Raw genomic sequence first — 72,089 nt, forward strand, 5'->3', positions numbered from 1 at the left:
GAAACACAAGGAGGGGAACATAGGGACTGACAAGGGAGACGAGACATGGGTGGAGATAAAGACATGACTGAAGACACAGACACAGACTCTCATAGGGGTTAAGTGGCAGGAAGGCTGATGGGGTAGCTTATTTGTGTAATCAGGTCTCTCCCGTTTTAGTGACACTGGGAGCTGGTGATGGGACAGGGGAGTCAGCTGGAAAGTTGGACAGAATGTTGGTGCCAAACCGAAAACACTGTACACTGTAAAATCTAATTAGTTCACAGAACTCAAAAAAACTATGCAAACTCATTGCCTCAAAAAATTGAGTAAAGTTTACTTAAGACTAAGTTAGGGCAACTTATTCATTTTCATTTTGAGTACACTGTACAACCTCTTTAGTTCCCAGAACTCAAAAAAATCTATGCAAACTCGTTGCCTCAAAAAAACGAAGTAAAGCTTACTTAAGATGATTGTTAGGACAACTTATTCATTGCAAGTCTGCAGTATTAAGAATAACTTGATGTTTCTGACTGTACAATACTAATTGTTTACCCACTGATAAACATTTCAAGTTCAACTAAATTAAAAAGAACAATTGGTGGTAACCTGAATATGAATCATGATTAATAAATAATTAACAACACTTTTTGAAATGATGTTAAAATCAGCACAACTTTTATTTTCAAATGCAAAAAAAGTATAACAGCCAACATACTGGACACTGTTCTGCTGAACAACAAACAATTATACTGCCATCATTGTTATAATCTTACAATGAAACAAAGTCTCAGATTTAATGATTCTGAAACTAATTTTAGGCTTACCACAACTTTTTTTGTACTTACATTACTTATATAATCAAAATAAAATGTATTTATTGTTCAGTCACAACTGCAGTCTCTAGATTAAATAACACATTTGTTTTGCATTCAAATAGGAGCTTGGTATGTTGTAATATTTTAAGGATGGCTTGCTTCCAGTCCTGGTAGTAGTACTGCCTATGACTGTCATGGACTTAGGTGATCCAAATGTAAGTGCAGAAGAAAATCTTTGAACCTGAACCTGCTGGTGACCATCTTCACTGACCACACCATCTGTGACGGAGGACTCATCTTTCCTGGTGTCCTGCAAGCAAACAATCATATTTTTAGAAAACCAACATATTTGCTTTCTTAAAACATTTTTTTCTGCATTTACTATAGAACAGACCCAAATTTAGACAATCTCAGGCTCCCTCCCTGCTGGAGAGGTGACATTCAATGTCCCACTTGTCAGTCTGGATAGCCCTGACTTCCACCCAACATACAATAATGTCATTAATGCATCATTTTAAAAAGGCCAATAACCTTCATTCTGATGATGCGCAAAATGATTTGGGCACAAAACAAATTTAACTGTTCAAAAACTTGCAGACTTCACTATATACAGTGCAGACAGTGTGGACCCTCTAAACTAAGTTTGTGTCATGATGTGCAGTGTGGCAGGCAGGAATTGGACCCAAAATGCAGGACTCAGAGGAAAAAACGTGAACTCAAAAACTCTGCTTTAATGCAGGCTTGGAAGGAATAAAAAACAATAACAAACTAAACTGGGAAATCCAAGAATATAACTCACGAGAGAAAACACAGCACGAGAGGGGAACCAACGTTAACGACGCGACAACAAGAACTAACTGACAGGGACTAAAATACACTGGGGGGCACATTAGGAAACGAGGAACAGGTGGGCACACAGTTGGGACTCATGGACATAACGAGACACAGACCTACAAAGTAAAACAGGAAACACAAACTATTTTACAACACAAACGGGGACCCGAACGGAGCACAGAGGGAAGACACAGGTAGGGATAATAAACACGATGACCAAACCCAAAGAACTAATACAAAATCAGAATAAACTAGAAAATGATAATAATAAACTTAAAGTGCTGGATCACTGACCCAGGACCATGACAGTTTGTGGGATATGATGTTTCAAGAAATGCAGACCAAGCTGTCGTTGTTTGTTTACTTATACAGCGTGTCTTGTAGAATTAGTCATATCTCAAGTCTAACAACAGAAGACAGGAAAAGATCAGTAAAGAAACAACTTCCCCAAACCAAAGTACAAATGAAACGATAAGTAAAACAGGTTGATTTAAAGTATGATTAAAGTTCAGCCTGATTAATATAAATGTCACTGACAGTTGCTAATATATTGGAAAACCAAAATCCTTACCACTCACTTGATGTCTTTCTGTCCAACAACTCCTTTTCTAGACTTGTAAGAATTTGATGTAATGTGTGGAGTGCTGGTCCCGAGCCTCAAAAACATGAAGAAGCAAGCAGAGGGAGAAAGACCATGAAAGTATTCAGAAGTTGTATTGGCTGTGCAACCATTATAACCTACGACACAAAAGGTCAATGTACACTTCATACAACCAAATTAGAATAGCACATATAGTATTAAAACACCATCTACTACTGCGTCTGAATGTGTGGTACACTGAAAAAAAGGCCATGTTGGATTTACTTAATTCAATAGTGGACATTGTTTGCACACAACTGTTTTGCTTTGGCAGAAACTTAAACAACTGAGTTAAATCAACACAACTTATTCACATTCAATAAACCTGTGCATTTTGTGTTGATAAAACATGATTGAAACATGTTTAGATGAAGTAAGGGGAGCTCTTGGAATATTTTAATCCTTCGCAATGTTGTCATTTTACTTCAACGCTATTCAATAATGTTTAGTCCAGTACTGTTTGGTCACTTAAATACTACATGTTGTCTTCATATTACATAATGTTCAACAAAGTTTAGAGTCTGATTACCACAAAAATTGAATGGATCTATTGAACAACTACCATCCTCCTATCTTTATCCGGGTTGCAGGGGGGCTGGGGCATAATCCAGAAATGATGGGGTAAGAGGCAGGGTACACCCCGGACAGCTCACCAGTCTGTCACATAGAGACAAACAAACAAACAACCTCACACTCACAGTGATTTTCTTGCAGTTTGAAATCTCATGCGATCTTGTGAATTTCACGAGTCCACAAACTAACCACTCTTACTAGATTGTATCAGGTCATCTCAACAAGAACAAATTAAGTTGTTGAATTTCATACAGATCCTACATGATTTAATTACGTTCAAGATAGAAACATGACATTTTTGTGTTCAAATTACAAGGTAGACTTTTTTAATGTAACAACCACCCAATTTACTTTGTTCGGTATACTGAAAAAAGTACGGGTGGCTGCTCGACTCGACTGAGATGGATGCCTTCCTCAAACCACGACCCAAAGCGCACAAGACTGAAATACCGTGCGGTGTCGTGAGAGTTAACATTGCTATATTATTGACTTACTTCACTTGAACATGATATGAACAATTTAATCTTCCCGTTCTGCATATCATGTAGTTTCTACACTATATAGTTGCACTCAGTGTTGGTCAAGTTACTTGAAAAAAGTAATCAGTAACTAATTACTGATTACTTCCCCCAAAAAGTAATCCCGTTACTTTACTGATTACTTATTTTCAAAAGTAATTAATTACTTAGTTACTTAGTTACTTTTTAAAAACACGATTTACAACCTGAATAGGTGATAAAGCGATAGATCTTTCAGCCCAATTCTACTTTTTCTACATAATCCATCATACAAAATGTAATCAAATGGAAAAGTCTCTTTTTTTAACTTGTTTTATCAGTTTTAATCTTTTAACTTTATGCATCAAGCAAAAATTTAATTATATGCAACATTCTCTGACTTGAATAAATTAGTTTAACATTTAAACCTATTTTCTGCACATTCCAGCACATAAAATAAAATATTTTTTGTGTTTACACTCACTCTTTCAAATAGATGCAAGTAAAACACAGCAGAAAATAAATAAAGTCAAAGACTCAGCGGTCCTGTTGCTCTATTTTCACCTGTAAAGCAGGACTAGGGTAGGCGGAGGTTTACCCTGGTGCAGGTGTGCCGCGATCAGTTGAAGAATCCGCGAGTTTCTCTGTGAGTTTCCCATTACGTCGTTGTGCACTCGGTGCTTGCTCGGAAGTTTAGGGTTTTTTTTCGCTGTAAAAAGAAGTTTTCTTCCCACGCACGATGGACACTAATGGTTTTGTCATTTTTTATGGAATCAAACTCAAAGTAAGGTCAGTACTTCCACGCTTTAAACGCTGCACGCTCATACTCTCTCCCACAATCGATATATGATCCACTGTTGATCTGCACACAGCTGTTGTCACCAACGGCGCACTCGCTTACGTCACTGTCGTGAGACATTCTCGCAAAAAAATCACGGTTTTAGTAACGCAGTAACGCAGCGTTCCTACGGGAAAGTAACGATAATCTAATTACCGTTTTTGCAATAGTAATCCCTTACTTTACTCGTTACTTGAAAAAAGTAATCAGATTACGCGTTACTGCCCATCTCTGGTTGCACTTAACTTTAAAGCATGAGGCAGTTGTGTTAAGCTGGGCACACACTGTGCAATTTTTTTTCTGTTGCGCGATTCAGCTCCTGCTCAAACTGTACGATTGACTCGCAGGGGTTAGAAGTTCGTACTGTAGGTCACGATGCAGGGTCTCACACTATACGGCCGATGCTCTGATGCGACCTGAGTGCTCACACTGTGCCTCCATAACATGAAGGTTATAACAGAAAATCTGTCGCTCACTCTCCCTCTCTGTCTTTCACTCACACAGACACACCACCACCATCAACTTTGCTAAATTGCTAATGAAAAACATTGATCAAGCAGCTGTGATGAGCAGCAGTGTAAATCCAACTATTTTCACGGTTGTTGTGGTCGTGATAATTTTGTGAGGCCACATCGAAAAGGCTCGGATGAGCTTTCCAAAGTTCTACAAGTTGTGCCTCCATCGCTTGTGTCCAGATCACACGCTGCACTGCTGTGCTACTCCGTCTTTTTCACCGACGTTTATGTGTTTGCGCGTGCGCAGTGTGAGCGGCTGCGGTGACACCCTCACGACGGTCGTGAGGATTTCAAACAGGTTTTAAATCCTCCAGACCAAGCGATTGATGATCGGGAGCTGGTCGTGAGGTGTTAATCGCTTCTCGTTACCCCACGTATACTACACGATGCACGACGCACGATGAACGCCAAATTCGGGCCGATCACCAAAACTGTCGTACGACTCAAAAATCTGCTCAAAATGGGCCAAAAATCGCACAGTGTAAGCCCAGCATTAAATACACGCAAGATGCTTACATAAATCCAAGAGATGGCCAATCCCTTTTTTCCAGTGTATTGACACTGTCAGTTTAGGCCTAAAGCGATATGTGTGTGTGTGTGTGTGTGTGTGGTTTTTTTACTATACATGTTGCTAGATAGGCTGAGACACTGGGTGGGTGTATCTGGGTCTGCTTTGGATTAGTTCACATCTCTAAATACATAGGTCCTTTTCGACTTCTCTTACCTATGGTAAATGGACTGGTTCTTATGTAGCGCTTTTCTACTCTATGTGAGCACTCAAAGTGCTTTATACAACTAATTCATTCACTCAATCACACAAGCACTCTTTCCTAAGCTGTTTCGGTGCGTTCACACCGAACGCGATAGACACGACCAGAGCGTCAGGTTTACGTGTAAAGTCAATGGAGGAGGGCGATGAAGTGCGTCTTGGGGTCCCACGAAAATTCAGAAGCAGATTTGTGTCGCGAAAATGCGATGGGTTAGTTTCTTGCCCAAGGATATTTGGCACGTAGACTAGTGGGAAACCAGGAATCGAACCACCAACCTTCCGATCAGTATGACCTGTATGACCTGCTCTACCTGCCTGGGCTACAGCCAGGTGTGCCACAGGGTTCTGTTTGGGATCTTTATTGTTTTTTTTGTAATTACTTCCTCTTCAGCACCTTCTGAGCACTCTTAAGGACATTTCTTATCACTACTATACAGATGATATTCAGTTGTATATCTCCTTTAAGCCCCAAGGTGTTTCGAAACTACAGAATTTTGCATAGGCGCATAGACTCCATTAGAGGTTGAATGTTCTTCAACTTAATGAGGAGAAAACCAAAGTAATTTATGTCATAAGAATGAGCAGACTCAAGTGCAGGACTCTGTTGATGTTGATGTTGCAACAATGATAGTTTATTTACACAATCACAAAGTGCGACCGGAAAAGGGGCTTCAGGAAATCCAGAGGGAAAACCACACTCTTCTTCGGTCACACACACCACGCTCCAGTTCGGTCACACACATGACACTGAGCAAAAACACTCATGCTCACAGGTCACTCCAAGGGTGGAAATTGGGACAGGCCAGGATGATCCATGTACATGAAAGCAGAATTAGAAGCCAGGAAAAACGCTAGGAATGAGAATACACAGGAAAGAGCCAAGGCTACGCTGACTGTCGCACAACGATCCAGTGATGAGAAACACTGAGCTGTCGCCTTAAGTAGTACATGGTGTCAGGACAATGAGCAGCAGGTGCGTGATTGTTTGCAGGTGAGAACCCGCAATGAGTTCCGCACTGGCGAGAGAGAGAGAGAAAGAAAAACAACAACACTGCGATCTTAGATGAGATCACTCGCTGGGGAGACAGGGGGAACCATGACAATTTCCTCTTCAGCTTATAGGTTATTTGCTTTAAGGCATGCATTTGAGAGTTTTACCAGGGAGCCAAGAACTTTTGGTTTGAGGCTTGGCTTGAACCACAGCATCCAGGGCAGTGTGCAGTGAATATGTAACATTGTTAACAAGATAATCAACCTCAATAGAAGTAGATTTGTAGAAATGAGAGCTGTTCCATCCAAACTGAGAAGCCATCACTCCTAACAAGACCAGGTTTTTCCCCAAAAGTTTCCCAATTATCTAAAAACCCCACACTGTTTTAATGGACATCAGCAATTTAAGGAAAACATGCGACTAAACATGCCACTCCCAGCCTGATTTGGGAGGGGACCAGAGTAAAGTACAGAGTCTGACATTGTTGGACAAATTTACCCACCAATATGAATTTCATATTCATCATGGATTGGTGCTGACACAAATGATTATTTTACTAAGTCAACATTATCGTTGGCAAGCATTTTCAGGGTTCATTCAGTGTCCTACCAAGGCCCCTGGACAACAGTCCACATTGGTTTCAGGTGTCTCTAACTCTAACTCTCTAGCTAACTGTGGCTACGCGGCCTTCACACCAACTACAGAGGGCTTGTTTTTCAGAATTTTCAAGGTTGCAGAGCCAGATCTTCAACTGATTGAGTAAAGACTGAGGAGTAGCTAAACATTTGACACACTGAGCAGGAAAGTGTGGGAGGATCAGATGATAAAGTCATGCTGCTCGGCCAAAAAGAGAAAAGGCCTCACACTTTTTCTCTTTTTGTGCTGGTAATTTCTCACTCCTTCCTGTGGTTATAATAACATTGATTACTTTTCTATAAATGAGTCAAAAGCAGTGGTTCTGACAAGTTTGCAGCATTGTGTTTTTAACACTGGCAGGCACAGTAGATTGTCTAACCACGTGCTCACTTAGGTGTTAAAATTACATACAGTCTTTAGAGCCTGCCATCAGCAAACCCACAACACTTTCCAGATAAACACATGCACACAGTCTTTCTCACCGTTGTTGTTTCTTTCTGTGTCTGCCACTTCCCACTATCTTTGTCTCTGTGTAACAAAAACTACTATCACCTTATTGTGTTGTCTACCTTGCACCCTGTTGCTCTCCTCTGAAGGAGAGAGTGGTTTACATTAAGCAGCGACTTGGTGAGGATTTCTTTGTTTTTACTCTTTCAGTCACTTTTCATACACAAAATAAAAGTTCGGGTGAGCAGGTGAGTTTTGGTAGTTGTGTTTTGCTATGCTGTGTGCACTAGGAAAAACTGGTATTTTAGAGAAAATCTATCTATTGTTATTTTCAAAGATGATTTAAAAGAGGAATTTATTATTAAGATAAAGAAAAATGGTTTCTGCAGCAACATTTGTCGATCGTCTGTGGATTAATCAAATTTTGGTAAATCAATTTTGTTGATTCAGTATCTGCTCTTCCTGCGGGGTGTGGCTATAATCATCTCTTATTTGGTTTAGTAGAGATTAGTGAAGTAAATCATCATGAAGAAAAGTTTCCTCCTTTTCTTGGCAAAGAAAGAAGGTGATAGTGAATTTTTCTCTCTTAAGGTTAGGTTAGTAAATGTCTTCATTAAAGCAATGTAGTGAATTATGAATATAATGTTGTGCAAATGTGAGGTTATCAATCCTTACCCTCATAGGAGACCTTATTTGTGTTGTACAGAACTGTTTTGTTGGTGTGTATATGAAGTTTGTCATGTCAGAATGTTATATTGTATATTAGTCTGTCTTACAATGCATTGTCAAAATGTAAATATGTGCTACCCCAGGAATAGTAGCTGCTGCACTGCTGCAGTCAATAAACTAAACTAAACTAAACTAAACTAAACTAATTAGAGTCTTTATGTCATTTTAATAATGTGAAAGTGAGTCGCTGATCATAAAACATATCATAACTGTCATATTAGGTTCCGATCACTCATTACAAAATAAAACAAAGCAAAAATCATTCAATTAGTTTTATATAACCTACAACACAGAATACATAAATCCAGAGACATATTTCATTTAACAACTCATACATATTTTTGGCATGTACCATGTTGAGGTCAAGGCATTCTTTTGTTATTTGTATTGACAACCAATTAATGCAATACACAGAGGTGAACAAGCATGTAAAGGTATTACTTTGTATTTAGAGATGGATGCTGAAGAGAGAACGCAGACAGTAAAATTGCGGCATGTCTTCTTCCCAAAGCAAGGACCTTCAATGTTGTTTTTTTAATTCCTGAATTTCTTGGACTTTGTAAATAACAAAGATGGTGATGCAAATGCTTCCCAGGATGACTGAAGCGATGTTCAAGGCCATGGCAGTTCGTGATGCATCCTCAGCTAGAGCTATTTCTCCCTGTTCGTTTGCAGCCTTCACCTTTAAAGTTTTTAATAATCAAAGCTCAGTTTCATTTTACATGCAATTAAAGATGTGAGAAGAAGAGTGTATGAAAATCATCAGTGAAATGTTTGCTATAAGCAATTCAAGTTTTTCAATTTCACTTGTAGGACATGATTAAAGTGTAACATACAGTAGACCTGTTTAGAACTTCTTATTATCTACTCAGAAAACATTAATTGAATACTCGTGAATCTGACTGGATTTCTTAGAATTTGCTGTATATTTTAATGATTTTACATTGACAGTTTAATCTAAATAAAAATCATCTTTGTAAAACACAAAATGTGTTTTTAAGCTGTGCATCAGAATAAAGAGAATCAATGAGAAAAACAAGTTCAGCAAATGTTACCTTCTTAGAGTAACGAATGGCAAAAGCCCCAAGAGGCAGACAGCAACAAAGAGCACTGAAGTAAGACCATCCAAGATAGGATGGAGGAGGAGCACGAGTTTGGCCAATTTCCATTTGGTCCTCTTTGCCAACTTGTAGTAGATGAGAATTATGAATTATTGGCAAGTGTCTGGATCGAGTGGCTGGTGGGAGTTATGACTCACATCGTTTTATTGTGTCGGGGTGTGGTTTAACTGCTTACATAGAGCTGACCTCTTTGTGATATGAATGTAGGTCAACACATTTTTAAAGAATTTCCAAAAATGAGGTAAATAAGAAGAACAACTGTATTTACAAACAATATGTACACATTTCACCAGATCATCAGACTGAGCCCTGGAACATTGTATGTTATTTTGTTATTTTTTTTTAAATTTATTTCATTAATTTAAAATGTTTTTTAAAGATATGACAACCTGATCTGAGATATCAAAAACAGGGTTTCAAAGTGTTTTACATCAAAACATGGTGTATAAAAATCTATCATATCCCAAAGAAGCAAGAGAAACTCTAGTGCAGGAATAATTACAGTGGAACCGAGTAGCTGGGAATAAAATAACCTAAAAACCCACAAATAAGTCTTTCAAAATGATATAAAGGGAAAATTTACTAGATTGTGGTTTAACATGCTGCATTCAGAACCATCAGCGTTGGGCTTTTTGAACTCTGAATTCATTTACTAAGGTCCCTTTAATCTATTTATCTTACACTAATTTGTGCTTCTGGAGCTAAAGGAAGATTTTGATCTCTATTTCTCTAATTTTCTTTTTGGGTTTTATCGACTTCAGTTCTTTCAACCTAAATAAAAGTTTTGTTTTTCTAATTTTTGACTGAAAATCCTGCATATAGGTCTTTCTGTCAAAAACATGATTATTTTTTAATTCAGTTCAATTTTGAAAAACTCTCTTTTAAAAGAAAGAAAGAAAGCTCTGGCAGAATGAGGAAAGCCATCTGCCATAACCCGTTGCTCTCACATTGGGAACGTTACTCTCACCACTCTTAAAGCAGTTCTCAAAACAGTTAAGGAATTTGTCACTCAAACAGTTGAACAACAAAACCCTTATCACTTGTCAATACATGCAAAGTCAGTAAATCACTTCAGCTGTGCCCAGTGAATAAAATAATTTCACCAGTGTTTTAAGACTTAGACACTAAAAGATTTGAAACTTTTTTTTACACAACTTCTTAAACTTCACCTTCAATAAACTGGTGGCTCTGACAAGTTTGCATCAGTGTGTTTTCTTTGCAGCCAAGTAGATCGTCTAACCACGAGTTCACTCAAGTGTCACAGTTTTTCTTCATTCCTTTGATGCAGTTCTCACATCAGGAATGCATTTCCCCACCCACACTGCCTTTCTCATTGTGTTTGTACACTTGCTTCACTCCTAACCAGAGCTCTCACTTGTCTCACACTTGTTCATATTGTCCAGCGTTCGATTTATGTTTTCAGATGGAGCAATTCAAACTTTTTTCAGATTAACATAGTTGTGACATCTTTATAATATATACATAATACATAATATATTGTAAATTTTTAATTTGTTGGATTAATAGAGGCTGTCTTATCTCACCTCATGTCATCTCATCTCATCTCGCCCGTTTTCATTTTGTCTCGTCTTATCTTATCTTATCAGCTCCTGCTGGGATGCTGCAGTGTTTTGTTGTGGCTACATTTTCTTTATGGGTTTAGTATGAATCAGTGAAGCTTGTCATGAAATATATTTTTGTCAAATAAAGAAATAAATAAATGATAGTGAGAGGTGAAGTAAATGTTTTCAGTAATTTAATGTGATGTGAGTTGTGATGTATATCTTAAGAGTAGGTCATGTTCTAGTGAGGACTCTGGTAACTCCTGGTGGCCTAGCTGCCCCTGGGTGGTCTGGGGCCTCTGATGCGCCGGCGGAGATGGGAGTCTCTTCAACTGGCGGTTAGTTTGTCACATCCTTGCAGGAGGCCTCTGCTCCACAGGAGTCTACCCTGCAGGTAGGGGAGGAGAGGAGAGGTGGAGAATGAACTCAACCTGTCTTATGTAGAATGGTGAATGATTGGATGATAGGGTGGGTGTAGTTTCCTCTGCGGTGGGGTTGGGTGGGTCACGCCTGGCTTGGCGGTGCTGCTGCTGTTGGCCCCGGTCTGGATGGGCCTTGGTGGGGGTGCCTATTGGGGTCAGCGGGTGAGTTCCCCCTCTAGGGGCAAGGGTACCAAGACCTGGGGTATAGAGTACGCTTGGGGAGTGTGATTGTGTGTACAGTGTCTATTTATGTCTGTCTCCACGTTGAGTGAGTGCTGAGTATTTGCATATGAGAGCATGAGGGTGGGAATGGATGTTTGTATCTGTGTGTGCCTGTATGTCATGTCTGTGTCTATATGTCAGGTCGGGTATCAGACGCCACCTCTCTAGGGACATATCAGGCCCTCCATGGTATGGAGGCCTATCTCCCCCACCACTCTCCCTGCCAGTGGCAGACGCCCTCAGACATCGGTGCATTGGTAGTTCTTTGTGTCCGGGGGCGTCCAGGTACGCACCGGGTCACTCCTGGTGGCTGCTTGTCGGGGCCTGGAGCCTGGGGCTCGCTCGGGCCCCTTTGGGGGTGGGGTGCCCTCGGCCTGGGGCTCGGTCACTCTGGCACAGCTGGCTGCTGGCGGAGCTCACGGGCACGTCACTGCAACCCCCCCTGGCTTCTGCTCCGCGGCTGCTGAGTGACCTCTCATCTGGGACTCTCCTCAGCTCTTTCCGGGAGAGTGGCGCGGCTGCCCCTCCGTTGGTTCTTCTTGGTCTCTTGTGCTCTGAGGGCCTCTGGATGTCTGGAGCCTGGATCTCCTCCATACCTGCTTCATGCCCTGGAGGATGGGGCTATGGCCCTCTAACAGATCATTACATGAAGGAACCTTTTAAATACAAGTGCGCTCATGCTCACAGGTGTACAAACGGGTGCTCACAGACACAAACTACACCCTTTTTGGCTCCTACCTCAAAGCACACTGTGTGCTGTCGATCTTACGTGCTGCACGATAATATTTAATATTTAGTATTTACTGTCATATTCACATAGATTATTGCCATGATGTTGTTTATTATATTGCTTTTTTTGCTTGTTTTCTCTTTTTTCTTTCTCAACATTTTTTGTGTGTTTGTTTTGTTTGTTTTTGTTTTTTTCCTCTTTATCACCGTTCCTCTTCCCTGCTGTTTCTCTTTCCCTCTTTCTTTCTTCCTTTTCTGGGGGAAATCCAGTCATGTCTGTCCCGTGTGTAGCAAGTGAAAATAAAATAAAATAAACAATAAAAGCAAAGGTGAACTAAATAGACCAATATGGCAAGGTCGGGGTGGTCAATTTGGTAAAGTAAATCCGTTGGGCATCTTTCTTTGCCTTTAGACAATAATTCTGAATGCAAAAGAACCAAACGGGACATGCGGGGAAAAAAAATAAAAATAGAACAGCATGCAGCATCACGACATATGAGCGGGTGGAGTGAGGTATGGGGTCTTCAGGGCAGGGGGGGCTGGGATGAGTTGGCAGTCTGGTTGGGGTCTGTGACGCTGGGCTTCCCTGTGACTGCTGGGCTGGGGGTCGTCTGCTTGCCCCCACCACAGGGAAAAAGGTAACATCTCTCGGGTCTGGGGGTCGATTGCCCCCCTGGGGGTGGTGATACCTGGACTTGGGAGTATAGAGTATGTCTGTGGAGTGTGAATGGGTGTATAGTGTTCATTTCTGTTTGTCTCTTCGTTGGGCAAGTGCTGAGTATTTGTTTTTTTGTGAATGAGGGTGGGAACATATGGTTGTGTCTGTGTGTGCCAGTTTGTCTATGTGTCAGGTCAAGTCCCCACCTCTGCCTCTTTGGGAACATCTTACCTCTCCGGTGGTCCTGCTTGGGTTTTTGGCACTCTGAGGAGCCTATGGAAGTACGGGCTCGGGTCTCCTCTGCCCCTGCTTCATGCTATGGGGGGGAGGGCTATGGCTCACCACACCCTCTAGCAGATCGTTACATGGAGAAGCCTTTTGAACTCAAGCGCGCTCATGCACACAGGTGTGAACATGGGTGCTCACATACACAAAAAAATTGTGTTATGCTGATTTATTTGTAAGCCATCTATGCCTGACCAATATAATATAATATAATATAATATAATATAATATAATATAATATAATATAATATAATATAATATAATATAATATAATATAATATAATATAATATAATATAATATTACAGTCCTGCTCTATTTCACAGCTGGGCTGCTATCCCTGATGTAATCTATGTGCATGCCAGGTCTGCGCTGCTAGTTAAATCAAAAAATGAATACATTTAAAAACCTTGTACTGATAGTGTTTGGAGGCAAATCTTGACATAGGGTTAGAATTGAGGTAGGGGACAGGACCACATGAATGAGCATGTATGCATGGATTCAAAGGTGTGGCTCCTATACTGTAAGCCAATAGAATGAGCAGAATGAGATGTTAAATCCTATACTGCCACATGATGGCAGAAATGGTTACAGAACACAGGTCATATCTAATTTCTACATATTGGTTGTAGCACAGTGCTTATTTCTTAAGGTTTCAGAGGAATAACCAAACAAGTTGGGCTCTGATTTCTTCCCTGATGGAGATTTCTATGAATAATATCTATTTCACACTATAATTACTGCTTAAGTTCTATCTTTTGATTCGGTAGAAGTATTTAGTGTGTTTAATCTCTACAGTTAAGCACTTGTTGCATGGTCCATCCCACTCTTTCTGTCTTAACCTTCAAAGCTCAATGAAATTTCAACATTTAAAATGCTTTCTATAGGCTGTAAATGATTTTATAAGCCTGTTCTTATCTGTTATTATTCTATGTTATAAAGGCTATATATCCTTTAAGTCAGGGATGAGCTATCTCAATATAAGAACAAGTTGGAGGATTTCAACATAGATGAACATGTTGCAATATACTGCTGCAGCTACAGAAAGGAATCTGTCACCTTTAGGCTAAAGTTGCAAGAAATAAATATGTAAAATTACAGCAAAAGTTGTGGAAGCTCATTGCCCAGACTGTCCTCTGGAATATTTAAATTTCTGTATTTTCATTTATAATAATTTACTGCAGGATGGGTCACATGTAAAACATAATTTTAACTTCATTTGATGTTTCAAATTATTGTTCCTATTTTTCCAGAGTATTGTATTTATTTACACCACATAAAAATATAGAATATATTTCAAGTAAGCACCACGACCTTGATTGCTTCTTGAGTCTGTTTATGATCATACAGACAGTAAGTTGAAAAACTTCAGTGGACCCAGGGAAATGCTTCTGTTTTCTCATCTTGAAGGAATTTTGGGAAAAGAGAATTCTCTGAAGGTGAAGACAAGACTGAATAAACATATGGTGCATCTTTTATGCATCTATATTGATGTTTAATATAGATGTTTTATATTTATATTATATTTACAGAAGGTTATAAAATCCAAGTCAGTGAAAGAAACGGAAAAAAAGAAAAACAGAGGCAAAATTTACCACATGGCCACCAGGTGCCAAAGCAAAGGTGTCAAGTATCATAAACCCAATAATACAATATAGCTGATAGATGTTTTACAAACAGAAATGTTTAAAATAAGCCACAGACAATTTTCACTATCAAATTAAAAGAAGTACTTTTATTATAACACACACCCTTTGTTACAATTTTTATATATTTTCTTCTTTCATCACGGCCCATGCCAACATAACTGTAAATAAGACAAATAAAAACAATATTTTTTACAATAATATGCCTTTGTTTTCTTCCTTTTAGTAAATGGCACACTCGTGCAGTACTCTGATGCTGACATGCACTCATTGTTCTTCCTATAATTTTCATATCATATCATTTTGTTTTTGTTTTTTTTTTAATGGAAAAAGCCAATTAAACATAGTGTCACGGTTTGCCGGGGCAAGCCGTGTGAATAATAATGGATCCAACTGCAGGCTGCTGAAGTGGAGGGTGAGTTTATTTGCAACTAAAAGGTACAACAGACAGGGTGGCGAGGAACAAAACGGTGAAAACTCTAAACTGGGAAAACTAAATAAAACACTAACCGGAATACAAACGTGACATGCAGGGAGAATGACCAGAGAATCAACACAGAAGGGTGGAAGGGAAATAACACAGACGAACCAGCAACTACCATGACAGAAGACACAACTTAAATACACCCAGAGAACACAGGGAGATTACACGCAGGTGGGGAACACAGCTGGGAGTGATTATCGTGACGAGACTAGGGAGGCAAACTGAAAACACTCACATAAGACGCAGACCTTCACAATAAAACAGGAAACACATACACGCAATGACATAACACACCAACTAAACACAGACTGGGGGACACAGAACATAGGAACATGAACAGAAGAATACAAACACCCAAGGTAACCAAAACCACAGAATACTAATAGACTAAACATAAACACGGAGTCGCAGACTCCGGACCATGACACATACAAACACATGCGAACAAGGACCTGACATATATTCCTAATTAATGATCCATGTAGAGGAGGTGTAGCACATAATTATAAAAACTTTTTTGATTTTTACTCTTTATTTTCTGGCAAAATTTGGCCTTCTCTATCTTACATAAATGTAGCTGTAATCCAGACGATGATGATGATTATTCCAAAGACTGTTCCGAGGATGTTCAGGGTCTTGGCCGTCCTTGATGCTCCCTCAGCAATAGCTGATTCTCCCAGAGTGTTTGCATTTTGTGCCTTTAAGAAAAAAAAACCTTTTTTTTTCTTTTACATTTAACTTGCTTAGAGAAAATATGTGTATATGTGTGATGGAAAAAATGATGCGTCAATGAAATCTGACTGGCTACCTTATAATAAGCACAAATCATTACAAATCAGCCTGGAGAAAACCTAAAAATAAAAATTCAAATATATTACTTTGAATTTTACTTTTAAGTGATTTATCTGGTTATTTAAAAAAAAACAAAAACAGCAATGATGTTCTAAAAAACTGAAAGGCTTTGGATGATTGTTGCTCTGATCTTTCGGTGTGTTTCTGAAAGCAGGTACAGAAGAGCAAAAGTTTGAGCAGGGGAAAAAAAATCTTGATTCTCAGGGAATGTTTCCTACCTTGCAGGAAAAGATAATAGCAGGAATCCCAAGTGGCAGACAGCAGCATAAAGTGTTAAAGATGGACCAACCAAGATAGGATGGAGCAACAGCGTGGGTCGCGCCTTCTTCCATTGTGTCAATCTCTTGTACTTTATAGTTTATTGGTCAGTGTCTGGATCCAGTGGGTGGTGGGTGTTGTGACCCAAAACCTTTTATACTTCAGGGGTGTGGTTTTGGAGTTTAATAGCTAACAGCTGCATGTATGTGTGGAACAGAGAAGGGGAAAACCCCCTCCATGCACTTCTATAGGACTGAAATTCAAGAAAGATTCAAATGAAGCCAAGAAACTTCCCACTGTAAAGAGCCTCCTCCCTGGTTGAGTCTGGAAGCAAAATCTGCTTGTGTAAATGTAATTAATTAATTACAACAGTTTTATTCTGTAGCTCACATTGATTTATGACACCCAACACAATGTGTCATTGGTTAAATTGTTTTACTTTTGGTTTTCTATCTAATCAGAACATTGCAACAGAAATTAATTTTTTTTGTTTGTTTTTACTTCTGAGACTTAACTCATTGTATAATTAACAGGATTAAGGAAAAATAAGTTTTGGTAGATAATTAAATCTGCCTCCTTCTTTGAAGTAGCTTTTTTATGAGATGGCACGTTCAAAAGTTACATTTGTACCAAATCGTTGTAACTGTGCTGAGCATGATTACAAGATGCAATTACTATCACGGTTTGGTGCTGTGGAGGGCAGGATGAGGACCAAAACGCAGGAGTCACGGACACAGAAGGGTGAACTTAGTGAAGCTCTATTGTACTGTGCAGATGTTCAGAAAATAAACTCACGAAAAAATACACTAAACCAGAATGTGAGAGCTGAAACACTGGAAAAAAACACGAACAGTAGGAGGGAACTGGGTGTCACAGGTGGAAACACAGCTGGGACTTATCAGATATAATGAGACAGAGGGAAAGCAAAACTCAAAACACTGAACACATGACACAAGACTATCAAAGTAAAAGAGGAAACACAAGCAACATTGATTTTGGTTAAGAGCACGAGGTTTTGGAGAGTACAGTGGCCAATGGCACACTTTGAATCTGTCAAAGTTTACAAATCTGTGCATACTGATAAAACAAGCATAATTCTGGTCATGCTCACTAGTGGTGGTCATTATCTATCAGACAGGGAAGCCGAGCTTAGGTCACTAGGGGTCCATGATAAAATTTGGGCTCAATAATAACATTTTAGATGGACATGAGCAGATGGTCAAATCAATTTTGTTTTTATTTTCATAGGCATCGTCACAAAACCTTTCCGTCACACCTCATGTCTTCTTCTTCTTTCCGTTGTTCCTTTTAGGGTCAACAAAGTGATTTCACCCTTTTCCTAGTCTCCTCTTCTGTCACACTGACTGTCTAGATATCCCCCTTTATCAGACCCATGACTGTCATATCCACACTCTGGCTTTTTCTTCTCTCCTGCTCCTTTTCAGTGTGCCTTCTTTCTTTCCTCTTTCTTTGTCTTTGGCCAGCAGTAGTTGTAGCCACCGTTTGTTCTGCCCTTAAACAGGGTAAATAGAAGAGATTGACACGCTACTCTCGCTTTTAGCTCACAAAACCAAATCACATTTTCTCTACATAGATAAACTCGGCCTTAGGACACCATTCCCAAACTAAATTATCCTTCTTTTCTTTTCTAACTGAGGAATATATTACCCGTATGAACCATAACATGAAGTAAATGTATTTTATTAACTCATGTAAGACTCAACCAGTGGATCAAAGCACAATGAACCCAGGCAACACCCATTTCTGCTCTTTACATTCTCACTGCATATTCCCTACAGCAACACAGTCAAAAAAACAATGAAATTCTGTTATGAAATTCTGTTATGTTATAAGAAACAGAATTAAATACCTCAGTAAGGAATCAGATTTCTTATCCATCACATTTGCACTTTAACTGTTGGCCAACAGCACTAGAAGTGGTTGTTGTTAACCTGAGCCCCCACAAGCCTAGTATGGAAATCTCATTCTTTATGAGTCACACGTTTGATCTGGCCAAGATTTTAAGCTGGATGCCCTTCCTGACCCAATGTTCTCTATTTTTCTTGCACTCAGAGTACACTAGCTTGTGGCCCACCTGTGGTCTGGTTTTAGATCAATCCATGAATGCAATACTGCTATAGCAATCCCTCTTTGGAGTGAAAATGATGATTCAGTGTCTTTCTGTAGTGCAATTGAATTCTTGCCATGCAATTTGCATATTCGCTGTAAGCATTGGTCTAAGTGCTTCAAAAATGTTCCCTAACCTCAGATCAAATTTGGGATACAGGATGGCCTCTGTTATTCTGCATCAATTCAAAACTACAGGATAAGTGGAAGATGTGCCTGAATATTTATAAACAAACAAGATCAAATAGATGGATTAAAGCTTCATTTTGAAGCACTAACAATATATATGCATGTAATAGAAGTAGCAGAAAGCACACAGTGTTCAGTTTTGTGAGAAAAATGGCATGAATTACAATAAATTTACTGGTGTTAAATGTTTTAAAAAGTAGAAACATTCACACTGATCTTTACAGATCAAGAAGAAGAAGACGTGGAATCTTGTGGAGAGTTAGTGCACAAAGAAAGATAAAGTGGAGCATATTTAATGAATGACTGCTCTGTGCTGTCAGTATCTGTTGTCCACTGAGGCACGGAACTGCAGGAGCTAGATCCGGCCATACACAAGCCCCTGTCTGTAACTCACACAATATGCATTCTGTCCTGCTCCAGTGCATACACTCTACCATGGAAGTTCACAAACTATAGTAAATATTCTGACATGGAAATTCATAAGCAGTAGCTGGACACCAGATTAGACACGACAACTTTAGTCTGAAAACAACTATAATTTCTTAAAATTGCTTTTGTTTGATCAAATTAATTTTATGTGATTGGTTTCTGTGTCTCGCTGTGCTCTTAACCTTTGAAGCCTCTTTTCTGGAAATATTTTCAGCTTCCTAGTTTAAGACTTGTGTAGGATATTACACAGAACATTATACCAAAAAAATCTAATTCAATTTGAGACCGTAAGTGATATAATTGCAACTCTATCTTCGTTTTCTTTGTGCAGATGTGGACAATGAGCCTCACTGTGTGTGATGATTTGGATCTGTATTAAATGTCAAGCTGTGAACACAGACAGCCTGTGAGGAGGGAGGCAGCGAGCTTTCCTGTAGTACCATACTTCATGTGGAGTCTTCTTGTAATAGACAGTGAGAATTCCTATTTTGCACAAGCAGCTTGGTACAAAGCCCTTCCTGATTTCTTATTGTTTTGCATTTTTGTCTCTCGTGCTTGTTTCAGATCACCAAACAAATGTTAATATTAAACAAAGATAACCCTAGGAAATAAAAAAATGCAGTTTTTTTAAAATGATAATTTCATTTCTTATGGGGGAAAACATGTCCAAACCTCATCAAGATGTTTTTTTGTCAAATGTGAGATGAGCCTTTGACTCTTTCCGGTCAGCAGTGGTTTTCTTATCGGAACTATCCCATACATGCTATTTTATTCAATTTATTTCTTATTATTGAATTTTGAACTCTCAACTCAAGTGAGGAAATTCAGGAATGCAGTTTTTAGATGCTGTTCTGCTCTGGCTCTCACTGTGACTTGTTTAAAATCCTCATTTAAAAACTGTTCTTTCGTATTATTTGGGTTAAACTTTGTCTAATATTAAAATGTCTTTGACACATGTAAGTGTGACATATATATATATATAAAATTCAAGAAGGGGGGCACTGTTTTTCTTTTTTTTTTTTTTTAAACATTTTGTTATCCCTGACTATTTTCACTGGTTGAAGGATGAAACTTAAGAACGGATTTAGTCTCTTCATTAAGACTATTTTGAATATTCTGTAGTTAATTAAAGATGAAAAGAATGCAGTACATACAAAGGAATAATAAAAGACCCACAGCACTATAAATGGACAGCTAGACGGACAACATATTTGGATAGATGTGTTTTCAACCACAAGGAGGCAGTTTAGCTCCACTGTAGAGAAAAATGGACGACGGGGTTTCCTATTGCTATAATATACAAGGTCTCTGCAGAATTCACAGCCCTCTGTCGTTATATGTAATGTATGAGGGGCAATTTACAGCACAATATTTACTCCTTAAAGGAGTAATGGCACGAACTCATCACTAGTAGTACTACAACAGCTGCTGGTATAATAAGAATAAATATTTTATTTTTCTTTTCATTGAAATAATAATAATAATTAATTAAAAAGACTACTAATTTCTATTGTAGTGAGTGCTGCCTTCAGATACTTCCTCTAATCGGCGATTAAAGAAACATAAACATAATTATGTGACACAATGCACTTATTTTAGTGATTAAAAAATATGTTAAATACCGCATTCATAACCATGACGGAACTAACTTACATTCACAATGAATCAAACACGTCTCAGTGCTATTTTGATTCAGTTTTGATTTAGTTAAGAATTACCCTTTTTTTTCTTTAAAATTTGTCCCGCATTTATAACCCAGAGTAGTTAGCTAAAAGTAGTGTAGTTAAAAAGCCCCAGTTATTTACTTTCGCTGTTTGTTCCGGCTTCTTCTTGGCATTCTTATGACATAGCTTACATGTGTAGTTTACGGGCGGGCCTGAAGGCATCACGTTGCTATGGTAACTCAACGCTGAAACCTGAGGGAGAAGTACATTCAGCGTCTTGCTGAGATAAAACGGAGCCACGTGTCTTAGAATCCAGCAAAAGCTGCTTAAAACGGACAAACACGCAATGGAGAAACTTGAAGACATCGAAAATTTTCTGAAGAATGTTGATGAAATAAGTGAGTAATGGTAGAAGTATAGTTTGCTAACGATATTAGCTAACACAAAGTTATTCTCTTGTACCCATTTTGCTAAGTTAATTAGCTGTAAATGCTAGAAAACTATTGTGTTCAATAAATATTGAGCTCAAAACGCAAATGTAGTGTATACTTCTGTGCTACTGGGAACTTTGTTTTGAAGGTGTAGATTGTTGAGCTATTTCTTTACTTTTAGCCCTATTTCAAATGCCAAAGTAAAGCCTCTTGGAAAAGATCTCTCTGTTTCTTTGAATTCTTTTCAGGTCAGCTTGTGGAGGACCTAAGGTCTTCTGATGCTGAAGCCCAACAAAAAGCAATGGAAAAAGCTGATTGCTACATCACTTCCTTGGCAGAGCCCTGCAGAACCAAAATCAACAAGATGACAGTCAACACAAACCCACCGCCACTCCCTCCTTCCATAGTAAAGACATGCATGCAGTCAACAGCATGTGTCTTAGTCTACAACTCCTTGTATCTTTCTCTGTCTCTCATCCACTCTCTGACCCTCAGGCAGGAACACTACAGACACTACAAACAGCTTCTTGTTGTGTTATCCACCTTGTTCTCTCTTGTTCTTTAAGAAAAAGAACATGGTGTACATTAAGCAGTGAGTAGGTTTTGACCTCTTTGCTACTGTTATTGTTTTTTAAATTGTTTTTTTCTTCTTTTACAGACTCCTCAGACTGAAACTCCAGGTGAGCCACAATGAAAATAAATGTCTCTGTGGTTGTCAGTTGCAGTGATTGAAAGCACACTGATACTGTGCCCAATAATGAAATATTTCAACCAAAGAAGCAAGAACTAGTATCCATTTTTCAAAGATAAATTAATAAAGAACATAAATGATTTATTCCTCCCATGAACTACCATGCATTAGAGGATATGAATGACTCGAAATCAGTGATGTTCTTTGAGTTGATTTGTCTAGAGGCCCTTTAGTCAAGGAGCCTTGTTAACTGTTTAGCTCACCAAGGACTTGCATTACATCATCAGTTTTACTGCTTAAACATATGCAAATAGGAGTAATCTCTAGGCTAGTGTACAGTATTTTTATATACTGAGAAGCGCTGTGATGACATCCCACTGAACCCAGCACCTTGAATGTGATATTCCATTTAAAACAGCTTTTCAGCCGGCACTTCTTTTCAAGTCGCCCGGGGGTAAAACTCATTAACAGTTAAGCTTCAAATGTGTAAAAAAACTCACACCCCTGTGTGTGAATCTTCTAATATTGAAATTAACACAACATACACTGAATTCATGATGAGTAAGAAAAATAATCTTGTGCTCGGGGCTGAGAAAGCAAAACAGATTTTAAATTTCTCTGGCTCTTATTTATAGAGAATATCTAGCTTTGTGTGAACCCTCTTTGCATTATAAACACATACTCTGCACACTGTCTGGATCTGTGTAGTTACTAATAATGACTTTCTAAAACGACTGCAGTTTAAAAATAACAGAGCTTCTCAGACAGCGTTGGTTTGATTTTGTTTATTTAAATGGTGTGCAAACTCTCTTCATACTGTGCTCATTAAAAATGAGATTTTTTTGACTATTTCCTCCTTTGTAGTACTCATGCTTAAGATTATTTTTTTAATTTCTGTTTTGATCAGAGAATTTCATGAAGATTATGGAGATGGATGCAGAAGAAAGGAGAGTTCGGAAAGCTGCAAATGTGAAAAAGGCTATCGGTTTGTGAAACTTAGCTACCAAACCCTCAGAGGTCTAATTCGAACTCCAAGCAATCAAAATATATGTATTTTTATTGTTTGTGTGTCTTTGCAGTTTGCATTTCTCCAAAATACAGGATTAGGGTTATCACCTGTGATGAATCAGACTTCAGAGGGTTCACCTGTTGTAGATGAGCATTTCTCTATAGTCATTGCTCTGCTGAGCTGACAGTGTTTCCTTTTTAAATGTAACTGCTTGTATCCATCCCTGCAGCGTTCAAGGACAAAGGGAATGAAGCTTATGCTCAAGAAGACTATGAAACTGCTGTAAAGTATTACAGCGATGGTTTGGCTGAAATCAAAGATATGCAGCCGCTGTACACAAACAGAGCTCAAGTAAATATCTTCAATCTATGCTTTACAATGAAAACACAAACTTCCCTTTTTTCTCAAGGGGAAACAGAGCAGAGATGCTTTTGTGTGTTTATGTGGACACAGAGTGCATTAGGCATCTGTGAAACAGAACTTTAGAGATTTTAAATTTAGAATCTTTGTTACCATCTGCAGTGAAATTGTAAAATCATTATGTTCCCTTTCAAAATGTCCTGTCTAATGTTTACATCTGTGTAGGCCTATATTAAACTGGGAAAGTACAATGAGGCCGTCAGTGACTGTGAATGGGCCCTAAAGGTAAGGTCTGCCGCATGTGTTATACTGAAGTCTAGTGAGCTCACCAGCAGTTTAGAAATATTCTCTAAAGAAACTGGGATGTTTGAAAAACTGGTTTAATTTGGTAATATCCTCAGAATAATGTTTTCTTTATGCTTCCCCAGAATGTCAAAGACACAATTTTTGGGTGGGAGATGTGCTCTGTAAACTGTTCATGTAATTTTCTCCAGTGCAGTGTGTCTGAAAGTCAGGTTGAATATTTATTTCTTACTGTGCAAGTGTGCTGGAGTCATTAAACGACCATTATGTAGATGAAGAGGTTTATTAAGTAATCCCATGATTATTTCATTTCTGCCAGTGTAATGAGAGGTGCATAAAGGCTTATCTACACATGGGTAAAGCATATCTGGGATTGAAGAAATATAATGAGGTGAGTAAGAATACCTCTCATTACAGTTGTACGCCTGAAGTAGAAAGATAATAAGAATTCTCAAGAAATTATAAATATGTTTCTGATTAAGATAATGTGGACTCACAGTAATCATCTGTAAATCTAATTTCAAATTATTTCAATTTATTTATTCCAAAATAGGATTACATCTAACACAGATAACCAGTAAAGCAAGATTTATTGTATGAATCACATTAAAGTGCACTGTAGCTTTTTGCAAACTGTATACCAGCTCTGCTGAGTCTAGAATCTTCTGGAGTCTTTAGTACATGATTGAAACACATTATATAGAAAGTGATGCAGAACATTTTTCCTTTTTTAGGCAAGAGGCTGTTTTGAAAAGATAGAAGAAATTCAACCTGGGAAGGAAAAAATAGTGAAAGGTAAAGAACTATTTCCCATGGACTACGCTAGGAAAAGGTCCATTAATAAAAATCACCATCTTTGGTCATGTATCATCCAGAACTGTTTTAAGATGGGTACAGCACACATTTAAGTTTTTCTTTGAAAAACATCCACAATATTTTGTTTTTTTTTATACTTTGCTTAATTATTCTGTGAAAAGAGTCATATGTTTTCCTAACAATATAAAGCCATCATACTCCTCAAAAACATGACAGTTAGAGGAAGAATGCATCCGTTCATTTTCTTCCACTTGTCAGGGTAGCACCCTGTGGCAGCTGGGAGTCTATCTCGGTCTATCACAGGGCTAACACATAGAGACAGACAACCATTCACACTCACATTCACACCTATGGCCAATTTAGAATCACCAGTTAACCTACTGTAACATGCATGCCTTTGGTCTGTGAGAGGAAGCCAGATTACCTGGAGAGAATTCACACAGAGGGAGAGAACATGCTAACTCTACACAGAAAGGCATCAGCTGGATTGTGGATTTGAATTCAGGACCTTCCTGCTGTGAGGTGACAGTACTTAAAACGGCCCCGCTGTGCCATCCTTGATTAAAAAAAAATAAAAAATACATTTAAGTGATGAAATATCCATCCACATGAAATATTAATCAGGTAATTAAAGGGTTAAGCAGTATTTTTTAGCATACAGGACTCTTTGTTCTCAGTCTGATGGTAAGATGGCAAAATGCTTACCAGGCCAAAAGAGTAGAGTTGTATGTAAAAGAATAGAAAGGGTTTAAAAACTTGTGATTTGAACTGTATGAATCAGTATGAGTCCTTTCTTGGGGCCCTACTTTTACACACGTTATTGGAAGTCCCTGCCCCTAACGCATATGGTATGTGCACAATGACTGAGGCAGGAAGAGCAGCAGTGAGACATCCTCATGTCTTATCCTGTCAGTGACAAAAGATTAGACACTGGTTAGATCAGAAATAGTTTGAAAAGGAGGAGCTTGAGTGGAGGTGGGTTGCAGTGTGACTTCCTGAGGCAAATTGACTTTAGGCTAACTAAAGCAACTTAAGTAGTGGGACCTGTACCAGATTTGATGATCAGATTCATATAATGATACCAGCTGAGACCTAAGCTGATGTGACCTGGGATTATGTGGCCTGACCTGGTTTATCTGAACTAGCACTGTGCTCTATTTTGTTTTATTCCCAGATAGAACCTAACCTTCCTGCACTTTGTTACTTTAATGCATATGATGCATCAAGTTCAGTGTTTTACACTGATTTTGCTATTTTCTTATTTGGGCTATTAGGTCATATGTGATGTACCAATACATTTCTTATACATTGGCAAGTGACCTCTTTCTATTTGAGTGAATATTAATAGCAGGTGGTGGGTGTGGTAGTCATGCCAGGTTGACAGATGCACCACAGGAGACTCTTCTCAGATAGGGGCAGCTGCACTTACTGCTATGGAATAACTTACTTTCTCTTCTTGCTTCTCCATTCTCTTTTGTTCTCCTTTGCAGAATACCTGACCCAGGTTGATTTGGGAAAGGAGAAAGAGACTCAGGAGATAAAGGCAAGGGAAGAGTTTGACAAGGGGAAGAGGAAGGCCACAACAGTGGTGGAGCTGTTGGAGAAGCTGTCAAAACCCGGTCAGATTGCCCTCTACTACTGCGGAGGATTGGAGATTCTGTCACAAGCACTTACTGACTGTGAGTGTTCAAACAATTGTGTTTCTCCTTTAATCACTGTTTTCAGTTTTTTCTTGGTAGACTGCGTCTCCGGTGCACCTATTTGTTGGTTTTATGACAAACAAACAAACAAACAAACAAACAAACAACAACAAAAAACGGATTTCAGGCTAGATTGGATAAGAAGACTTGAAGCAGAAAAAGAGATTACAATAATATGCTCTAAAAGCTTGTGCTAATTACAAAAATGCTTTTTTAAGTTTTGCAGGATTGCTTCATGGTAGGTTAAATGCTTACCATCCATGAAGTCCTGCACCATTAGTCTTTGGTACCAGTGACAGTGGAGCAAGTGTGTAAATGGTGGCTGATGTCCATTAAGTATCAGCTTCGCAGACGTTAATGTAAAATGAAAGACGTGCCAGACATTGTTCCTTAGTTTATTTAATAATGATCAGTGCATTAATATCAATCCAAATTCCATATTGGCCAAGGGCATGTGTCCAAATGCATTTTCACTTTTATTTTAAATCAAATATTTTCTTAAATGATTGAATTTCCAGCTATTTTTTGTGTTTTCTACCAGAGACATGTCTAATCAAGATATTGGTTAATTAAAAAAATAATTCATTAATTTTAAGTACTGTATATTCCTTTTTCATCCTGCTTGTAGAGTGATGCAGTTTTGTTCTTGAATCTATAAATAAACAATGAATTGCTTCATTAAAAACACCGTTACAGTATGTTTAAAACTTAAGTATTTTTTTCGACATGCCTCGTAACGTTCTGTACTTTTAGATGTTGATGGTATAGAGATCAGAGGTTTGCTTTCTTTGAAAAACTACATCTACCTCAGTTGCTGCTGTGTTTGTGTTATTTGTGTTTATTTATTTTGTCAGGATGCTGGCTCAGTTAAAATAGAAGAGAATTAATCATAGCAGTGCTGAAATCCTCTATATATAGTCACGAAAAAGAAAGTTTTCAGGACCTCTGTGCAGTCCTGTAACTTGCAAGAAGCTTGATAGCTACATCCGAGAGCATTACTAGCATGTTAAATGTTAAATTTCATGACAGTAAAATTAGAAAAATTTTACTGTCTGGAAGGGTTACCACGAGAAAACCTCATCTCAATCAACGAAAGCAACATGCAAGCTATTGAATTATTGTTTTTTCACAGGACTGCCCAGTCTGCAGAGTCTTGTGAAAATATTATTTTTCTTATAACTCTACATATAAAGCAACAGTACTTTTGTTAGAAACTGAAAAATTTTCCTGTTTATTGTCCCTCAACAGTGAAATGATATATCCACCTTTACATGTGAAACTGTTATTCAATAAATAATTTTCAGGCTTTTGTGCAGTGCCACTTCTGTGAAAATCTTTCATTTCTTCTTCACTGGTTCTTTTCAGGATTTCCTTATATAAAAATCCTGGAATTGCCACTCTGAAACTTTCTTTAGCGTCTAGTACAGACAGAAGTTTTTTTTTTCCTTTTTGTTTTACTGTGCCTGGTGGAGCAGCTTTAGTGCAATATTTAACAAAGCATCCACGATAGAACTTGTCCATTTACTAAGCTCAGCAGCATTATTTCACTCTGTCCTGTCGGTCACTACTGAATGTTGGAACTTCTCCATTGACACACTAGATTTGTGACAGCCTGGCCCCGGGCACTCTCCATGGACATGGGCCTCAAAATGACATGTTTATATACATTTTAGTGCAAGAAGTGAGCTGTTGAAAAGAAACATATCTAATTCCTTTTGCTTGGTGGTAGCACAGAGCTTGTTTCTCAAGGTTTTAGATAGGCAGGAACACACTCTTATGGGCCTGATTTCTTCTTGGGTGAAGTAGGGAATTGGGTGGCCAACCACTATTTCACCCCATGTTCCTGTTTGACAATGATACACTCAGGCTGAAAAATAACCGATATGTTTACCAAGTCCTCTGCAGTCTGAAAAGGGGCCACTGTGGACAGGGAGTAATTGAACTTCACTGGGTGATTCACCCTTCCTATTTGAGCTGGTGATATTTTTGTGAATGTTTTTGACCTGCCAAATAACTTTGAAAGTCCATGCTACTAATGTAACTCTTTTTAGTTATTGCCACAAGGCAAAAATGGCAGTTTTTTTTATTCAATAGCAGCACTGTAACAGTATAACTCGCCAAGGTCAGTGGCTCCATCTGAAGTTTGTTTTTTTGTCTACTTATACTTTAAACATGTGGCAATGACGTGGTAATGAAGTGCATCGAGTGTTCTGCTACCTGCATTGTAAATTTTCAGGTATTTTGACTGCAGGGGCAAGGCTGATGAAACTAATAATGTTTAAAGTTCACCACTCAGCAAACCATAAGAAGGTAAAGCACATCAAAATGAAATGGTAACTCTCTCTACTTCTTCTTTCTTTTTTTTGTTAACTTGTATGACTGTTTGTAACATAGGATGTTATGTTGCCCTGGGTATTGTCTGCCAAATGGCAAACATCTCTTATCAAATTTCACTTTTTTCTTCATTAGAAGAATAAAAGTGTCATGTCAAATGATATAATGCCTGTCTTACAGTGCCATTCAACAGAAAAGGGCAAAACTTACATAACTTACGACTGAAAGGATCTCAGCAGGGCTGACATTACAAGCTTTTCCCCCTAAAAGTACTCCTTCACTGCTCTGCTTTACTTCGTCTTCTTTGGTATTAGATAATAAACTGTTTCTTACTTTGCCTTAGTCTCTTAACATGTTTTATGTATTTTTCATTCCTGCCCTTGACTGTAAATCAGCCAGTGAAAAAGGTGCGTCTGCAAAATCTCTAAGCTGCCTGATGATGTTCCACTGCTTTCCGTCTTCTTACACCATATATTGTTCTCTTCAAACAGGTACAGGGCAGACCCTTTTCAGGCTGAACAATGGCTTTAGTATCATCGCCAGCAATGTCACGGTGAGAAGGTAAGGAGACCAGAGGGAGAGGTAGCAGTCAGCCCTCGGTGGAGCTTTGACAGATGGACTTAGAGGCAGGGGCATACAGAGACAATGATGGCATAAACTCGAGAGATCATTCACCGCCCCCTCTCCCTCCTCAGCTGTTTCTATGAAAGCCCAGAGAAGAAAAGATGATCACACTAGAGATTGAGATGAGTGCTGAAATAAGCAATGGCCCCCGTTCTGTCCCAGAAAGAGGTTGTGTTTTTGTACAAGATACAAATTATGACTCCCTCGTTTCAGATCAGTAAGGTTATTATTAACTTGTCACATGCTTTCAATGTAGTCCATTGTTAGCAATATCCTTTTTCAAGCTGGGACACAGTGTCCAGGAAGCAGAGGGTGCAAAGAAACTGCAGTCTGAGCTTGATGGAAATACTCAGTAAGGCTGCTGGTGTGAGCCAGATAAATCACCTAACACCTATGTGAGCCACGAAGCAGGAAAAGCCAGTGCCATTGTGGCCTGTCCTAATCACAAATTGAAGGGGCACTCTGAGTTTGGGTGCTCTTGGTCATTTCTGAGAGTTAAAGATAAGCAGGAAAAAAGGTCTAGAGTTCTTCAAAGTTACACTTTATGCTAAACATAGTATTTTTATTTCAAGGTGTCTTTCAAGCTCTTCACTTTTACATATATAGCTGAATCTAAAAAATGAATGAATATTTTTTTTGTGAGTGCCTTTTAAAAAAAATAAACACTGTTCTGCAGTAGGGTTGTTTCATATAAAATTATCAGCTATGTTGTCTTTGGCAACTGGGTTTTATGTTTACTGACATACTCACATTGCTTGTATAATTTCTCTGCAGTTGCCTGTTGGAGAAAACAAATGATCCAGAGAGTCGTGAGCTGTGTGTGTCTGTTTTTAAAATATGGAGGAGAGTTTGTTGTGGAAATGGTATGTTGACAACTGAGGTACACTTCAGTGTCTGTCCATGTATCATTTTACTGTCACCGATTTAGAAGGAAAATAAGAAAACAATACTGTTGACCTCTAAATTAGTATTTTGGTCTTTATGCATATCTTGTCAGTATTTTGTTGAACATGTTTTTTGTGCTTAATCGCCCAAACTACAGATGGGTGACACATGGAATGTCTAGCATTTTGTGCAAGCCTTGATCATTTTTACACACTGTGTATTTGTAATATAAATACCTTCATTATCAACATAGGATTAATAATACAATGCTAAATTCATTAAAACTAGGTTGTTGTTTACTGGGAACTGACAATGGGACCACTGTGTCTAGTGTATCTGTCTCTTTATTCTTCTTTGTTTTTCCACTGCTTTCAGATGAAAACCAGAAGCTGTTGATGACATGTCCGGTCGCCACACAGTCCATTGTTCATTTGGCTTCATCGGAGCATGATGAAGTGGCGAAAGAATGTCTGGCACTGCTGTCGGTGTACTCAGAGATACCACGTGGCAGACATTTGGCCATTGAGAGCCTTGATTTGAACATGTAAGATATTACTTTATGTTGTCGGGAGATTCCACTAGCGATGACTCCGTTGGAGTGAAGATTCAGTTATTGTCCACCATAGTCAATCGCTTTGCAGGGACAGGGAATTATATATTATATAGACAGAAACAGTAATGCTCTTTTACCTCCTCCCTGCAGTGGAGGGACTTTAGTCTAGCCTCGGGTAATATGTTTGTTATTGTCACTCCAGGTGCGACATCATTTTAATGATATTTCAAGAACTTTTGTTCTGTCATTGCTCTGTTAACTCTGAGCAGCCCAAACAATTTGTTTTGCTACCCGTATACCTGCGGCTGAGCAGATTTTCAGAAAATGTAAAAAGAGCGATTTTTATTGTCAAAGTATTTCTGGCATTATTATCCCAGTTGTTGGTCCCAGGCTAAATGCCATCATTATGTGGGAACAAAATATTAATTTCCTTTAGTAATATCTTCTCCCTCTCTCTTTGTTTATCTGCCTTTGCTCTTATCTGAATGTAAAGGTTAGTGAGGAACCTCATGGTGTGCGTCTCAAAGCCAAAGAAGCAGCAGGAGAACACAGCGGTCAACATTCTGCAGAACTTTGCAACAGAAAGCCGGTATGATTCATTACTAACCCAACAAAATACTCAAGTCATGATCACTTCACGCAGTCTTTACAAACTAATAAAACAGAAACAAGGCCTACAGGACACTCCTGTTTGCCTAGCACAGATTTACCTGTATCAGCAGAAGTCTAGAGAGAAATAATAATGTGTTATCCAAGCCTTAATTACTACACTCATTAAAGCCAAGGCTGCTCTGCTTCTGATCGACTTCAACTTAAAGATGCTATTTTAGTGTAGTATACATATAAGCAGTATAGATATCATACAGCATTCTTAACCTTTAGTATTGAATTAAAGGGAAAATGACTGTGCAGTGCAGATACAAAGCTCACAGCAAATCCATCCGACTTTTACTGCCTTTGATGTGGATGAGTGACAGTCTTCAGAGACATGACAGTCAGTTCTGTTTGACCACTAAATTGAATTGTCCTGTATCTCTTGTATGACTTGGACATTTTGTGCATTTGGGGAGTATTTACAATTGGTGAGGCTCTAGGGTTCGAAGATAAGTCACTGGACTCAACTGTTCAGCTTGGAAAGAGGTCCCCTCCTTTGAGGTTATACACAGTTTTCGTTTCTTGAAGTTCTTGATTTGCTTTCTTCTGTCATGCATGGCTGTGTATAACTTAACCTGACATCATTCTCTCACCTTTGACTTTATTCCCATTGTAAAAACAGCACACAGGATATTGTCAATTTGCTACTTCAGTGTGACAGTAGAAGACCTTCTGTCATTTTCCATATTTATACTCAGACAAATCCTGCTTTGCATTTGTAGCAGACATGTTTTTTAATATATATATATATATATATATATATATATATATATATATATATATATATATATATATATATATATATATATATATATGTATATATATGTGTGTTATTTTTTTTTTCTCTTGCAGGTTTTGTATTCAGTTGAGAGATGTTTTGACAGACTCAGTCATTCTGCCAGTTACAACAATACTGGTAATATATGCAATTACTGGTTCACTTTATATGCAATTTGTGTGCATGTGGAAAAAGTACTCAAGTGTTTCCTGTATTTTTCAGAAAAATTTCAACACGTCCAATCAACATATACTTCCGTCACTGATATCAGGTCTCGGCTGTCTGGCTAGAGATGACGTCATTCGTCACAAGCTTGCTCATGATCCTGATTGTTGGAAGGCCTTTCTGGTTGCTGTTGTTAGTAATGGTTACACATTTGTCTCTTTCTTTAGAAAAGTGCAAATTGCTATTCATTGTGTTGACGTCATATGCCAAAGAAATTAAATGTCTTCTATAGTGTTGTCACAATGAGACAGAAAAGATGTCTGCTTATTATTTAGTGGAGGGTTTTATTCTCTCTCCACACAGAGGACATGCATTGCATCTGAATACAGAGAGATCCTCTACCCTTTACTTGGCTTGATTATGAACCTTTCAACCGTCACCTCCCCTGTTATCCAGGTAAGTTCTCAGGTTCTCTGACTTTTTTCCTGACAACTTGAGGAACAACATTCTTACTACAAAATTCATTAATAGTAATAAAATAAGATTGATAGATTAGACTATATCAAAAAAAGAGAAAAGAATAAAAGCCAATGGGAAAGGAAGCAGAAAGAGCAATTATTTGTTGTGACACCTATTTAAAGGTGAATTGAATGTGAAAATTGGATTATCCACTTTTCCATCTGTGGCTGTTTGAAGGAGCTTTCTGTTTCACTCTGCGACTCCTGTGTGGATCTCCTGAGGCATAACGACGAGGGAATCATAACTGTGAGTAAAGCTTATGCTCCAGCACTCTGAAGACTTTAACCTTAACAAAGAATATAGATTGATCAGGCATAACATTATGACCATGGACGTGTGAAGTGTACAGCACTCATTATTTCTTCATCATGGCTCCTTTTAGTGAGTGGGATATTGAGTGGGATATATCAGCTATTATTGTCAAGGTTGATGTTTTAGAAGCTGGAAAAATGGGTAAGCGTAAGGATTTGAGTGAGTTTGACAAAAGCCAAGTTGTGGCTTGACGACTGTATCACAGCATCTCTAAAAATATCGATCAAAAGGTCTAACTAAGGATCACTGGTGAACAGGTGACAGAGTCAAGCATGGCTAAGGCTCAATAATGCATGTGGGGAGCAAAGGCTAGCCCATGGGGTTCAGCTCAACAGACAAGCTACTGTTACTGAACAAGTTAATGCTGGTTCTGATAGAAAGGTGTCAGAATACACAGCGCATCACATTTTGTTGCAGCAGACCAGTAAGGGGGCCCATGCTGACTCATGCCCATCGCCAAAGCTCTGACATTGGGCTTGTGAGCATCAGAACGGGACCTCGGAGCAGTGGAAGAAGGTGACCTGGTCTGATGCATCATGTTTTTTCTTTTACATCACGTGGTAGATGGCTGGGTGCACTTACCTTGGGAACACCCAGCACCAGGATGCACTATGGGAAAAAAGCAAGCACTGTGATACTTTGGACAATATTCTGCTGGGAGACCTTGGGTCCAGCCATCCATGCGGGTGTTATGTTGTCATGCACCACCTTTATTATTACTATTATTGTGTTGCTATTTTGTACATTATATATTATATATATTAGCTTTGCTGAGAGGATCTGTAATGAGCATGTATGTTCCAATTATACGTTGGAAACGACAGTTAACATTTGCTTTAAAGCATTAGAAAGTTGTCTTTATGGTAAAATATTAAGTAATAATTTCTTCAAAACACCCTTCAAAGTTTTTAAAGATGCATTATTCACATTATTGCCAGTAGAATAGAATAGAATTAGAATTCAACTTTATCGTCATTGCACATGCACAGGTACAGGGCAACGAAATGCAGTTTGCATCCATCCAGAAGTGCTTTAGTGATATAGATATATTACAACATATATTAGCAATAATATAGATATAGTAGTGGCTTTAGACCAAGCTGACTGCAGCCTGAAACCCAGTCTGGTCCTAATTTGTTGTTAAGAATAACCTTCTTTGTGTCGGCAAACAAAGAGAAAAGAAGGAAAAAAATTTTTCATCACTTTTGTTCTATTTTGTCTACTGCACACCCACATATTGTGTAGTTTGTATCTTCAAAATATTAAACTGTGCTTTCAAAATCCTGGATAATACAGTGCAATTTAGACATTTTAACCTGCAATGAGTTTCCAGTTTGTAATAGCCTTATTTTTATTATTTTCTGAAAACACCCTTTTTCTTCAAATGTTTTTTTTCTGCTAGTTTTCCTTGCCCCATAGCAGTTTTTTGATAATCTGCTATCCAAATTCTCTGCTTTGTTTTTCAAGCCTCTACTTTTTTCAGTCTTGTATTATTTCATTTTCTAATGCCAGAATTCTTCATTGTTCTCCAGAGAGCCACAGGTGTGCTAAGCACTGTCCTACCCCAGTCCTCACAAGCCGTTCAGCATGTTATCCAAAGGGAAATGGTCAAAACCATGTGCAGGCTCCTGAAGGTGGTAACTGTGAACACTAATCTACTGCTCAAATGTCACCATAGTTATCTGCTTCTTCTTGTTGAAAGATGTCATTGTATAACACATATTCATTTCATAGTAGCGCATGCAACTACTTGGCCTGAATTCGTTGCTTATTTGTGAGCTTGGTTATTTGTCTTGTGCATTCATGTTTTGTATCATGTATCATCAAAGCAACACAAAATGCAACAAAGCCAGAGACCCAAATTTTCTCTATATATACATATTTGCCGTAATTCCACTAAAAGACAGTTTTTCTTCATATTTCACGTGACCTCTGACTGTCACCATAAATTTAATGTTTATCCACATTCTTTCTGCTGGTTTTAATGTCATTGTTATTTTTGTGCTTGCCTACCCAGGGAGCCGGGCAGACTGCCACTAAGTATGCCATTAAGACTTTGACAGTGTGCACTGCTGCCAGTCACTTGGCACGGGAGAAGCTGGTGAACTCTGATAAAAGTGAGGAATGATTGACGTGTTGGTTTTAACAAGCTCCTTCATTAGTCCATGAATATAATTTGAGTGCTGACCTAATATTCAAATAAAGTGTGTGCATGTGTGTGTTGATTCACATATGAGGACAGTAAATACTACATCCACTGATTTTTAAAAAAATTCTTTAGGTGTATTTAAATATATTTAATATACATCCTAATTGCCTTTCATTTACTATTTCACACAGAATTGTCTATAATACGTCGTTTGCTGAGCTCCAGCTGTGACGAGATGGTCTCAGGAAATGCAGCCCTGTGCTTGGCCCACTGCCTTGATTTGGAGGGAGTTGCCAGTGACCTGCTGGGCACTGATATTGTGCTGTTGCTGCTGCAGCACGCTGCAGGAGATGCTAAGAGGACAGCTGTGCAGCAAAATGCAGCAATAGCTCTTGGGAAGTTGTGTCGATGTGAACCCAGGTACCCTCTCACCCTAATCGATAAAGCCACGTAAACAATAGAACCAAGTCGCTCACCACGTATTGCTTTGAAGCTGATGCCATGTTGCTCCCGGACATTACACGCTTCCTAGGTGGCATTTTAATATATTTACTAGCAGGTCTTATGTCAACCAGCCATATTCACTCTTATTGATAGTCACGTATATCAAAGTTTATTAGTAATAGTTTAGTCAATATAGTTTATAAATGACCTAACTTTTAACCCCGTTAAATTGGTTTTCATGGATGCCTGGATGTTAAACGTAATTGTTACACCTGGTAGAGCAGTAACCCTGATCATTTTATTACAGATGAAAGGATTTAGACAGTTTTTAACTGTCAGTGTTGCCGCACTGATCGTGTGACAGCGGAGTTTGGGCCCAGGCACGGCTAATGACGTCAGACTTAAAGACCGGATTAAGACTCGACTGTACGCTGTGTTCGTGTTTTCCTGCAAAACAATAAGTTCCATTGGAGCAGCCCTTCAACGCCTCTCTCTGTCTCTCGCTAGCAAAGTTGACCCAGACAACAAAGTGAAGCCAGTTTTCGGCTACGAGCCCGACACTGAACCCGATGCATTAGCCAGAGGTCCCTTTACTATGGTTCAGAGCTGCGGACCTGTTTTATATACCCGTGGAATAGTTTTCTATATGAGATTGCTGCAAAAAGTGCAGCCTTACCTAATGTCCACCCTACTGTTACTCATTTATATTAAGATTTAAAAATCTAGTTGGTATTGGTATGGTGAGTAGCCTTCAGTAATAGTAATAAATCACACAGCAATAGTACATTCATGTAGTTGTAAAAAACATGATAATATATTAAGTAATCCAACGTTTTCAGAGTAACATTGAGTAACGTTACAGAATTCGTTACAAAATACATTTTGGGGCATGTATTCTGTAATCTGTAGTGAATATGTTTTAAGGGTAACCTTCCCAACACTGAGCATTGATAGTAGAGGTAAGAGATATAGCCTAAATATTATATCACAATATTTCAAGAAATTCATGAAAAGTATATTTTTGATGATACAGAAAAAAATAATGGCTCCGTTACTGATGCTTGCAGCTTGCAGGCAGTAGCATTTATTTCAGTGTAAGTAAATAAATCCTTCTTTTCCTGCTGTAATGATGAGGCACAGCCTAATTTGAAGTGCAAATCTACTGAAACAAGAACCCAGCAACAGCAACATTATAGTGTAATAGTAGTGTCACAGCATTATATCCAGCGGCACAGCAAAAGTTAAACGTAAGCAAAAAAGTAGCCTACGTAGTGTTTTCACTGAAAATTTCGGTAAAAATATAACATGGCTATTTAACAGTTCAGTTTAAAAATAACTAAAATGACTTAACTTTATAACTTTTTGGAAGCCTGTGATAACACTGAAAAATATTTTCTACTTTGGATTTTTTTTTTCATCTTTGAATGACCTTTAAACCAGCAGCTTAAAGCACTACTTTTGCAAAGAAATCATAAAATTTAGCTATCAATTATTTAATGAGTTTAACGAGCTCTTTTTTGGAGTAGCATTATTTGAGGATTTTATAAATATTTGGGAGAAATTAATGTTTTTTTAACAGTCTGTAAAATAAATGAGAAGAAAGCCCTTCTAAGGATCTGGAACATGTTAGGTTAAATATTGTTTCTCTGACTCTCACTGAAGAGTGAAATTTGAGTATGAACATCCATCTACTCATAAATCCACGAGGATATAAATAAAAAGTGATCACGTTCTTAGCTAAGCAGTGATGTGTCGCTGTGGGCCATCATCCACTATAGAACCTCTGCGATTATGCAAGTACAACTGGAATAGTACACTTTATAATAGGAGTCGGCAGCGACAACGCGTCTCTTTATTCCTAGAAAGACTAAAATATTCCTCCAGGCTGAAGCACTTGCGTGTGACTGTGTTGAGGATGTGTTAGTCTTCAGTTCCTGAGCTCACACGAGTGTAGTTATAATTGAATGCCAACCAGCTGAATATATTACTGCTACTTTCTTTTGCAAAAAATCCCCCAAAACTTTTTCTTCTTTTCCAGACACATGAGCAAACTTCGAGAACTACACGGCCTTGAGATTCTGCACTCGTGTGTAAAGCTCATCTCATGAACCCCTGACCACACATTTTATAATATCCTTCCTTGACCCCAGTCTTGTTTTCTCCTGTATTCTGTGTTAGGCGTTGATACTTGCTTACCTTTGGGTAAAAGTGAAAGTAAATGAAAATGAAGACGTGCCAGTCCTGGTTGTTTATTAGTCTTCCTATTTATTAAATTTCATTTAAGATTATATTGATTTGCTATGACAGAAAACCAAGTCTGACTAGAGATTCATTAAATATTTTCTGTATTTCATTTGGATTTGAGTCTCCTCCGTTCTCCTTGTATTTAAACACTGAACAGTGTTTAAATACACTGTTCAGTGTATTAGAACAGTGTATTTAAACACTGAACAGCTACAATATTCTGTGCTTATTTTTCATGGAGGTATTTCATGTATGAATCACCACATAAGTGCACCCAGTTATACCTTGTTTATCTGTAACTTATATGATTTGAATGCCATTGTTTTATAACATCAAATATCTGCTTCTTGTACAGTTGAATAAGCTGTATTGTATTGTTGTATTTTCAAGGATTGATATTGACCAGACAAGGCAACATTAACATGGTGATGGTATTTCTATTGGGAAATTGATTAGAAAAGTGAAATATTAACATGTTTATACTTCTTGAAACCTTTAGATACAGTTTCTGGGTTGTTGTTTTTTTACATTAACATGTAGCATTTTCAGTACAACTAATTGTATTGTTGCCCTATAGTCAGAGTTTCTGATACATATTGTTTAAAATTCCTTATTGAATTCGTTCATCTTCTAACCCATGGCCATGTAGTTGTGACTGTAAAGAGGGAGGATTACTGTGAAATCGAATCCACGTATAAATGAACTTCAGAGGACAAAAGCTCCCTGCATGGGATGGCACCATCTGCTAGTAACTGCAAACAGCTGATACCTTCTGCTCAGGTGGATTAAACAGTAATAAGAGCATTTAATCAGCGGGACTGATAAATCGCAAACAAGACAGAACAGAAATGAAAATGCTTCACTGTTTTATACTAGGACTCTTTCTGCTTCCAGGTATGTACTCACAGTTGTGTTTATTTTCTCAGTAAAGTAACTTAACTTAATGGTGAGCCCTGTATACTGCAGATTAATCAATTAATTGGCCAATTTAATAAATTATTTCTATGTTAGATAGAATATGTTTGTTTTTTGCAGCTTGCAGCTATATATAAACTGCATACAGTACACATATATGAGCTGTAAAGTTGTAATACTTAAAATACAATATACTGCTTAAAATGTAAAAAATATTAAAGCAACATTAAAAAATACAGAAATGATTATTTATTTGTTCATCAGAAGAAAATACCAAAATAAAAACAACAAAGAGTAGTCTGCAGAGTAGAGTAAAGATGCCGAAAATAATAAAATAAAATAGCAGCTCTTTGAATAAATTAAAAGAATTTTCCTCACATATATATTTAATTGTGTGTCATGCCTGGTAGATGGATAGATACATAAATGATATTCTGGCTCTTACATTTTAATTTTAAAGTAATTACCTAAATCAGAGGAATACATTCATAAGTTAAGGCGTATTACATTCATAAGACTACTTTGTTTAGCTTTATGATAATGTTTTAATATAATCAATATTAATTGATTTATCTTTCACATCCATTCTATGTGTGACCTGTATGTGTTACCCTGTATTTAAATATATGATGTTATGGTATAGGTTTTTTTTTTTTTTTTGCTGTTTCCTCAGTTTGCCGTAGAGTAATAACTCACAATATTAATGTGCAAAGATTAATTCAGTTTGTAAACTGGCTGACATCAATGCTGCAATTATCAGTGTAAACATCAACCTCAGACATTTTCTATCTTATGCATACATGTACTATAGCAGCAAGGCTCTTTTTCTAACACTATTTTAAACTTCTTAAAATCACCAGCAAGGACAAGTTATATGAGGGCAAGACAACCTCTCCAATAACTAAAACAGTGATGCTGATTTAAAATGTTTTAACCTCACTCAGTCACTCGGTCTTATTTTGAATACCAGGTGTTTGTACTAATGTGATTTTAAGACTTCAATAGTACTAAACAGTAGCACATTTATTTTATTTATTTATTCATTTTTGTGCTATTTTTCATGCTAGGTTTAAGAAACAGAGCCTCTAGGGAGGACATTTGAGTGACATGTTTTGCTTTTGTCTTCGTAGTCAGGGCAGAAAAAGAAGATTTCCAAGGTTACTTCACAGAGCAAACAAAAGGCACAACTGTCACAAAAGATCTGCTTCTGAAAAATGAAAACACAACTGGTCATGGCACAGAAGCAATGCCTACAAAGAAGACACATCAACATACCGCAATGGCATTGACTGCCAAGTTTCCAGAGGCGGTCTTGCTTGACACCAGACTGACAAAACCTTATAAGAAAAGTCTAATAACAAAGGCGTCAGCTTTAATTTCCCTACCAAGCTCAAAGCATTTTGTCTCCAGAAATGGGAATAGCTCTCTCATATTAAAGAGAGAGCCGTCGGCTATGAGGATTGACACTGAATCAGAAAAACTATTGATCTCTAATTATGAAAAGATCTCATCATCTTCTGCACAATCTGCAATAGAATTAATGATGAATGACACCTCTGACCCAGAGGGCAATTTGACTGCAGAGGCAGTGAAAGCCCCTCCTTGGTTTCACACTCTTCTTGATTACAGGAATCAAAGAAACACTAACTCTGTTAAGCTCACATCTGCTGATGGATCCCTGAGACCTCCAGCGCTATCTGCATCTCATTCTCGTGTAATTGATAACCTGGATGCAGCACGTAATGACAGCAGTGACAAACAGTCTCAAGGCAAGGAAACCACAAACCCGAGAAGAGACCTGTATGGCTTGGGCACAGTGCAATCCATCTTTCAGAATGCTACAGCAGAAGATTCACCGAGAGGAAGCACAATAACAAACTTGTGTTTGACCTGCCTGAAAGATCAAAGGCCAAGCTCCACCGGGAAAGCTGCACTGTCAACTCATGGCTCCCCTGACAACAGTAAACTTACAGCCTCATTAACCAGTTTATATCAACAGTCAGCTCGAGTGCAAGAAGAAATGTTAAACAGAGACGTCAGTCATGCAAACCTCACCAAGCACTCCAGTTTCAGCGAGGGAGGAAGTTTACCTTACGATCAGACTTTCCTTTCTTTTTCCTTCAGTAACACTCAGAGTCATACTCAAAGCGTTTTGAATGATTCCCCAAACATTTTTTTTTCATCAGCTCCAGAAGCGGTTGCGTTTCACACACGACCTCTTGCTGAGGTGTCGTCAGAAACAAAAGAAGACACCAAGAAGCAATTGAGGCATACCTATCCTAGTGAAGCTTCTGTCAAAGAGAGACCCGTCTCAACATCTACAACATTTTCTCACTCATCAAAATCCTTTTATATTGCAAGGAAACCAGTAGAAAGTGGAGAAAAAGAGCTGTATGAAAAAAAAGTAAGCACTGGGGTCCCGCAGTCAGACCTGATATATTTCAGTAAGAATAACAAAACAGCTTCCCACAGTGTCTCAACAAACTTAAAAAGTTTCATTCAAAGACAGTCTTTGGACATCAGCAGTGGGCCGGTAAGCAATATGCCTGTTATTAGTTCAGCTCCCCACAGCACTCACATAAGTGTTCTTACAGAGGGTAGTGATCACAGCACTGCATCTCATCCAGCAGTAAGAATGAGCTCGATTGAAGCTCACAGTGCAGCAACACCCTTCAGCGGGAGTAGGCCAACCGCTTTGCCAGTCGAAAATCCTGAGTCTCACTTTCAGACAGGAAGAGTGGATTCTTTGATCTCTCTTCTGAGACTCCAAACACCAGCTAAACCAAGCTTTCAGACCAAAGGACCCATACTGACATTATTACCAAAGGATTCTGCCATAAAGCTTGCATCTGCAACCACAAAGACACACTTGACAGATAAACAAGATCCTCTGACATTTAACGCTGTACACAGCATTGTTAAACATTCTTCTGTTGATCCCCCAGGGCCAATGAATAAACCAGTTATAAGAGAACCACAAACTACAACCACCGCAACAACAGAAGTTTTGCCCAGGAAGTTGTTTCTCTCAGAGTTGAGTCAGGACTTTGGTGATGACATGCCCGTGTTGACACTACCAACACTATCAAGCAAATCTCTTTCTGAGAAACTGACAATAAGTAAATTTTCAGGGACTCAGTCTAAACTCATCCAGGTAGGAACTTATGATGTAGCTAGAGGGAAGAATGTAGCATCAACTCGTCAGTCTTATTCAACATATAGTGGGGATTTAATCAGAGAGTCACTAAGAGATAATGATACAAAATCAAGAGATGAAAATGAACAGGTGTTGTATGCAGTTGTAGAAAATGGGAACAAGACAGAAAACGATGAGGAGATGAACGCAATAATAAAGTTGCAGGAAGGAGAGAAAAACAGGAAAGACACAACTTTGAACTATCAAAGAGAAAAATTTAAAGAGAGCAGAGAAGAAGAACAAGAAAAAATAATCAATACCAGAGCTAAGACAAATCAAAATGTAGACAGGGAAGGGGAAGAAATGGCAGCGCAAACCGCCAACATGAGTAGGGAAAAAGGTGAAATGACCAATGGAGAGGAGGGTGTAACCTTGAGACAAAACCTGGATCAAAGCAAAGGGCAAATCAGTGATGAAGAAGGAGCTGAAAGAGACAGTGTGACTAAAATATATGAAGAGAATTTCCTAAAAGTTGCAGCTGAAAAGCAGAGTGAGTCTTTAAAAAGGGAAGAAGCAGAGGATAGAAGTGAGAAAACGCCAGAGGGGAAAGAAGACAATAAATGTGTTGGGGAAACTGGGAAAAAGGACATGACAAATGTTCCCTTTGGACCCCCTACTATTTCGAAAGAATTTAACAGAGATAAAGAACACATTGTTGAGAACCTGTCTCCCTGCCCCAGTTTGATTAAACAGCTGGGAACCACTGAGAACAAGGGCATTCATCTGGGAGAAAATGCTACAGCAATTGTGGAAATCACAAATAAATCATTTACCTATAAAGTGACAAAAAATCACAGAACAACAAGTCAGAGCCCCATCCAATCGAAAACAACATCTCTTCCCAAAGAGCCATACACACAGACTAGATCTCATCTCTCTCCCCCCAAGGACGTTTTTCCAAAACATGAAGTTACGTCATCACTCGCTAAAGAAAGTGCCCGGAACGAAGTTGTTGAAGCTACATTTGGACATCACACTTTAAAGTTTGGGGACGTATTAAAGCCATCGGTTTCCCCAAACAGCAGTGCAGCTAAATTCACTCACCCTTTACTAAAGACTATCAGCAATATGTTGTCACTCACCACCCATCGATTGACAACCGCAGCTGGATTCCCGAGAGCTGAGCCCCACTTTACAGTAAATAGTTCTACTCCCAATATATCAATTATTTACGACATCCCAGATCAGACGCATAACTTTAGTGCTTCAGTTTCAAAGGCCAATTCAATTTTACATACCGCAAATGAGAGCGAGCAAGCAGAATACATTATAGCATCAGTGAATCCCGGTCCACACCAGAAGATGTATAATCACTCATCTACTAGGCCACCCACGGCCACAGCCTTGTCATCCGAGGCCCACATCTCCATAGGCCAGTTGCAGCCTCGCCAAGCGCAGCCTGTCCCTCAGATCAGCGAGTCCTCCTCCTCCCCCTCTTTTGACATGACTTCAGGCCAGCCATGCTCATTTAAACTGTCAGAGCAGACAGCCCATCCAGATGCTCTGCATACCTCTGTTGATGGTAACGAGCAGAGATCTGTGCATACCCTAACGGCATCATCGAGTCCTAAAGCGGAAAACGATCAATTTCCCCATACCAACATGTCACCGCTGCTAAATCTCAGCCTGTTTGGAGGTGACATTTTACCTGGCACCTATAGGCTGACAGGTCTAACCGGATCAGCGGTTAGCCCTGTCTTACTAAACTTACTTAGGGCCAATTCCAACACTCAACATGCGAATGGTGAAAGTGACCGTGTCAAGTCTTTGTTAGGGACTGCTGATGAGACAAATCAAATCAAGGAGAACGATAATGCACGAACAATGGTGACCTTGAAAGTGAAACATTTAGAGCTGGTCACAGAGCAAATATCAGAGATGAGACTTGAAAAGAACAGTTTACCTTTTATTACACCAATGACCGGCAGCAATAAAGATAACATAGATGAACTTAATTCTTTGTCTATAATGCAGGCTGATAAACCAGCAATGAAAATGATTCATGAGAATGACCTGATCAGTGTAAATGGCGAAAATGAAGCAAACAGCACTGTGACAGTTCCCATCAAGTCTGTCATGCTTGCGGTTCATGCTGGGCCCAGGACTGAGCAGGCTATGGACGACAATTTTGTGTATGATTTTGGAACACCTGCCTTTAGCACACATGTGGCACCATCTGGCACCTCTCCAGATGTTGAGTCAGAAGGTTGGCCTGAAATGCCTAAAATCCAGCATGATGATGTGACTAAAATGTCTGTTTCTGATGTGAAGCATCATGCAGAAAAAACACCCGGAAAGCAAAACAATTCAGTGAGCAACAGTGCTCTCCCTGCTGCACATATTACTTTCAGAAATGATATCATTATCCTCAGTAAATCCACACACCAGACTGACGACCAGCTAATTACTTCTTCCTTTCAAATGATAACAGCAGTAACTGATGATTCCGTGTCCCTGGCTCCAACTCCTACCATAGGTGGTGTTACTGTGTCCAAAGAAGATCACGAATCACTGCTGATGGCTAGTGAGAGTGTGCCAGTTGTGGAAAACTCATCTCGCGCTGCTGCTGAGCACATAGAGCACTCGAATCGTCATACTGAGTCTTTGTCATTGATAGGGCGTCCCATAACTCCTACTACTGGCAAACCCAACCCTGCTGTGAAAAGACAACACACAACAGAAACACACAGTGCCGAGCTGCCTGAGGATAAAATTTCTGTACGGACTATTGAACAGAGTCAGCATGCTGCTCCTGCTGTATTTGTAATAACACATAATATTAATGACCCAGAGAAGGACATCCAAAGAGACTTGCTGCAGACATCCCACAGAGCTGAAGGTTTGCATGGTCCAACATCTACCATGCTTAGAAAAATGGAATATTCATTAATTAAAGACATCAAAACAGCTCTGACTACAAAGAGTGCTTTTGAAGCCAAACAATCTCTACTTGAGAAAATTTCTGCAGCATATACGCAGGACAGAACAGAGCAGCCTGACAGGCAGACCTCGCATGAAAAGACTTCAATAAGTCAATTGATATCTGGATTTATGGCAGATTCTGCACCAACTACAAGGATCTCGCCCACAGACATTATTAATAAAAGCAGCTGTAGGACTATCGGCTGTGCTCGGTCAACCAAGACGACTGAAACAACAACTGGACCAGGTGAAATTGATCATAGTCAGAAAATGTATAAAACACAGGGTGCAGTCACAGAAAGAGATCATTTCAGAGACGAGGACACTGCTGGCGCAAAACCAGAAAATGGCAATTGCAGCTCTGACTGTCTTGTAGCTGGAAAGGCTACACCGCAGGCCGCTGACCTTGAATATGCAACGCTTTCAGCATTCATCAGTATCGGTGAATCCGATCGTGGCGTTGATGAAACGATGTCAGAAAAGGCCAGGAGTGTGGCAGCTAAAGCTGTTCATTTGGAGAGGCACTGGACACCTGAGAGGCCCCACTTTGTAAGGAAAACAACACAAAGACGCTTTCACAGAGAGACCTCGAAGGCTCAGGAGGTTCCTGCTAAAGAGGTCACTTTATCTGAACCTGAAGCAGCTCTTCTGCAGACCAAAATAAAGGCTACTGAGCTGACGGTGCTCTCTGAAAAAAACACAAAAACACAATTAAACCGAGGAGCAGGCAATGTCGAGGTACTTGAAGCGCAAAATGCCACCAGGTTAGTGAGTGCCGCGGCTAAAGAAGAGTCTGGGCGCAGCCTGTTACTGCCAGAGTCTGAGTCAGAGCTGCCAAAGCTGAAGCGCAGGGGAAGGACCTCATCACATCTGTATCTCTCTGGGTAATGCTACTATTTATAATTAGTTAACACATACTGGAGATTTTGAATGATTAAAATATTGACTAGAAATGATCCCATGACTTTTACCTTTTTTTTCTTCCTAATTTGTGAAAAGAAGTCAGGAACCACAGTTGGCAAACAGACTAGGATGCCATTTTATTTATTTATTTCTGCAGTCAATGAATGTTTATAGCACAATTAGGAATTTTAGCTGAGCAAAATAACTTAGACATAACTACTACTACCCTTCACAACTGTGAAAACTCTGAGGTGGGAAGAGTTTTCAGAGCTGTATTTGTTCAACCTGAGATACTCATGTGACTGCAAGTCCTAAAGCTGATTTCTATACTAAATCAAAATAGATGTAAACGAATGTCTACATTGAGAAATCAATCACAAAATAAGATGTATGTTTATGTGTTTATGTTTAGCAGTAACATAAAGTATGTAATATGCAGTACTTTACACAATAACATTTTTGGTGCCGCCCTTCTTTAAAGATATTTATGATGTAAATATGTTAAGATTCATGTTGCAAATACACCAATTTGTTGGTAGTATAACAGAAGTTTCAGAGGATCTGTGTGGCAGTGGAAACTACACAGCAGAAATGAGTCTTGACCTTGGGAGAGGTGTAGAGCCTGGCGATGCTGTACCTGCCCAGGGGAACCTCAGAGTGGTTATCAACCTAAAGACAAACAACAGTCAGATAAACCTCGGGGTCACCTCCTGTTGCCTGTCTCCAACCATCCAGCCAGACCTTGCAAACTCTACCTGCTGTCTTTTCTCCAGGTAAACAGGAAAGCCGGAAATAAGCGTTTGTGTTCTTTTCCAACTCTTGCGTTCCGGCAATCCCCCACCACAATGAATTGGATAAACTGTCAAGAAAATGGATGGATGGATAGAATTCTGATGTCTTTGATAACATCAGTGTTTGTTGACTTCTTGTAATAAGGTTATTAGGCAGTCTCATTCAAACTTTGGATTAAATATAAGTTTAAATGTTCAATTTTTCCAAATCTCTGACCTGGTGATGGGGGAATAAAATAATTTAAAAAATTCAGGTATCACATTTTTACCAGGTAACACTTATCCACACGGCCCAGGGTTGTTATTATACGTAGGGCTAGACTGTCACTGCTTAAAAGAATGTTTATTTTTATTTATTTATTTATTTTACCAGATAAACAGTTTTACTATAACTTACATCAATCCAGGAAGCTGCAGGTCCATTTCTAAGAGTTAAATATTCTAGATAAAAAGAAGGCTGTTGTAGGTTGATGGTGTTATCTCTCTGAGCCAGGATCAGTCAGATAGATGGAAATTGGGTGCACTCCACACATATGGAGAAGCAGCAATATACTGTAAATAGACAACCTGTAAAATATCAAAGTCTGAGTGACTGTTAAACTTAAAAAAATGTTTACACCAGTGATGTGCAGTTTTTTTTTTTCAAATGTATTTCTCCTGAGTGAAATGAAGAAAAAAAAAAAACAGTAAATCATTTTAAATTACCTTGAAATAATAACCTCAATAACTCCTAAAGAGCTGAGGAAACGCTTAAAAAATCAGCACACTGGTGAATATATTCTGGACGCTAAATCAGAATTTATAGCAAAACTTATTAACATTACATACCATAACTACCAATCTTACAACACCCTAAAACAAAAACTGACATTTACCTAATATGATTTATTGTTTTTTTAAGTGTTCAGCTCAGTCCAATCCAAAATATTGACACAAAAAGGGTGCACTGTTTATTGATTACTGCAGCTTCCATGGCATGTGGCAGGATTTTCTCACTTTAACCGCTTTTCCTTAAACATTCCGCTATTTCTTTTAAAGAAAAAAAAATCCACTAAGGTTATACTCTGCATTTGTTTTGGTGCCTCAGGTTAGCAGCAGAACCAGCAGGGATCACACTACTGCCCACTGCCTTGTCAACGAGTGCCAGCTTCACCATCAGTCTCTTCCAAATGATTAATTACTCAGTAGTGTACCTACACTGCGATCTGAGTGTCTGCCTGAGGAACCACTCTGACTGTGAAAGGGTAAGATTGCAGTGGGTGCACAGCGTAATGATGTGAGAGAATGAAAGAGCAAGCGACTGAAGGTAATTTAAATTTTGTGACACGGAAAACATGGAGACAGACTAGAAGTGAGCGGGCTCCTTTAAATTGGTTGGGTACAAGAGCAAAGAGAGACGGTAAATGAAAATTATTTGAAAGCATAGGCATACATAATTTTTCAGAATCAAAGTTAAAAGAATCCTTTGGTACAACTAATGCAACATGCCATTGCTAATACTAATAAGTATTTTATACATCTCACTCTTTAGCAAGATTACAAAGACCGGAGTCAAACCCCAGGAATCAAACACACAGCCTGGAACCCTGGTCACGTGATTATAGACACACTATAGGTTAGATGAGGTCTTCACAAAGTTAGAGAATAGCACTAGACAAGCAGCTCTAATACCAACCCCTGTATCCTGCTGTTTTGGGAATGAGGGCTCTGATTTAATGAGAAAAGGGGAATCATCTGACAAGTGCATGTTAGAGGGCGGAGGTGAAAGAGAGGAAAAACTCCAGAGACTCATTTTGATGTCTGGCTTTGAAGAGCACTTCCACAGCTCCCACAGCAGCTGTGATTCTAGTATTGCTAAGTTCTCAGCCATTTTTCTTTTGTTTTTTCCTGTTACAGTGGTCATGTAAAACAGTGGGGATATATGATAGACGATAAAAGCTCCATCTTATAGAGCAGTAAAACACTTTGAGAGTTTGAGCTTTGACACAAATTGTACTGCATTATCTGCAACTTTCTTTGTCCACATCTATTGCTCCTTCCCCCCTCTTGTTGTGACAAATTGTGTTTCTTCTTTGCACTTGATGTGAGACTATGCATTCTGGTGAAGCACATCAGCTACAGAAAAGCTATACATTGCATTGCAAAAACCCAGTTTGAGCTGCTCTAAATCAGAATGGGATGCCTAGATTAAATGAAAGCTGTTCCTTACAAGCTCAAATCCATATTTGCAGCTCTTTATTTGAAATAAATACTTCTGCTCATGCTCTTTTTATTCAACTAAAAAAAAAAAACTGGCAGGAAAGAAATCAGGTTTTTCCAAAATATTTATCAGAGGAGTGATTTGTTTGTGTTGGTTTCGTGCACATTTCTTTCTGTTTATCATCACAGACAGAAAGAACAACCATCCATCACCCAAACAGATAATAACCTGTTAGCTATTTCACCAGTTTCCAAACTTAATTGTTTTATATCTCCTCGTCTTTTTGTAGCAGTGCCTTCAGAAGAGGCGTGCACTTCCCTCAGAGGGCTCGCAAACTTTTGCCACCAATCTGAAAAATCGCATATCCTTTGGACCCATGTTGAAACAAGTGAAGAACTCTACCTTTCCAGAGGAGATAGGTAATTATTAGCTGGTCCTTACACAAAAATGATGATCTGAGATAACAGAGCATGCACGGCAGATGATGTGACAGGAAATTAGATATTCTCCTCATGAGTGCGTCATATAAAGCTACACGATGAAAGTAAAAGAGATTAGGGAACACTGCACAAACAAGTCATGGCTGTGACTTTTACGGTCTGTTTGTTTGTGTTTTTATCAGAACCATCAGAACTGGACTTGGCTCTGGTCATAGTCAGCCTGGTGGTTGGCTCCTCGCTTGTCACAGTGATGCTGCTGCTGGTGTGGCTGGCCTACCGTAAACGGGGTGACTGGCTGCTCCGCTCGGCGGCTCCGCCACGAGCCTGCTGCGGCTGTCTTCACCCAGGAGGTGACTTGATCCTTCCGTGACCAAGGAAGGACCGTCGCCTTTTACACTGATCAAGTCTTTACCAAAATAGCTGCAGACAATTACATTAGTCAACAGACAGTGGAGCAGTCAATCATATTAACCACAGAGCAGAGGCGGCCAGCTGCATCGGCTGGTATAGGCTAGACTACACAATGAGGAGCAATCCAATTCACACCGCCTTTCGCAGGTGACACAGCTGTTGCAGTCTAATTTTGTACTTAACCATGAGCAGTCGATTATCATTCACAAATAAAAAAAAAAAACACCTTGAGCCCTTTGTTTTATCCCCAGGGGCAAGAAATCAGCATGCTTTGTTTCCCACTTTGAGAATAATGGCTTGTGAATAACTGTTTCATACACGATAATGTATGCATTTGTGTCATCGAGTCTTTGTGGTAGAAGCTCATTTATTATTGCAAGAGAACATACAACAGCCCTGAAATGTTGCTTCTGTATCTATACACTGTAATATGATGTGGCTAATAATATGAAATAGTGGGAAAAAAATATCAGAATATGTATCAGTGCTGATTTACTTTTAATCTGTGTCTAAAGAAGAATTTTTTCCTGATCTCAATCTCTAATCTGAATCCTTAATAAGTACAATGAAGCAAAATACAAATGGGAAAATCCTTTCTAGCAGTATTCCTAACATAATATTCCATGATCCATTTTATGTGCACCAGTAAAGTTTTTTTGGGGAACATTGTTAGCGCTGTTTCTTTCTCTTTCCTCATTTTGAATGTAGGTGCACTGCTGTGCAGGGAGTTCAACACTGACTTCCAATGAAGGATGATGACCTTCAGGGTTTTTAGTGGGAGCAAAAACAGACATGAAATTCAGGGGCAGTATTTGAATGATAAGATTCCATCAGCATAGAGTTCAGCTCAAGGTGTTCAAGACTCCCTCCCTCTGCGCGGACCGGTACCAGTCCGAGGCCCGGGGGTTGGGGACCGCTGGTTTATAGGAGAATCTAAAACTGTGCACTTTTATTTTGTATTTCTATCTATTAACATTCTCAGTGTTGCTGTTAAAAGTATAAACTCAGACTTCATAGTTATAGAAATCTAAAATTTCTCTAACTTGTATTCATAAACATTGCAAGGTGCCCAGAACACAGTGTCTTGAATGACGTTTTATCTGATGTCTGGATTTCCTGGCATTAATGGAAGCCCTCACTGCTGCTAAATATGTCAGTCAGACTTCAGGAAAAATACGATGGTAATCTCCCTGTGACCATGACATGACCTATGTCATGTTGCAACTATGCCACTATTTGTGGACAAAATATAAATTTCCAATTCTAATCTATGAAGATCTGATTTGACGGATTCAGTGTAAAAGTTAATGGGAATATCTGTTTCATGTGTGACGCACATGAAACAGGGGAGGCAGCTAGGTGAGTGTCCGAGAGAGTCAAGGAGTGAGTAGCCAAGATGCACAACATTTTTCCTGTCCGGAGGATTGTTGCAGGCAGGAGAGCAGACAAGTAAGAAACATGAAGACTGAGTTGACCAGCACTGGAAGACATGGTGAGAGACAGGTGAGTATTGAACCTAGAGCGTGGATACTGAAGATGCAGGGAGAAAATCATGTTAAAATAACATGAGGAGGAACATGAACATTAAGCAATATTATATGAGCTGATTTCCCACCGTGAGGTAGCAGACCATCTGGCGAAGAGTGGAGGCTAGAGCTGGTCTTCAAATCCTGGCCGGTGATTGATGATGATGATGATCATAATGATAATTATAATAAGTCCCTCCCTTTAGTGTTTGTGCTTTTTCCTTCGCAACCCAGTTTTGTCATCTCCTTTCTGGAGCCTGTCCTGTAAATCTGAATCGCAACCTACCTGAAGAATATTTCAAACACCTCCAGCTACTCTTGCCTGCTTCAATCAGTCACTTCCTTTCCTTGGATAGGAATGGATTTACCTGCTTTCCACCTGCCTGAACACCATTCCCTGCACCCCTGGTCTGATTTGGATTTTGGCCTACCAGCCGTGAGCATCTCTGGAAACTTTATTCATAAGACCAAAAAGAAGATAGTGGAACTTAATTAAAGAAGTCTGCAATGTCTTGTTCAATTGATCTTGGCTGCTGTTAACACTTTCTCTCTTCTTCTGACAGGGCTCCTGGTCGCGTCCCTGATAAACCATCCTCCCCAGCCAATTACCAGCTGCCCCTAAATATTAACCAGTCTGCTCCTTGAGTCCATTTTAAGCCAAAATATGACACATTGGCGAAGACAACAACTCCTGTGCTCCCACTTTCATGCACTAGCAGACATGTTTTTAACTAATGGTATCAGAATTTACATAATATACCTTTAAATCAAAGTCCAAACAATAAGTAAATTATATGTTACTTTGTGTGTGCCTAGGCCAGTGATTCCCACAGTGTGGGGTGGGCACTGCTGGTGAAGTTACTGCAGGTAAGCCACAGTAATTCAGTTTGAAATTACTCACATGTGTAGAGTTAGAGGTGTATAAACATTTATTTATTAATGTAAAAAGTGAATTAAAACTGGTATTAGGAGATGGTCAGTTTGTGATATTAACCTGACCAGAATGTGCTGCTTTTAAATGGATGTTAGGGTCAGGTGGGTCACTTTGAATATGACTGGGTAGCATTATGAAAAACATAGTCAACAGCCTGTGTTATTCATGTTTTTTGAATACAATTTTCCAAAATATACATCACTTTCTTTTTTTAGGTGAGCTCCATGGGATTTTCTCAGGTTTTAAGTAGGCCACAACACAGTGTGCAGAATGACTCTTGACTTTGGCTGATCTAGGCAAATCGAAACAGACCCTGCTTTATATTATATGGGATTTAAATTTGAAACACTACTAAATTACTGCACCCTCAGATTTTGAACCACTACACAAAGGATAAATAATTATTTCACAGTTTTTCAGTCTGACTCTTTTTTGGTAACCATTATATTACTCCTTTTTTTTTTTTTTTTTTAACATTGTGACAATATTTATTATTCTGTAGAAATAAATAATGAGTAAAAAATGTTTGGTGCTCTTGAGAGGCCCAGCAATGTTCTAGTCCAGTGGTGGCGTCTGTGTTCACAGAATATTAATAAGAAATGCTGGAGTTAAGCTTGTTAGCCATTAGAGGACGAAAACCCTTTAGCTCTAACCAGTCAGCTTACCGGGTGTGGTGGAGCTTGCTAATGCCATTGGCTGAGCTAAAGATGTGGGTTCCATCAATGAAGACAGACTTCCACCCTCAGGTAGCCTATCTGAAATCTTATCACGGATGCCTGCTTTACACTAGAACATCAATCCATGAGTCTCTCCTAAATAATAGTGCTAGTTAGTGAGGAATGACGCTGTGGCTGTCAGTGAATGTTAAATTCATTTATTATTGCACCCGTCTCTGTAGGATGAATGAAAGTGATTGGGTAGTTAGGACTTGAGTTGAGGGGTTGACACTTTTGCCATCTGCAGAATAAAAAATATATATCTAAGCAGAGCATATTTTATGCCTGTGATGAAAACAGCCTTTCTGGTCTTTGTGGAAGAAGATATGCTGTCAAAATGAAACAAATGTGACCTTGTATTAAGTGAAGATTTTTCATATCATTAAATTATTAATTCTGCTCATGTCTTCCTATATATGAGTGCAACGGCATTCACAGCTCACCACAATGCCCTTTGATAGTGCTCTGCAGAAATAATGAATCTATAATCTTGTAAAGCCTCACAATAATATAGTTAGAGATTATCCCATTTTGGGCTTTGCAAAATAAACATATAATCAATAGGACATGTCTAAATGAATGTGACCCTGTAGATGTGTTCCACATGCGCTCTGCATCCCTGCAGAGAGAGCTGACAGATTTAAAAGGAGCCGGGAAGGGAAAATCCTTTAGAAGTAGAATTATTAACCAAAAAATTCTAACCATGTCTCACAAATGAAAGCCTGAACAAAAAGCTAGCTCAGAGGATGAAATGACAGCAGAATGCTGGGCTGTGGTTGGTCTCTCATAAGATGTGCATTATGCATAGACAACCTGATGAATTTCATTTATATGTGTTGTGTAAAAAGTAAGACAAAAACACACACAATAAGAGATAGACTTCACAGAGAGAGTTGCAGACAACTGGGAATTTTTGCTGGACTTTTGCTCTCAAGGGAACCATATTTATTCTAAATTTGCTATATGGGAATCAAGAAACCCAAAGGAGACGGCCCAAATGAGTACCAAAGCTACCAGGGACCCACAGGAATCATTTATATATGTATGTGTGTGTCTATAAATGTATGTGGGAGTTCATCACTATGGTTAACACTGCAACAAAACCTCATGTCCCAAGATAAATTTAGCTCTAAAGGGGGTTGAATGGTGGTGGAGTATAACTGAATGAGCCTATAAACCAGAACAGCAGGTGGGAATAGAAGAGAAGGTAGAGGACGTCTTTGTTTTCTCATCTTCCTGAATGAGCTTTCTATTACCGTAATCCTTTTGCATAAGCCGGGCAGTTAAATCTTTTCTCTTAAGGAAGAGCCCGCTTTAATGATGCAGAAAGATGGAAATACATAATTAGAAAATGTAAGGCTCCCAATCCTTCACGATAAATGTTGTGAAAGATTGGGAGAGGAAATGGGTTCACAGATAATAGTGCCTGTGCACTATTATCACATGCTGCTAAATTTACAATTCATTATTAAGGATTATTGATACATTTGGAATATGCTAAATTAACTCTATGACCAGCTCCATAGAATGAAGCAATGCTGTGCCTCGTTCCAGCCTTAACGAAGATAGAGGCACAATGTAATTGAAATGATGTCCTTCTTCTTGTATGCAGAAAACAATAAGACTCTACCAGGTCAAAGTCTTTCTTATTTCATTTTCTCTGCATCTCTGTGTCTTAAACTGTGGCAGGAAAACCAGCTAGGCTGAGGGTAAGGTGTAGGTAAAACGATGATCTTGATTGTTTTGTGGTAGTGGATGCTTACACATAATGAATGCTCAAAGATTTCTAAAGTTATTCAGTCAATTTTCCACACAGTTTCAGGTAATTTTGAACTTTAAATGAGAAACACATCATGTTCTTATGACTATGACTGTCTTCAAACTTTTCATATTATTTCTTATTTTGACAGTCACTTTGTGTCCTCTACTTGAAGTTCATACAAAGACAAGGTGTTTGCTAATGTGTTTGCACACCGTCTTTGATTTCACATCTAATCTCAGAGAAACCAGCTGGCGTGCAGTTCAGTGCCCAACACATTATAAAACAAATGAATAACTAAAAAATAAGTGCCTGAACAAAGAATAAGCTTTAAAAAAAGAGAGTAGAGCTTTGTGACAAAACGTCGCCTACTAGATGAGTTAGATGAGATTTTCCAGGTGCTGGGCCACCACATGCTGCCGAAACAGCTCCAGGGTCAGTGTGTGTCAAAATGATTGTTCAAATCTTTGGAGCTCTGCAGGAACAATGAATAACATTTTTTGAAAACACATTCCCTCAATTAGTCTTTTTATGGTGGCGGTACAGAGCACTGTCTAGTATGTCTATAACGACAAAATTTTCATAGCTATCACAGCTATTCAATCAATGCCGTACATCATATGGATGGAGGCATCATCAATTTGAAGAGAACACTCCCATCAACCTTGTCTGAGTTGCAGTTGCATTGAGCCTCCCTGCTAAGGGGAAAAATTGAGTCAAACCATTCCCAAGGCAAAGCAGAGCCACCAGATTACATTACTGTAGGGGGTTCTGATGGGTTATTGATCTTAAAAACTGATTGTAGTACTCAGGTGTGGTTTTGGCTCAGATTTTAGGAGGAGAGGTGGAGCGTGAGATTCAGGCTGAGTGGCAGAGCTGTTGAATATCGTCTAATCAGTGTCTCTTATGCAACAGTGGACTGGGACCTGCAGACGCCTTGGAAGCACTGATGTCTGAGCAACCTGACACACAGGCACACAGGCATAAGAACACCAGTGCAGGAGAGTGAACTCTAAATAAAAGCACAAGCAAGCAGAATGTGAAAGCTTTCTCTGTGTGTGTGTGTGTGTGTGTGTGTGTGTGTGTGTGTGTGTGTGTGTGTGTGTGTGTTAATAATGGGCATATCCTTCAACTCAGATTGCAACTGAGCCATTCAACTATATGTGTCAGTGGTGTGCCTTGTTAAAGTGAATGGATCATGAGCCAGTAAGGTTACTGTGATCAGCCATAATAATAAAACCACCTCTTTGACCCGCAGGTCCCCCAGCAGACCACTGCAGTGATGTGTTCAGTCTCATTCACCTTACTTCTGGTGGTTTTAGTGTTTTGACAGACACACTAAACAGAATGGTATAACATGAGTGCACTGGCATGTAAAAATTATCGCAACTTGGCATCAGAGGAGAAAGAAAAAGTTCTTTCACTATTGACCGAAAGCAATGACAGCAGTCTCGGCTGCTAAAAACCAGCTTTGCAGCATTGCAGAGCAAACAAGTTCTACAACTCAGCTCAGCTCCGCCCACAGATCTGGAGTGTAGTTTAGTTTGGATGTCACTCCTCGTAACTTCCACACAGCTAGCTCCACTTATTTTAAAGTGTGTCTGTGTTCTTGGGCTTTTTCTCTCCCTGTGTGAGACACAAGCTCCTGCGGTGCTGCTCATCAATGTTGATCTGGAAGATAAACCCTGTTGATGTGAAGGATTAGAGACTGAGATTGTTTTGAGGGGTTGTGTGAGAGAGGAGCTTTGCACTCATGGATCGCCTTGACCGAGCTCCTGAGCAGTTCAGGAACTTCCAGAAGGATGATTTTGAGGCTGACTGGATCAAGGTGGCTAAATGCAAATCTGGTGAGGTGTACCAGGTCAAGGTCAAGCTCTGGCGGGAAAACTGTGCGTTGAAAACGTTTGACACAACCTTGTGTGGAAACAACTTTTACAGGTGGGAACTAAGTTATAATTGTTAGAATACTTTGAAGAATATTGGGTCTATAGAAAGGAAAGGCCCACAGCTTATCGTTTAATTAGCATTTGCGATGCCAGGATATCTTATTGTAATATGACAAAGCTTTCAACGAATCCCACCCCACTATATTATAGCACCACGCACTCTCTGAAGGCCTAAATTAACACCATCACAGGCAACAGGGAGCACTTAGACTTGGCAGTAGGAGTGTAACGGCTGTACAGAACAATGCAATGTGAAACACCACGTGGACTTGTTACAACACAGCTATGATTAATCACACACATTTCTGCTCCTCTGAACCAGACATGACAACTGATTGGTGAATATGTATTAGTTAAACATTAACCAACTACAGAATTAACATGGCTTAAGCCAAGAGATTCATCACTACCTATTCTAAAAAAGGTAAACAGTATATTGTCCAAGGCAAATATCAGTGAACTGGAACAAATTCAAGATTAAACTAACATTTGGTAATGCTTATTGGACTCGGACTTCATCTTGAATTGTACAAAAACTATTGGATTCATTGTATCCATCGCTCTCACCACATCTACTTTTGATGTTTTTCACAGAAAACATTTCCAGTGGTCAAAGTTCAAAATTCGAATAAAATCACAGCCTTTTTTTTTCTATTCCAGGAAAATAATAGAGGAGGTGTCCAGCATAGCCAAATTGAAATTCAAGTACATAATTCCCATATATGGCATGTGCAGTGAAGTGACTGCACTTGTGATGGAGTACATGAGTAATGGGTCCCTGAACAATCTTCTAGCCAGTCACAGTTTGATGTGGCCGAAGAAGTTTCAGATGATTCATGAGACCTCCTTGGGCATGAATTTCCTTCACAGCATGAAACCTCCACTACTCCATCTTAACCTGAAGACTTCCAATATCCTTGTGGACGATCATCTCCACATCAAGGTCAGTAAACTTCTGGAAACTTAAAATGAACTCCTGGCTTATTCTGAGCTCTGCAGAGCGCTCTATTTTAATTCGATAACATTGTCTTATTCTTGTTTTGTGTGTGTGTGTGTGTGTGTGTATGTGTGGTTTTTTTCACTAAGATTTCAGATTTTGGTTTAATCCACTGGGAGGAGGGCATGAACAAGACCTTGTTCATGGAGCGTCTGGCTGCTAGAGGGAACATAAGTTACATTCCTCCAGAGACCTTCACTCACTCCCCCGATCCTCCAGGAACTACCTTTGATGTTTACAGGTGACTTGCCAAGGGTGTTTTTGAAATTGCACCATCAGAATCACAGCTTTTTTTCTGATTCAGCGCACAGTTCACACTTCACACAGTGTAACCTTGCTGTACAATATATATACTTTAATCTTTCAGAAGTCAGAGGGACATATTAGATGTATATCACTCACTCGTTTTTGCACTTTTATTTATTTATTTTTCATTGCTGAAAAGCTTTTCATTGAACAAAAAAGAGCTTTCAATGCCTTTTATGTGTGAGGAGGACATCCACAAAGTTCAATGAATACACAGTATGCCAAAATGAGAACGCCAGGACTGAAGTGCTTCCTTCTGCTTTGATTTGCAGCTTTGGAATTGTGATGTGGGAAATTCTGACACAACAGAAACCGTATGCAGGTAGGAAATTATTCATTTGAAATGAATCCCATCTTCATTCCATGATTAATAGGCGTTTCTTTAGAAAGGAATTATGTAACACTGCATAAACATGAAGGGATTTCATTTCAGTGTTTTTAGAAATAGTTCTTAAATGATGTGAATAACATTGTGAAACATATGAAACAAAACTCGCAGAAGCTTTAAAACATGTCACCAAAATGAGCTTTGGGGTAAACTGGCTTAATTAGTACTCATGATTCCATTATTAGACATTTCCTTCTGAGAAAACAATTGTCTGTGAAGATTTTGAAGTGGCAAGTCAGACGAGTTAGAAAAGCCAGATGTCTTCCTACAGAATTAGATCAACTTTATACTGCTTTCAAAGTAAAGTCAAAGCCAAGAGGTTGTTATCTTAACTTGGCATATCGACAGTAACTGTCTGTAAGCTTAGTATGGTAATGACGCACAAACCCACAAACATGTTAAAAGCACAATGATTCATTTGGTATGTCTAGACCAATACCACATTGATAATAAGCCACTAAGGATTCATAACCACAATGTTTTAGAGAAAAATAATCGGATTTTGAGGTTAAAAGTGTGGCTATTTTTATGTGAGAACTTAAACATTAGAGGGATAATCAGAGGAATCATTTGTAGAAGAAGAAAATTACACTCTCCCAAATGAATACTTTGGCTCAGTGCCCTACACACACTTTGAAAAAAGCCATCAAACAAGTAGGTTCACTTTGCTCCATTCACTGCTTACTGCATGTGCTCATCTACATCTAAATCTGGATGCAGGTTGCAGTGTGACCACAGTGCTCTTACAGGTGTCGCAGGGGAAGAGGCCCTGTGTGACTATGATACCCGATCAGAGGCCTCCTGAGTGTGAACAGATGATCAGCATCATGAAGCAGTGCTGGGACGATGATCACAGGAAGAGGCCACCGTTTTCAGGTGCGGCAAAAGGATGCTTTTGGGCTTTTTCTTATGAATTTAAATGTTTTAAATGTAAAACTTGTTGGAGAGGGCAGTCCAGGTTACTAGCCAGACGTGGAACAAGATTTAGAGATATCCTGCACTACGTGCAGTTTTGCATTCGAGCATCTAGAGCAGAGCCACAGCAATCAGATTTTAATAAGATTACTAGTGCACATCAGTTTCATCAGACCAGTGTTTGAACTCAGAAAAATAAATGCATAAACAACAAATAGTCAAGTTGTTCCTTTCAGCTTTGCAAGTAATTTTAAAGTCAAAAGTCAATGATGTGCTCCCAGGGAACACATTATAATGCTTCAGTGAAATACATACATTCAAATGAGGTTTTCATCATTTACATAATAAGAAGCAGGGTCACCATTGTTTAAAGAAACACTCATGACTTGAGAAGTCATGCTGATGAATACAAATCACCTCCATGTTTATTCATAAACTGCACCTTGTCCAATTTGTCGTGTTCGCAAATCTCTCCACAATTAGTACCGTATCTATGAAATAATTCTCCTGCGATTCCTGGATGACCATTCATGCTGTAGAGGGGCAGTCCTCACTGGGTTTTGGTGACTACATTAACTTGAACAGGCCAATTCAAAGATTTTCTTTCTGCTGTTTGTGTGCAGACTTTGTGAAGCAAACGGAGGCTTTGAGCGAAGTCTTTAAGGTCCCGGGACCAATTCACAGTGGCAAAAATGGAGATGCGGATCAGAAAGCAAATTATCCCTGGCTGTTCTCATCAGTGAAAAAGGTTTGTTTGACTCCACTCTTTAGACTCCACTCTAGTTGCTCTGTTGTATGCACTGTATCTACTCCAGCTTTGAGGGCAGATTAGTGGTATTATAGTAAGTTTGACTATAATGTTCACTAGCGTTCGCTAATTAGCACAATGTACATCTGGGGCCGATTAAAATGTCAATTGTGTTACACCAAATGAAAAGTCAGGGGAGTCAAGGGAGCCAGTTTTAGTAGGATTTGCCCTCAAAGCCAGTTGCTTTCAAGTGTTTTCTGCCACCCCCGGCTCCTTCAAAAGCAAAAAAACAACAACAACAACAACAACAAAATCGATCATAAGATTAACCAACAGAGTTAGTGGAGAACGCATCCAGCAGCCACCTCAACTGTGGTTAAAAATCCTACAAACTAATTTGGGTCATTAAAAAACAACAACTGCCAAAATGAAAACCACCATTCTCTAAACTGACACGTTACTAACACTTGAAAGGGCTATCTTTGATAACCTCTAACCCACTCACCCACCTGCCCCCATGACCCTAAACTGGATAAGAGGTTAAAATGGCTGGAAAAAATATGGACGCTTCATGGCAGTCAGTCTAGTAACCTACAGATTATTTCAAAAGTATAAAAGTCATGGTAGTACTGAATGGAAATTTAAAACGATTTTTCTAGCTTAGGGTAGGTCTCAGTCCCTTCTTTGAAGTTCTGTACAAATTTTCAAGGCATGAAATAGCGTGCCCCCCCCCCCCCCCCCCACACACACACACACACACACAAACAATTTTTTCTAATATTCTGTGTAAATAAGATTAATAATGTGGTCAGTTTTTATTACTCTGTTTAACTCTGGAGCTCACGCGATAACTAATTATTGTGCTTGTAAGCCACTTGTGATGACTGATATCACAACCATTAACCTTTGTTTTCTTTTCTTTTCTTTTGTTTCCATTTTAGATCACTAATACCGAGATGTCAGTCTCTCCTTCAGGTAAACCAGCTCTCAGAGCATGGTGGAAATGTTCAGTTCAATATCATTTTTGCAGGGCTGACACTTCAAAAGTGATGCTTACAGTGCCGTCACATAAAAAAAAATCCATCACCTTTCACACTGACAAATAGAGTCAATACAATCAATAGAGTGGAGGAGCTGTTGTTCAGGGGAGGAGACAGTAATGCGTTGTTGATGCTTTTGACCCAGTGTTGCGAACAACATTAAAATAATAGGTCAGGATGCTTTTCACTTTTACAGTCTGTTATAATTAGATTATCAGACTACGACGACCTGGATGACTGACAACCTACCCAGAAAATACATTACTTCATGCAAAAAGATTGAAGAGTTTCTGCAATTCTAACAAGCGTGAAAATCAACCATCACTATTCTTCAACACAGCCTGAACTCTCATAGACAGCTTTCTTGTAATTTATTTAATAGTTCTTGAGGCTTCCTGTAGGTCATTCAGAGCTCTTCTTTGGATGTTGGCTGCCTTTTCTCTTTTCTCTATCAAAATGATCCCACACTGCTGCAGTAATGTTGAAGTCCGGGCTCTGAGGAGGCCAATCCATCACTGATTGTGTTCCATTGTGTGCTTTTCAGTCCAGGTATTTTTTAAAAAACACACTGGCATTTTTTTTAGCACCATAGTCACGCTCATAAAAGCTGGCAATTAGATTATTTTCAGACTACTTCATGGGGGGTTAAAGTCATGGTGGCTCATGGTGGATCTGATGCTACTTTTCTGCATTCATAATTTAATCAGTTTCAAAAAGGTCCCCAACACCACTTACTGAAATCCAGGCAGAAACCGTGTTTTACACATGGCTGTAGATACTCACTTCCCCACAGTGGATCATTTCATGTCCTTCTTTCATCAGTCTAACCCTTTGCATGTCTGCCTTCACAATACCCATGAATCTTCTCCGTGTTGTGTCTTTTTTTCCTGAGCAGCCACTCCACCTTTAACAGCCTTCCTCCAGAATATCCACTTTATAACTTTTGGGACATTTGCATCTTTGCACATGGCCAAAAAAAGGCTCAACACATGTATTCACACATGTATTCTATCTTGCTTTTACTGACTTTCAAGCTATACTTCCACCTCCCCATGTTCTCTTCCATCTGCTCCTTACACTCAATGCACACTTGCTTCTTGGTAAAAAAAAATACTATTTAACGCATGTTAAAATGTGTTCTCTTGCTTTTGCGATGACAGGCTTAGAACTTAAAGTGCTTAAAGATACAGTGTAGACACAACACTGGTTCATCCCTTGAGTTAGGTTTCTTTACTATCCTTGAGTGATTCATAGGTCAGTGTTAAAATGGTCAGGTACATGGACTGGACTGAAATTAGGTGAAAAAGCAGCCAATGTCCAAAGAAAAACTATAAAAGACCTTCAGAAAGCCACTTTAAAAAATGACTTTTGCACAGCACTGCATCTTCAACACTAGTACTCAAAAGCTCTACATCCCTTTAAAAGTTGGCTTACAAAAGCTTCAAATAGAGACATTAACATTAGACTAAGCTGTATAATGCAAATTTCTTTTTATTTAACAGATGGCCAGTATGACAAGGAGGCCATTCTCTCTATGCTATCAAAAAAAGACTTTGGCAGTTTCAGGAAGTCTGTGAGAAGGGAACACGTATCCTCACAGTTTTCCGGCAAAAAGACACTCCTTCACTGCACAGTAGCTAGCGGTGATTCAGAGAGTGTCGAGCACATCCTGAATCTGGGTGCCGAAGTCAACTGTACGACTGCCAAAGGTTACACTCCTCTTCTTATTGCTGTTCTGCAGAGGTATGTATAAGCCTATGTATGTTGTCTTAGATCAGTTTCAAGCAACTAAGGGACAATGCTGTGCTAACAACTGCCTATTTTGATCCTTGGTTTACCAGATTTCCTGCTCTTCTCTTCAAAGTTTAAGAGAAGCACTGAAAATGAGGGAAATACAGTTTTTGCTTTCTTACTAAGAACTAAAGGAAAAGATTGATTCAGTATCGCTGTCATTGTCTTTTTATTATACCGTATCTATAAAACTCTTACAAATATTGAGAAATGTTATAATAATCTTGATGTTAAAATTATTTATGGCATCCCATTTGTGCAAAAATATTTATGCATTGATTGGTAGAAAGGCATAAATATCCAGTAAACATGTATTTCCTGAAACTGTATTTATCCACGTATGCAACAAAGTGTTCACACGCACAGAGATCAAAAAATCATCTAAGTGATTAAGTGTGCTTGAACTATTGCCCAAACATCCCTGAAAACTGCAACATTGTCTCTACTCTAGTTGCTTGATTGCAAAACTACATGCACTTCATGATATCTCTGACTCTTGTTCCACATCTGGTAGGCATGGGTCACTGCAAAAGTATAATGTAGTGATTTGTCCACGTTTCCCCACTATTTATGTTTTTTAAGCAAAGTCAAGCTTGTCTTGATCCTGATGAGGTGGCATTATGTAGTTTTCTGAAGTGTAGGACTGTTTTATTTTTAAGTTGTAATGTACTCTATCAATGAAACTTATTTTCAACAGGCTATATGACATCATCTCTTTGTTGCTGGAACATGGCGCAGATGGGAGCCTGGGAGATGAGGATGATTGGACACCACTCCATTTTGCAGCTCAAAATGGCGATGACAGGACTGTTCGACTCCTGCTGGACAAAGGTGCTGTCATCAATGCCCAGGAAAAAACCGGCTGGATGCCCTTCCACCTGGCCTGCCAAAATGGACATGAAACTGTGGTGCGCCTGCTGCTTTTGCGACAATCGCAGGAAGCTGTCGTAGAACAGGAGAAGGCAAACGGGAGGACACCGCTCCACTTGGCCTCCATCTACGGGCATCTCAGTATCGTGAAACTCCTCCTAACTCATGGAGCAGATCCCAATGCGACAGACAAATGTCTGTGCACTGCTCTTCACCTATCAGCCGAGGAAGGCCATAACAGAGTAGTCAGACAGTTGATACAGAGTGGAGCGACTGTTGACATTGCAGACAGCAAAGGGAATACTCCACTTCACCTGGCTGCTCTGAAGGGTCATACAGGCATATGTAGGCAGCTGTTGTCAAACGGAGCCAACCCAGATGCCACTACTATCCAGGGATGGACCCCCATGCACCTGGCTGCCCTAAAGGGACATGAAGCAACACTGGTCCAACTGGAGAGTCAGGGTGGTTGTGTAAATGCAAGAGGTGAGAACGGATGGACTCCACTACACCTGGCCTGTCACCAGAGTAAGCCAGATTTGGTAGCAAAACTCTTGTCAGCCAAGGCCGACCCACATGTCACAGAGGAGAGTAAAGGATGGACACCACTACATGTGGCCTGTAAAAGTGTGAGTTTTCCAAGTGTCCTCCACTTGATATTCCATGGCGCAAATGTCAATGCTTTAAATTATGGAAATGCCACACCTTTACACCTGGCTGCCCAGCACGGCTGTGTACCCATTGTAAAAGCTTTACTGATGAATGGAGCAGACGGGACACTGCTGGATTCTTCTGGATCCACAGCTTTAAATGTAGCTCAGCAGAGTGAAAAGTTGGAAATAGTGGAATTACTAGAAAATGGATGTTAACTATCATGAGGATGACAATATAATGGAGAAGTTGCACTATAGAGGAGGGCTTATCAGGCAACTTAAAGCACGATATTGATGATTTTTTCACAGAAAAAAGACCAGTTTTGCAACGCATAAGAAAACCATATCAATTTCACAAACCCATCTATATTTTGAATGTTGTCAGACCATTGCACAATTGAAAGCAGAAATCCATTGCTGTCCTTGCTTAAAAAAACAGCGTCCGATTTTTACAGTAATTATTTCCCGTAAATTCCACAGACGTGCCACACGATCAGGCATTTGTATTGAAAATAATTACTTTAAACTCTGTGAATGCTTGACAGGGTCATTATTGTGATAAACTGTAGTGAGCCACCCACATGGGGGTCACAATCGGGTGAAGTATACTATTATGACAAAGTATATTGATTCTTCTTATTGAATCCCTGTGCTTGTTTGCTTCTTTATGTGTGCTTTCCTGTCGACTGGAAGATAGAAATGATATAGTAAAAAGTGTTGCTGTTACTAAGGCATTCTTTTGGTTAAACCTGTCAGACTGCAGGTATTATTTGTCCAATCTGGTTAAATGACATATATCAGAATCGACATAGCCATTTTTAACAGCTCCATGTGAGAATTTGTGATTAAAAATCCATGTATGCTTCATGACCAGCCACGATAATTCCTTACAGACTGAAGGAGTCACTTCCCAGCATGTGACACACTCATTTACCACAGTGACACCTTATTAAATTGAAATGAAATGCATGGTTTCGGGAGCTGTATTGACCTACACATTCACAGGGTTTTTCCTGGAACCACAGTGACTGACTTAGATGTAGTGCTAGGAGCTGAGCTGAATCAAATGACTGTAAATGAACAGAGCAGAGGTATATTTAACCTGAGCTTGGATTTTTCTTTAAAACATGTTGCTAAGTGAATGTCTGCTGTATCATTTTTAAATTGCTATTTTATTCTGAGTTTATTTTCCCCCTTCACAGCATCTCTGACCCTGAGCAAATTAAGTGCTGTCTGTTTACTTGTGTGGATTTTCCTTCTGTGTTGATTTTGATTACATCGTGACAGCATGAAACCATCAGTCCTCTTCTCCTGCTCATTAAAAGAACTGGGTAAACCATTTCTTTCTTTGTGTCTTGTCATTTGTCTTTTTACCTGACCAATATACTATTAGAAACAATAGATTATGTAAATGATGGACAAATTTTTCAAGTCTAAAAACCTGGATCCGCTGTAGAGGTGCCTCCAGAAGTGCATTCTTTCCATTGGCCAGCAGGGACACGACACTCTTGGTTGTGAAAACAACTCCTCCCCTTGCTCATCATGTTCAAGATGGTAAAGGCGAAGGCAAACAGCTTAGTGTTTCACAACCAGACGTCCTTAACTAATGCGTGACATCATGGTCGCTATATCCATCTTTTAATTACAGTCTGTGCTTTGAACCACTTGACTAAAATACTAGAGTCTCAATACAAACTATAACCTATAGAAAACAGTCAAATCCTTTACTTTAAAACCATAAGATTTTTGTTTAATTTACACCTGCAAACAACTTTTAATGATTTTAACAGATTTTTCCTCCTTCCTATATCCAAATTTATAATGTCATGTAGTTTTATATCAGAAACCCAACAAGGTAAAGTATATTGTTGACCCTATTTTCATTGAACAGAGTTTGAAAAACAGGCATTGTGTTATGGAAAGAATCTCTGTTGCAGAGTTCTGTTTATTTCAGGTCGGGTTGGATGTGAAGCAGATTATAGTTGAAAGTGTCCTTTAACTGCAGCAATTCACATTTGTGTGGTTGTTATCCACTGTCAACAGTCAGATGACAATTTAACAGATGTGAATGACACTTATCCGTGGAAACCAGAGCTGTGTCATTGTGTAAACTGTCTAACAGCATTTCTGTCCTACTAGTATTCAAATCAAACAATTCATTTAAAAAAACATGAAACAAACTATACAGGTCTTCTGATGCTACTTCCTAAAAACCTCTTGCTTTTCTTTAATCAAGCCCACCTAAATCGATGATTCTGCCTCAACCTTTTTACACGTACAGTGACACTTTGGAAACCTTCTATCTTGGTCACTAATTGGGTTTGAAGGCACCTAAACAAATTTTATTTTCTAATAGGGAGCCCAGCAGGAAGAAGATAATGCCGTGTAAGTTGCCACTAACGCAGACACCAACAGGATCAGAGAGAAAGAAGAAAATTGCATTGTTGTGGTCTTTAGCTTCACACTGCGGCATGCTATAGTTCATCCACTTTTTTTCTTAGTGAATGTATTCATTTAACATATATTATTCACAGAGAATTGAACAATAGCTTAATTAAACATTCTCTGATGTTCTTCCCCTCTGTGCTCTGATGTCTTGTGTGATGCAGTTATACAACTTTGTGGAGTTTTAATCGAAATTAAACTCAGACTTCACGGCCTAATTGCTTTGAAGTGACGCTAGACAACAGTTCACGGTGATGTATTCACACCAAAACAAAGGCTCTACTGGCTTTGTGTAACTCTTTGCAATATTGCATACTAGTGCTTTCAAAAGCTTATCAAATAGTATCATGTGGATATGAGTCTGCTGATACGTTTTTAAATCTCATTGTCTTATGCTGTCTTAACCCCTCATGCACTGTTCAGAATATTTAGCCAACTTTTAAAGCATAAATGATGCCAAGAAGGACTCTTTGACATTCACAGCTCTTATTTTAATGATAGGAATTAATCTGGCCATTTACTTGGTATATTTAGCTTCTCAGAAGAGAGCCATTATGCTCTCTGCAGAGAACCCTCTTTAGCAGGGTTAAACTCACCTTTGAGCTGAGCCCCGTGGTGTTAAGCAGCTGCAATCATGACTGATGCAGCTGTGTCTTTTGACCCAGGTGTGCAGCCTCAGCAGGGGCAAGCAGGCATCTTTGGTGCTTGCTACAATAATTGAGTGAGTGATCTGTCATGCCTCATGGGAGATGATTTTTTTTTCAGAGTGATGACATAGAAAACATTTTTTTGGCACTGTGATCTCTCTGTGACCTCTCGCTCTGCGAGAAGACCCCACCTCGGCCTGTCTAAATACCGAGCATTAGTGCTTGCTGTTTTTCACTTGAGTGAACCATCCTTCACATTATCAATTGAAGCATTTCAGTCATACCTGTGACTGCATTAAAAGTGACTTTTACATTGAAACACTGAGAAATTAATCAACATGCCCAATTATGATTCCTTGAAGATTTTAAAATGGAAATGTGTATTCATATTTTTTGTAATATAATCCAAAAACTACTGAATTATTACCTCATTGTTCTAGTTTATTCCTATTATGCTTTTATGCTTCATTTCCCTAGTGTTGCGATTTGTTATTAATGAGTTATTAATTAAGCTCACTGCTTTCTAGCAATGAAACTACACTTTCCAACACACACTCATGCTTCATAATTCAGTACATCAAATTTTGGGAAAGTTTCACTCCCTTGAGGCTGTAGCAGCATCTCCCTCAAACGTAAAGTTAATACATCTCTAGTAATAGATTTGACCTGTGTTTCCTATTTTATTCTTCAAACTTATTTGTAGTTCAAAGAGTGTTAAATGATTTCATTATTGAAAGTTTAATATTTTTCGAGACTATATATTGAAAAAAAGAGAACTAACAGTCATAAGGCTGAGCAGTGATTTGAGTGTTTTAGTGCTGCTGAAGAGCATCATTTGCACATTAGTGCAGAGTAATTAGCCATTGTTTGGCTTTCTAATAATGTTTTTTTTCAGCAGGCTATGTAAAATATCTTAATCAATGCTTTTAGCCTAGCATTGCCCCTCTCCAACTTACACAATGCATGTCTTGTTTTTATTCTTTCTTAGAGATTGCTGAATTGGCTTTTAATGGATAGATTAAAAGAAATATAGCATCTAAATATATAGTTTTGTCCTTGGGGGTTTACATTAGGGGTTACAAACAAAGACAATACACTTTGTTTTTCTTGTACATATATTAATATGCTATTCTTTAATTGTTCTTACCCCAGCCTTGTCTAAATTGGCTCAATGAAAATTATCTCAATAAAACATTTAAATGTAATTGTCAAAACAGTCTGGGAAACAAAATGGTTTTAACAAGCAGCAAAGAACATTGTGTATCATCAGGATTTCAATATAACCTGAGAGTAATTGGTAGGTTTTTCATTCTCCAGACTTTAATGGAATGATGGGAAGGACAATGAGTTTGATTATATGAGATTCACTTCAAGGGACAACGACAACTAGAGAAAACAAAAGTTCATATTCCTGGGATGTTGGATTTTCTGTCAAAATAAGCAATTTATGGGAAATATAAATGTTTTTTAACAACAACAACAATAATAATGATAAGAATGTATTTACATTAGGTCTACATTAGATCTCTAATTTCTATTGCACATGACCTTTATCAAGTAATTGAAACCAATCAGGAATATACATGTGAAGAAACTCTCCTGCATTCAGATGTCCTAATATAGAGAAGGCAAAGGAACAAAAAATAAATGCTCATTAAAGTTTCCCTGTTGTTTAAGAATAAATTAATGGATATCTTCAGAATAGACATATAAAGTAGAAAATGTCTTAATTTTGAGTGTGTATGTATTGTATTGAAAAGCTGACATATTTTATAGTCCATGATGTAGTTTAGTCTTTTAAGAGCATTTCTAGCATATTTTGTGTAAGAAACTGGGGGATTACATGTGTTAGTATCCATGTGTTGTTTATGACATGAAAAACAACCGTGCTGATTTTGATGTTCTAGATAACAAAGCGCAGTGTGCCAGACATACATAATCAAAGCAACAATGATAGAAGTAATACCTGGCAAGGTCATGGGTTGATAGAGCATGTCAGGTAAACATTTCAGCTGGGAATGATTTATGTTGGAACATAAGCTGAAGTTAGACTGTTCAGTCATTTTGTTAAAGTCAACACCTGAGTCCAGTGGGCTTGACAGAAAGGTCTTATTGACATTGTGCAAAACATTTTTCTCTTCAAGGCACTGAACGACTTGGGGACAGCAAACACTTACAAGGTATCAAAAAGTATAGCAAATATTGAATTTTTTTGCACTGCAGAATAATAACACAAATACATATTTCCTATGTTAAGCAAACACACTGGACAATAATAATGTCCAAACATTTCTCTCCTTGGACAAGCTGCCAGTAGCACAAAGCCTACGTTATGTAAAACATCACTCAGATACAGCGTGTTTCTGTTTTATTTCCTCCCACCTTCACCTCTTTACTTCTTGTTTAGATTGTATTCAATCTCTGCAGATGAATAAGATGAATAACAACTGTTCTTATACCGACAGCCAATATTGTGACTGCTCACTTCCTGTCAGTCTCAACAGGCTGTTTGGTAATCTCATGCCTTTTTGAGTACAAGTCATGCATGGCATGCAGGATTGTCAGACATCATGTAAGCACACAAGTATACTGCATTGCACAAGATAGGACATGACATGGCTATATCCCGACACAGCGTGATTCAGCTAAGGTAATATTTTCATTGTAAATTTATCTGAACATGAAGGTGACCTCTAAATATGTGCAGCTAAACAAAATGCTTTGGAAACTGGTAAATAATGTTCAAGGTTTTACCTATTTCCCTATTTTATGCAGTATTATACAGTTTAAACAGTATGTTAACAGAGCATAATAATGCAGTTGCAGCAAACTCTTCAGTATCAAAAAGGGTGTTGCAGGTTCCTTTAAATATGCAGGACTGTCTTCACATTGTAGCCACTGACATAAAGGTGTACAGTGTACGGCATTTTCTCTGTCTCATTGGGGAGTGACAGACTATAAGAGAGCCATTACTGACTCCTATGAGAAGGTAATAAAAGTAAATAGGGAGAACTGCAGCTGATCTAATTCATTTTTACACACAACAACAAAAAGGTTAGATTTGTTGTTTTACTAGAATTGCATTCAAGGTTTATAGAGCATTCTCATCTTTCTCAGTTTTTATTTAGTCATTAGTCATGTGCAGCAGGTCTTTAAGCTAAAATTCACTATGTACACTATAGCTATAGCAAAGAGGTGTTAACAATTACATCGTGGTTACAGTAGATTTCCTGAAGAAGTTTAAATGAAGCATAATTTGCTTCTTTTGGCCACTCCCTTGTCACAAGCGGGTCGCTCCACATGTTTGATTTGGCAGAGATTGCATTCTTGACAAAACCTAAAATGGGATTTGTACTGTATTTCCAGATGGAATCAAACCAGCGACCATTTGATAAACCTTGTAAATCCTCTTCATCATTGATGCCTGGGTGTCTTTATTGCAACACCTGAGACAGTAGCCACGCTGATCATTTTATTGAAGATTAAAGAATTTTGACAGCTTTTAACTCTCAGTGGTGTGCCTGTATTTGTTTGATAAAGGAACCTTTATACCTGGAAATGGCTAATGATGTCAGAAAAAAGTGCATATTAGCTGTGTTGATAATGGCCTGACTTCCTATTTAACATTCCTCTACAATCTCAAAAATCTCTTAAACCATTTTAAACTGTCTCCTTGAAAGTCTCCTTTGAAATCACCACTGTCAAAGAAAATTCAAAGATAGAAAACATGAACTGAAAATATGCTACCCTTGAACACTTCTTCACAGCAGTCTTAATGTCACAATCTTGAGGTAAAGACTGATTCAATACATTCAATACAAGTGTAAATGAAGGTGAGAATTGTGTCTTGGACTATTGGAAAGTGCAGAAAACCTTTAATTAGTCTCTGTCTGTGTAGATATAGTGCACCTTTAATCATTCCTCTTTCCATTTATTTATTTTTTAATATAGGAAAAACGTTGTAAAAGATCGAATAATACAAATAATTGAGGTTTTTAAAACCTTTAACCTTCTTCTCTTTTGTAGTGGTATGCCACTTAGGTGACAGACGTGTCTCAGTAAATCAGACACAAATAATGATTGTCAGGCTGTATCTGTGATGCCTTAGCTGCAAGGATGTTGATATGGTCTCTTGGGTCGATAGCTGATGACAAAGCAAAGACTGCCATAGTCCAAGGATGGGCAATGTGCCTCAGATGCTGAGAGGAAAAGGAGTCAAGATAAAAAAAAAAACCCAAACTGAACCAAAAAACAATAGGATCAAAGATGGTATTTTCTGCATATTGTAAAAAAAAAAATGTAAGGGGTGTTTTCATTTTTTAGATTTATAATAAGTTATGAGTATAATATAATAGTATAATATTTCAGTAGGTTCTGTCTATCTATCTGTATTTTTTTAAGCTGCATTCTTAATTATCAGTCATTCATATCTGCATATCTGTTGGGTTTCTAGGATATTCTCCAATCAATCACGTTGGGTGAGTGCTGAGTATTTGTATATGGGTGCATGAGGGTGGGAATGCATGTTTGTGTCTGTGTGTGCCTGTTTGTCTGTGTCTATATGTCAGGTCGGGTCTTACACTCCACCTCTCTGGGAACTCCCAGGCCCTCCAAAGGCCTATCTCCCCTCACCACACTCCCTGCCGGTAACTGATGCCCTCAGGCATCAGTGCGTTGGTGGTTCTTGGTGTCCGGGGCTGGGCGCTCAGGTATGTACCAGCTCACTCCCGGTGACTACTTGGCGGGG

General features: G+C 38.8%; 3 protein-coding genes across 4 annotated transcripts; all 3 read left to right on the forward strand.

The window, feature by feature from the left end:
* Nucleotides 1–21,135: 21,135 nt before the first annotated feature.
* ttc12 (tetratricopeptide repeat domain 12) lies at nucleotides 21,136–38,501 on the forward strand. 2 transcript variants are annotated; one of them, XM_026193539.1, is made up of 21 exons: nucleotides 21,136–21,310; nucleotides 21,592–21,749; nucleotides 22,002–22,023; nucleotides 22,942–23,019; nucleotides 23,273–23,394; nucleotides 23,629–23,688; nucleotides 24,026–24,097; nucleotides 24,441–24,501; nucleotides 26,013–26,201; nucleotides 29,048–29,117; nucleotides 29,955–30,043; nucleotides 30,441–30,609; nucleotides 31,112–31,207; nucleotides 32,125–32,188; nucleotides 32,273–32,407; nucleotides 32,579–32,671; nucleotides 32,912–32,980; nucleotides 34,579–34,680; nucleotides 35,064–35,163; nucleotides 35,387–35,615; nucleotides 37,678–38,501. In XM_026193539.1, the coding sequence occupies exons 1-21, from the start codon at nucleotides 21,259–21,261 to the stop codon at nucleotides 37,745–37,747; spliced, it is 2,100 nt and encodes a 699-aa protein (XP_026049324.1). In that variant the 5' UTR covers nucleotides 21,136–21,258; the 3' UTR covers nucleotides 37,748–38,501. The 2 variants fall into 2 exon arrangements, with proteins under 2 accessions (XP_026049324.1, XP_026049325.1); XM_026193540.1 differs by lacking the exon at nucleotides 37,678–38,501 and adding an exon at nucleotides 35,947–36,003.
* A 65-nt stretch (nucleotides 38,502–38,566) lies between these two features.
* On the forward strand, nucleotides 38,567–50,037 carry LOC113036652 (uncharacterized). Its single transcript, XM_026193067.1, has 6 exons — nucleotides 38,567–38,663; nucleotides 39,929–45,800; nucleotides 46,359–46,592; nucleotides 47,698–47,854; nucleotides 49,100–49,229; nucleotides 49,433–50,037. The coding sequence occupies exons 2-6, from the start codon at nucleotides 40,045–40,047 to the stop codon at nucleotides 49,618–49,620; spliced, it is 6,465 nt and encodes a 2,154-aa protein (XP_026048852.1). The 5' UTR covers nucleotides 38,567–38,663; nucleotides 39,929–40,044; the 3' UTR covers nucleotides 49,621–50,037.
* Nucleotides 50,038–56,213: 6,176 nt separating this feature from the next.
* Nucleotides 56,214–65,576, forward strand: ankk1 (ankyrin repeat and kinase domain containing 1). The gene is made up of 9 exons (XM_026193682.1): nucleotides 56,214–56,534; nucleotides 57,203–57,485; nucleotides 57,629–57,780; nucleotides 58,118–58,167; nucleotides 58,954–59,109; nucleotides 59,772–59,896; nucleotides 60,838–60,871; nucleotides 62,439–62,679; nucleotides 63,425–65,576. The coding sequence occupies exons 1-9, from the start codon at nucleotides 56,350–56,352 to the stop codon at nucleotides 64,464–64,466; spliced, it is 2,268 nt and encodes a 755-aa protein (XP_026049467.1). The 5' UTR covers nucleotides 56,214–56,349; the 3' UTR covers nucleotides 64,467–65,576.
* The last annotated feature ends 6,513 nt before the right edge of the window (nucleotides 65,577–72,089 follow it).

Source organism: Astatotilapia calliptera, chromosome 14 (assembly GCF_900246225.1).
Source record: "Astatotilapia calliptera chromosome 14, fAstCal1.2, whole genome shotgun sequence".
NCBI lineage: Eukaryota > Metazoa > Chordata > Actinopteri > Cichliformes > Cichlidae > Astatotilapia > Astatotilapia calliptera.

What these genes read in the sequence shown, in the direction of transcription:
- ttc12 (XM_026193539.1), top strand. Translation starts at nt 21,259, where the DNA reads ATGGAGAAACTTGAAGACATCGAAAATTTTCTGAAGAATGTTGATGAA. An exon ending in AAATGTGAAAAAGGCTATCG is followed by an intron (nt 23,020 to 23,272) that starts GTTTGTGAAACT and finishes CCATCCCTGCAG; the next exon opens with CGTTCAAGGACAAAGGGAAT. An exon ending in GAAGGAAAAAATAGTGAAAG is followed by an intron (nt 24,502 to 26,012) that starts GTAAAGAACTAT and finishes TCTCCTTTGCAG; the next exon opens with AATACCTGACCCAGGTTGAT.
- LOC113036652 (XM_026193067.1), top strand. Translation starts at nt 40,045, where the DNA reads ATGCCTACAAAGAAGACACATCAACATACCGCAATGGCATTGACTGCC. An exon ending in ACCACTCTGACTGTGAAAGG is followed by an intron (nt 47,855 to 49,099) that starts GTAAGATTGCAG and finishes GTCTTTTTGTAG; the next exon opens with CAGTGCCTTCAGAAGAGGCG. An exon ending in TACCTTTCCAGAGGAGATAG is followed by an intron (nt 49,230 to 49,432) that starts GTAATTATTAGC and finishes TGTTTTTATCAG; the next exon opens with AACCATCAGAACTGGACTTG.
- ankk1 (XM_026193682.1), top strand. Translation starts at nt 56,350, where the DNA reads ATGGATCGCCTTGACCGAGCTCCTGAGCAGTTCAGGAACTTCCAGAAG. An exon ending in ACTACCTTTGATGTTTACAG is followed by an intron (nt 57,781 to 58,117) that starts GTGACTTGCCAA and finishes TTTGATTTGCAG; the next exon opens with CTTTGGAATTGTGATGTGGG. An exon ending in GATGTCAGTCTCTCCTTCAG is followed by an intron (nt 60,872 to 62,438) that starts GTAAACCAGCTC and finishes TTTATTTAACAG; the next exon opens with ATGGCCAGTATGACAAGGAG.